We start from the raw sequence: 72,089 nt of genomic DNA on the forward strand, positions 1-72,089 counted from the left end.
AGTATTTTGCATCTACATTTATCAAATTTTTCGGCTTGAAGTTTTCTTTTTTTATTGTTGTGTCTTTGCTAGGTTTTGATATCCAAAGGATGCTGGTGTTATAAAATGAATTAAGAAGCCTTTTCTCAATTTTTTAGAATAGTTTCAGTAAGAATGGTATAATCTCATCTTTATACATCTAGGATAATTCAGCAGTGAATTTTTCTGGTACTGGGCTTTTTCTGGTTGGTAGGCTTTTGTTACTGATTCAATTTGGGGTCTTGTTATTGGTCTGTATAGGGTTTCAGTTTCTTCCTGTTTCAGTCTTGGAAGGTTGTTTGTTTCCAGGAATTTCTCCCTTTCATGTGTTTTCTGTTTTGTATGCATAGAAGTGTTTATAATAGTGCCTGAATATTTTTTGTATTTTTGTTGGGTTGGTGGTGATTCCCCCTTTGTCATTACTGATTTTCTTTATTTGTATCTTCTGTCTTTTTTCATTAGTCTAGCTGTCTTTCATTCTTATTTATTCTTTCAAAAAACAAACCTTTTGTTTTGTTGATCTTTTTATATTTTTTCATGTCTCAATTTCCTTGCTCTTTTTGGTTATTATTTGCCTTCTGCTAGCTCTAGGATTTGTTTGCTCTTGTTTTTCTCACTTTTCAGGTGTGATGTTAGATTGTTAATTTGAAATATCTCTAATTTTTTATGTGGGCATTTAGTGCTATAAATTTCCCTCTTAACACTGCTTTATTTCTGTCCCAGAGATTCTGGTGTTACATGTTTGTTCTCACAGGTTTCAAATAATTTCTTGATTTCTGTCTTAATTTCATTGTTTACCCAGAAGTTATTCAGGAGCATGGGGTTTAATTTCCATGTAATTGTATGGTTTTGAGCAATCTTCTTAGTGTTGATTTCTATTTTTATTGTGTTGTGATCTGATAATGTGTTCTATATGATATTGCTTTTTTTAAAAAAAATTTTGCTAAGGATGATTTTATAGCAAATTTTGTGGTCGATTTTAGAATATGTGCCATGTGCAGATGACAAGAATGTATATTCTGTTGCTTTTGGGTGAAGAGCTCTTTAGATGTCTGTTCAGTCCATTTTGTCAAGTGTTGAGTTAAGGTTGGTTTTTTTGTTTTGTTTTTTTTTTTTGTAGAGAGGGGGTTTTGCCATGTTGCCCAGGCTTGTCTTGAACTCTTGGACTCAAGTAATCTGCCCACCTCAGCCTCCCAAAGTGCTGGGATTGCAGGTGTGAACCACTGCATCCAACCAGGTCTGAGATATCTTTGTTAGTTTTCTGCTTCAGTGACCTAACACTGAAGTGTGTTGTTGATGTCTCCTACTATTTTTGTGTGGTTGTCTAAGTTTCTTTGTAGGTCTCTAAGAGCTTGGTTTGTGAATTTGAGTGCTCTTGTTTTGGGAGCACATATAGTTAGGGGAGTTAAGTCTTGTTGAATTAAATCTTTTACTATTATAATGCCTTTTTTGTCTTTTGTATTGTTATTGATTTAAAGTCTGTCTTGTCTAAAATTAGAATTGCAAACCCTGCTTTTTGTTTTTTTGTTTGTTTGCTTGGTATATTTTTCTCCATCTCTTTACTTTGAGCCTATGATTGTCATTGCAAGTGAGGTGGATCTCTTGCAGACAGCATACCACTGGGTCTTGCTTTTTTATTCAACTTGCCACTCTGTGCTTTTTAATTGGGGGCATTTAGCCCATTTACATTCAAGGTTAATATTGATATGCATGGATTGGATCCTGTCATGATGTCAGCTGGTTATTAAGTAGACTTGACTTTTAGTTGCTTTATGGTGTCAATGGTCTATGTACCTAAGGGTGTTTTTGTGGTGGCTAGTAACAGTATTTCATTTCCGTATTTAGCACTCCCTTAAGGACTACTTATAAGGCAGATCACTTGCCTGTCTGAAAAGGATCTTATGTCTCCCTCACTTATGAAGCTTAGTTTGGCTGGTTATAAAATGCTTGGTTGGGGTTTCTTTTCTTTAAGAATGCATGTCCACTGTTAACCTGATGGGGTTTCCTTCATAGGTGCCCACTCCTTCTGTCTAGCTGCCTTTAATGTTATCTTTTTTCATGTTGACTTTGGAGAATCTGATAGTTATGTGTCTTAAGGATGGTCATCTTGTATAGTGTAGTATTTCACAGGGGTTCTCTGCATTTCCTGAGTTTGAATGTTGGCCTCATTAGTGGGGTTGGAAAAATTTTCATGGATAATATCCTCAAATATGTATTCCATGTTTCTTTCTTTCTCACCCTCTCTTTTAGGGATGCCAATAGTCTTAGATTTGGTCTCTTTACATAATTCCATATTTCTCAGAGGTTATATTCATTTTTTTCTTTATTTTTTTTCCAACTGAGTTAATTCAGAGAACCATTCTTCAAACTCTGAGATTCTTTTCTCAAGTTGGTTTATTCTGCTGTTAATACTTGTGATTGTATTGTGAAATTCTTGAAGTGAATTTTTCAGCTCTATCAGATCAGTTTGGTTGTTTTTTAAAAAACATGGCAAATTTGAATTTCAGCTTCTGTGTCACTTTATCGTATTATTTAGATTCCTTGAATTGGGTTTCAACTTCCTCCTGAATCTTGGTAATCTTCACTCCTATTTGTAGTCCAAATTCTATGTTTGTCCTTTCAGACAAATTACCACAGTAAGTATAACATTATGAGGAGTAAGATGTTAGCTGGGGGTTTTCACACAGTCTGTACTGTCTTGAGGTACATTCCTTCCATACTTAGTTTCTGTAGTGTTTTTATCATGAAAGGATGTTGAATTTTATCAAGTGCCTTTTCTGCAATGATTGAAATGATCATATAATTTTTATCCTTTATTATGTTAATGTGGTGTGTTTACAGAATTGATTTTTGTATGTTGAATCATCTTTGCATCCTAGGGATAAATCTCACTTAATCATGGTGAATGATCCCATTAAGGTGCTGATGAATCTGGTTTGCTAGTATTTTGGTTTGAATAGATTTTTCATCTATGTTAATCAGGAATATTCATCTGTAATTTTCTTTTCTTGTAGTGTCTTTGTTTGGTTTTAGTATCCAGGTAAGGCTGGCCTTCTAAAATGAATTTAAAAGCATCTTTTATTCTTCAATATTTTGAAAGAATTTGAGAAAGATTCATATTAGTTCTTTAAATGTTTGGTAGATTTCAACAGTGAAGCCAACAGTTTCTGAGCTGTCCTTTGATGGGAGAATTTTTATTATTTATTCAATATCTCTACTTGTTATTGATCTGTTCAGATTTTCTACTTCTTCATGATTCAATCTTGGTAGACTGTATGAGTCTAGGAATTTATTCTTTCTTTTAGGTTATCCGATTTGTTGGCATATAATTGTTTACAGTAGTCACTGATGATCCTTTGCATTTCTTGGTATTAGTTCTGGCATCTCTTATCTCTAAATTTTAGTCTTCTTTATTTTTGTCTTAATTAGTCTAGATGAAGGTTTGTCAATTTTCTTAATCTTTTCAAGAAACCAACTATTACTTTTGTTGATCATTTTTAGTCTCTAAATTATTTACCACTGCTCTGATCTTTAAAATTTCCTTGCTTTTACTAATTTTGGGCTTATAGTATTCTTCTTTTTCCTAATTTCTTGAGGTGTAAAATTATATTGTTTACTTAAATTATTTCTTCTTTTTTGGATGAAATGAAATATTTGTTGCTATGAACTTCCCCCTTAGAACTGCATTTGTTATATCCCATTAGCTTTGGTAAATTGTTTTTCCATTTTTATTTGCCTCAAGATATTTTATAATTTATCTTTTAATGTATTCTTTGACTAATTAGTTGTTGAGGAGCATGCTGTTTAATTTCCATGTATTTGTGAACTTTCTGAAGTTCTGCCCATAATTGATTTCTAGTTTCATACCATTGTGGTTGGAAAGATACCTGCTATAATTTCAACCTTCTTACACTTATTAATACTTTTTTGTAACCTAAGATATGATCTACCCCTGGAGAATGTTCTGTATGTGCTTGAGATTAATGTGTATTCTGCTACTGTTGGATGAAATGTTGTTTATATTTGTTAGCTCCATTTCGTTGAAAATGTAGTTCAAGTCCAATGTTTTGCTTTACTGATTTTTTGTCTGAATGATTTGTTTATTGTTGAAAGAGGGGTAATGAAGCCTTCTACTATTATTATATTATAGGCTATCTCTTTCTTCGTATCTATTAATATTTGCTTAATATATTTAGGTACTCCAATGTAGGGTGTTCGTATATGTATATTTACAATTGTTTTATCCTCTTGATGGACCTACCTCTTTGTCATTATATAATGACCTTTTTGTCTCTTTTTATAGTTTTTTAACTTGAAATTTATTTTATCTGATATATATACACACATATACACACATATATATAGCTATTCCTGCTTTCTTTTCATTTCCATTTCCATAGAAAATCTTTTTCCAACTCTTTGCTTTCAATCTATGTGTGTCCTTAAAGGCAAAGTGAATCTCTTGAGTCTCTTGTCAGCAGAGTTTAACTGTATCTCTTAAAAAATCCTTCCAGCTACTCTATGTCTTTTGACTGAAGAATTTAGTCCATTTACATTCAAGGTAATTAATAGGTAAGAACTTTTACTGACACTTTAATAATTTTTTTGGTTGTTTTGTAAATCCTTTCTTTCTTCTCCCTTGCTATTTTCCTTTGGGATTAGATGATTTTCTATAGCAGTATGCTTTAATTTCTGATTTTCTATCTTTTGTCTATATTCCACAGTTATCTTTCTTGTGGTTATTATGAGGCTTACATACAACATCATATAACAGTCTGTTTTAAACTGATAATAGCTTCCACCAGATAGAGCTCTAGATTTTTATTTTTGTCCACCCTCCATATTTGATGTCACAATTCATATATTGTGTATCCATTAACATATTGATATTCTTTAATTATAGTTATTCTTAATACTTTTGTGTTTTAACTTTTATACTAGAATTAAAATTGATTAACATGCTGCCACTACAGTATTACAGTATTCTGTATTTATCTATGGACTTACCTTTATTTTATACTTTCATATGGTTTCATGTTGCATTTAGTATATTTTCTTTTTCTTTTCTTTTCTTTTTTTTTTTTCCTTTGAGATGGAGTCTCCCTCTGTCGCACCCAGGCTGGAGTGCAGTGGCATGATCTCAGCTCCCTGCAACCTCCACCTCCCAGGTTCAAGTGATTCTCCTGCCTCAAACTCCCGAGTAGCTGGGATTACAGGCACCTGCCACCACGCCCAGCTAATTTTTTGTATTTTTAATAGAGACAGGGTTTCACCATGTTGGCCAGGCTGGTCTTGAATTCCCGACCTCAGATGATCCACCCTCTTTGGCCTCCCAAAGTGCTGGGATTACAGGAGTAAGCCACCACGCCCCACCATGTCTTTTCATTTTAGTTTGAAGTACCTCCTTTAGCATTTCTTATTAGACTGGTCTTGTGATGATGAACTCTCTCCCCTTTGGCATTCTGGAAAGGTCTTTAGCTGTTCTTCATTTCTGAAAGACAGTTTTTCTAGGTATCGTATTCTTAATTGGTAGTTTCTATTTCCTTTAGCACTTTGGAGATTTTATCCCCTTCCTCTGACCTGCAAGATTTCTTCTGAAAAATCCATTGGTAGTCTAATGGAGGCTCACTTGTACTTCACTAATTACTTTTGTCTTGCTGCTTTCAAAATTCTCTCTTTGTCCTTGGCTTTTGACAATTTGATTATAATGTGTCTTTGGGTAATCCTGTTTGAGGTCCTTTGGGCTTCATAAATGTGGATATTCATTTTTTCCCCCAGATTTGGGAGTTTGGGGCCATGATATATTTAAATAAATCTTTTGCTCTTTTCTCTATCTGTTGACTCCTTGAAACTCCCATAACATGTATATCATTTCAGTTGATTTTGCATCCTAATTCCCTTAGGCTTCCTTCACTTTTTTTTTTTTTTTTTTTTTTTTTTTTTGCTGTGTTGTACACTTTTTATTGGTATGGATAACTTTTATTAAAGTAACAAATCTGAAAACACATTTTGCTTTTGCTGGAAAGAAAGTATTATGTTAGAGAAGAACTAAGAGAAACCAGAAATCATTTGCAAAATGTAGGCATGTGATATGGTTTATGGTAATGCAACAGCCAGAGGTGCTGTTTTATCCATTTGTGAGTGCGTGTTTGTACAAGCATCAGAAACCAATGACATAGACCCCAAAAGCAAAGTCACAACAGGCTTACTCTGTGAAACATGCTGGATTACAAGCACAGACTACCCAGGACGCAGAGGCGGTGCAGGCGCAGGTTTGTTGTTTCTTCTGTATGGGGTTTCCTTGCCAGATAGGGGGCTAATCATGCAATAGCTTGAGTTTCTCTGAACGTGATAAACACCCAGGATTACTAGAACCAGAAAGCGTGTGTTCACTGTTTTACAAGATAGCTGAGCGGTGCTACAAAAACAACAGAAAGTTCCTTCACTTTAATCTGGTTATATGCCCAAACCTCTAATCAAGAAATAATGCAGCTACAGGAGCAAATTAAATTACTATAAAACATTCCTTCATCTGTAAAACATTTCTTTTCCCCTCAAATTAAAAATTTAAAATAAAATGTCTTCGTTTTTGATAAGCAGCTCCACCACCAGTCTCTGATACCGTATATCATTCAATGCAGCCATAGCGTCTAGTTCTGGAGATCTCATAAGGGTGGGTCCAAAGACGATTCCAAGGTTCTCTGCATTCATAAGATTCTCCTTTTCGTGGAGGGTCACTCTCTTTAGATGTGCCATGAGGTACCGGAGGGTTTCGCAGTGAGCAGGTGGCAGTAGTTTCAGTGCTTCATGAAGGGTTTCCAATTGCTCATCCGGATCCATAATTTTGGCAGATTCTATAAACTTAGGGTAGGCATCATATGTAATGAGTGGAATTGGCAAATCCCTGAAGTACAGTTTAAGTGCACCAGTGATAATGTTGATATCTTCATACATGTTCACAGAAATATCTGCCTTCTCACCATCTCTGTCGAAAGCCATCTTGACATCTTCAATTAGGTCACTAAATCCTGATACTCGGTATAGTCCTTCAGAATTAAGACCTCTAGACTCAATCTCCCTGATGCACATGTCTACCACCATTGGCCGCTTAGTGGTATGTGCTTTCACGAGCGTCGTAAGGTCACAGCTGTACACCTTTTTGACATGCTTCAAGTCTGGCTTACAGTCATTTGGGACCATCTTGGAACACTGCTTATGAACATTCAAACCACAATCTGCACATTTCACTCCCTGAGCAATGAGACCCCACATAAAGTTGGCACAGTATTCACACCAGTGTGGCCCTCTGAATGTATGCACCTTGAAATTGTGAATCTTTTCATATTTTGGAATTTGCTCGTTTTCTTTCAGAGTTGCTCTTCTAACAAGTGATGTCAACCTTTTCTCTGACACCCCATCCTGGCCTGTAGAATCTCTCTCATCATGTGTCTCTTTCAGGACTGGCATATGTTTTTTGTATGCTGGCTCTCTGTTTAAGGTTGTGTATCCTACGTGCTCATAAATTGGGTTTATCGTCATCTTGGCAATGTATTCTGCTGCCTTGGTTTCAATATAGAGAGTAATCAAGCCATCAGTCACCAGATCGTGGATGGACTCAAAGCGTTTCTCCCCAACAAAGTGCTTGCCATCGTAGTAGAGCCTGAAGTTTCTGGTTTGACTTCCAAATCTTAAAGCCAAAGTGTAGGTCCCTGGCTGCCGCTGGCTCTCCCGGATGAGGTAGCTCCCCTCAGCCACAATCAAGAGCTGGTCGGCTGCTTCTCTGGAGATCATGCCATGAAACTCTCTTCCATAATACTTTGGTCTGTTTTCCACCTCGCAAGTACAGGTAATTCTTCGAGGATGAGGGGCTTCCTGTTGTAGCTGATATAAGTAAGATTTCCAAACAGGAGGTCTATATTCATCTGTATCAAACAGGGTCAGGGCCATTGTAAAGGCGCTCGCCGCCGCCCGCGAGTCCAGGCGCTCCTCCCAGGCGGGCTAGGGATCACCTCATCAGCCCGCCGCACCCACACCTCGGAGAGAGTGGGGTGCCCGATGGGGCGTGCTGGGGGCGCCGGCGCCCGGGGAGGCTGCAGGCCGGGACGCGGGGGACCGCTGCGAGGCAGGAGGCTTGGCCGCGGCGCAGTGGCTGGCGGAGAGGCGGCGCCGCAGTGGCGGCGGCGGCGGCGGCGACGGGGAGAGCAGCAGCAGCCTCGCACAGCCCCCGGCGGGGCGCGCTCACTCCGCATCCCGCGGCCTCGCAGACGCCATCTTGCGATCTTCCTTCACTTTTTTATTCCTTGTTTTTTTCTCTGACTGTATAATTTCAAGTGAGTCATCTATAAGTTTACTGATTCTTTCCTCTGCTTGATGAAGTCTTCTCTTTAATCCCTCTAATAAATTTTTCAGTTCAGTTATTTTTTTCTTCAGGTTTAGAATTTCTGTGTTTCCTTTTTATCATTGCTTTTTGTTATATTCTTATTTTGTTCCTGTATCATTTCCCTGATTTTCTTTTATCGTCTATATTCTCTTATAATTCACTTAGCTCCTCTAAGATCATTATTTTTTTTTTTTTGACGAGAAAGTTACAGATCTCCATTACATTAGGGTCAGTATTGTGTAAACAGGGCTAAGCACCCTTGTTGGGGTCCTTCAAGGGTCACTTCTACACAGATCAAAAGCACTGAGAGAAACATAAAAACTTAAAATTTTATTATACTCACAGGTCTTAAAGAAGAGGTACAGTATTACCAGAGGGTCACATAATTCACCAAAAGCTGTGGGTTGAGCTTGGTTGTCAGGAAAACAGACAGAAGAGATGACTCATGGGTGAGCATTTTTATTGGGGGTAGTCATAGGTGGTGCAGCCATAGCATAAAGGAAGTATTTTTGTTGGTTAATTTAAATGTAACTAGGTCAAAACTGGGAAAGGAAGGCATCAAATGGAAAGGTCATCATATGACTTACTGCCTGGCCACATATGTTGAGAGATGAGTGCTTGGTAGTGGACAATGACTAGGTAAAAGTTTAAAACAAGCAGAGAGAATGCAACTACTTTAGAGCCACTGAGGCAACAAAGAATAGCCTTATATTACATTTCATTACTGGACATGTATTTCATTCCTTTGATTGTGTCATGGTTTCCTGATTCTTTGCATTTCTTGTAGCTTTGCCTTGGTGTCTGTGTTTGAATAAAAAGTCCCCTTTCCCAGTCTTTACAAACTGGCTTTGGCAGCATGCTGAAAGACTAGAAGATTGAATATATGCCCCACTTTCTTCTCCCTCCAAGAGAAAATTTTAGACTGAGGCAGTCTCTCAGTTGGTGCCGAGCTGTGACAACTTGAAAAAATTGCTGATATGGTAAAGTGAAATTGCTCTTTTTACATGTTTCAATGTGACTGTTCTTAGTTTTGTATTTGTCTGGGGGTACTGCAACTATTTAACTAGATTCTGCACTTCCCATAAAGTTATTTTGATCCACACATCATTGCTAAATTGGTGTTTCTGTGGAAGACAAAGTTGGGCATTTCTACTCTGCCATCTTGCTGGCATCTCTACAACCTGACTTAAATTCTTTTTTGTATTTTCTATCTCTTTGCTCTCTGAACTGTATTTTGAACTATATTTCTCAATTTAACTTTGTCTAGTTTAATATTTATCCCCTCAATCAAAAATTGTATAAAATTGTTGTGAATGCATATTTTTATGTTATCTTATTGGTTTTCTTTTCATATTTCACATTGCTATTTTTGTTTCATTTGTTTCCAACTCTTAAATGAGATTAGACTCCATCTAAAGTGCACAATCTTAACCATCTTTCCAAAATTCTGTGTCACATTAACTTTTCTATGTATTACTTTCCTCATCTGTACAATTGAAAAAATAATATTTTTCTCCCTTTATAATAGATGAATAAAATAAAATAGATTATATAGAATACTTAGTGTAATGTTTGCTTCAGACTAAGTACTCATTCTCCTCCTAGATAGCTTTGCACATATGCAAAGCTTTAGAACTTGTGATCACTTTATAATAAATATGTTCTACCATGTGCTCAGAATTAAAATATAAAGTTTTCCCAGCTCTAACACAGAAGGCACAGCTTGGATCTCTTTGACCTAATACACTTAACGAGAACTGAATTCTGACTTTATGACAGTTTCTGTGTTAATCACCGTTATTAAAAAGTGAATAACATGATTACTTATTATGGGGGTAGAGCCAATAAGCTCTGTAAATAAGCACCCAAATAGTAATAAGTGATATAATTGATATCTCTATAATGTGTTATGAAATCACCATGAAAATGTTCAGAATGTGCCAGAGCACCCTACATGAATTTTCTTTCTTCTGTGAGTTGCCACACTGCGATAAAACATATAAAATGTTCATCTAATTAAAGTTATTTTTGAAAAATAACTAATTTCTGTATTCCACTAAAATACCAAGAAGCCAATGCGCTGCCCACTCTCTTATATATACTTCTAGGTATAAAGCAGCAAGAAATGACTCTTTTTCATCTAGAAATTCAGATATGCAGGCATGTGGATAAAATTGTACTGCAAAACACAAGATCAATTATAATCCTAGCTCTGTTCATAAAGAGCTGGATATAGATTTACCATGGCCATATCTTCTTAATTCATAAAATGAAATACCTTCTACCCCTTCTCATAAGCTGTGCTCCTACTCTCATGTGGCAATGAAAATGACAGTAGTTTGATAGCATAAAAGATATTAATATTTTTAAATCAGGCAATCTGAGCCATTACTTTTCATGGTATACTTAATCTCTTATTGGTTACTGTTCCACAATTTCTATTATGGTAATATTTTATAATTACTCTCCCTTTATTAATTTTTAGAAACTTTTTGACACATTGTTTTCTTGGTTTCATTTAGTTCTTTGTTCAAGACTTCCTTTAGCTCTATGAACATATTTAAGATATTTGTCTTAAAAATTCCAAAAAGTACAGAACACCAGTTAAAAATAAAACATCTAAATGAGCATAAAGATATGTTATATTCATGGATTGGCAGACTTCAAGATGACTATTTTCCAGACTTTATATGATCTCAACTGAAACTCAAGTGAGCTTTTTTTTGGGTAAATACTGACAAACTCGTTATAACTTTTTGCATAACAGAAAACCTAGCAGAATAGACAAAATAATTATAAAAGAACAAAGCTGAAGCATGTACATGACCTGGTTTCATGTCTTACCTTTATAATAGAAGTCAATACAATATGGTATTGAGCAAAAGGTAGACACATAAATCAATGGAATTGATTACAGGATACAGAAATTGATCCACAGGTAGATAATAAATTGAATTTTGTGAAAGATGGAAAGACAGACCAATGGAGAAAATATGCTATGTTTTGAGCATTTGTTCCTCCAGAACCCAGGTTGAAATTTAATTGCCATTGTGATGTTATTGGAAGGTGGGATCTTTCAGATATATTTAAGTCATGAAGGCTGTACCCTATCAATAGACTAATGTCATTATCACTGGAATGGGTTCATTATTGCAGGGGTGAGCTTTCCCCCTCTTGCTCTCTCTTACCCTCTCTTTGCTTTCCCATCATGAAATGATGCAGAAAGAAGCCCCTTACCAAATGCCAGCCCCTTGGATCTTGGAGTTCCTAGCCTCTAGAACAGTGAACCAATAAATTTCTGTTCATTATAATTAATTATCCAGTCTGTGCTATTTGGTTATAGCAGCCAGCACAAATGAACAAAGACAAAATATATTCTCTCAACAAACTGTGCCACAACAATTGTTTGTCCATATGCCAAAAAGGAACTAAATGTAAAGTGTAAACTGAAACTCTATGTTCCCATAAACCTCTTTCAAAATGTTTGTAAAAATCTTTATTGAGAATAATAATGGCTTAACCTTTAAGCAGATGATGATGAAGTAATTAAATTGTATTACAAATGTGTGACATAATTTCATTGAAGGTAGATGAGAAAAAAGAACGTTGATCTAAGTAACATTGGAAAACAGTGTGTTGACCAAAAACTTTGTCTAAAAGTAAAAGGAATTATATATAAATATGGTTCTGTTGTTGCTAAAGTTGCTTCTTATTATGATGAACAATTATGGAACTGCCTTACTTGTGTATTGGAGTCAAAAAATAAGTCTATAAATAGGGGTTGTGGAGAGCTAAGTTCTAACTGTCAGAAGGGAAGTCATAGATAAGAAAGGGGGAAGATTAAATGAACTGGATTGGAGTCAGAAATATTGATAGGAAGCCATGTTTAGCTTAATAGCAATAGGATATAGATATAAACACACATATACTTTCTAGATATAAAAATAAGTGTAGTTGTGTGCATATATTAATATGTATGTATTCTATGTATACTAGCTCTATCTCTAAGAGGACCTAGAAGAAGTTAAACTCCAAGAGCTGCAGACACACCCCGCAGTGTGTTGTTGATTGAGCCAATAAACAAATGAATGGAAGAGATAAATTTTGCTACAAAAGAACTAGATGTAGCTTAGTTTCACAACACCTAGAGTGTGAGCTGGACTTAGTGACTTTCTAATGAATAGAATATAGAAAAGTTTTAAAAACTAATGTACAACGGAGAAACTTAGTAAATTTTCTCTAGCACGTATGATCATGTTAACATTAGTGATTAAGTCAGGTTGATAGAATATACTCTTGATGTGATGTCGTGATAATAGAATTTTATCTCAGAGGTATTTCTCCTGAAAACCCATTACCCCAGGCAAATCATTAAAAAAACTTCAGAAAATTTCAAATGGTAAGCATTTTGTGAAATTCCTGGCTAGAAATCCTTAAAATTGTCATGATCATCAAAAACAGATAAAGAATGAGAACTTGTCACAGAGAATTAGAGATTAAAGAGACATGACAAGTAAATGTAAGAAGAGGAAAAGCATATTAGTGGAAAACTAATGAAATCTGAATAAAGCCTGAAATTTAAAATATAACATTGTAGTAATCTTGGTTTCTTAGTTTTGACAAATACCGTAATATGAGATTATAACGTAGGGGAAAACAGAGGAGGGTTTATATTCAATTCTCATGACTGCTGTGACAAATTATCACAAATTTAGAAACTTAAAATAACACATATTTATTTCACAGCTCTGAACTTCAAAAGTTCAAAAGCAGTTTCACTAGACCAAATTAATTGTTGGCAGTGATATGTTCCCACAGGAGGGTCTAAGGGACAATCCATTTATTGCCTCTTCCATAAGACAGAAATAAATATTTGTGTCGTACTACACTGCCCCACAAACACCAGCATCTTAGCACATACAAGTGCAGTCTTACAAACACTGAGATGTTCAAGCATCTAATTTTACAGAGACAAAAAAGAAGATACAGGTGCACACTCCTGGGAGTAGTTTTTATATAGTATAGAGCTCCCCGAGGATCAAAAGGAAAAGCATAAAAAATCATGCATTATATTGGCATATTGAATTTATGTTATCTTTTTCACTGATAGAAATGTTCATGTTTATATTCTATCTGTACATTTAAAAACATTTCAGTTAATTGTGTGATTTGCATGTATGAAGTAATTTTGCAAATATAATCACACATTATACTTTTATATAATCAGATTGAATTTATTTTTGTAATTTACTAAATAGCATTTATCTGATGTGTGACTTGCCACTTAATGACATATTATGTCAAACTAAAAATTATGAGATGATTCATTTAGTGATGAGATTCCCAGGAAATCACTGGGTCCAAAAGTGGGGCATGCAAGCACTGAGAATCTAGATTTAAAAATTTCAGCAAAGCAGAAAATAAGCTGTACTTGTTGAAATGCTACATGCCTCTGAAGAAAGTTTATATTATGGCTCAAATATTCAATATATTGATACAATTGGGCTCAGCTTAATTATTTTAATCATTCACTTAACAAATAATTAGAGAGAATCTACAATGAAACAGGTATCTAGGTGCTGAGCAGGATCATGCAAACAAAACAAAAGTCACTGCTCTTAAGAAGTTTAAGTTCTAACTGGGGATGGTAAATGAAAAGTGATCAAATAAACATACAGTAGGGAGTGTTAAGGACTATGAAGAATAATGCAGGGTGACAGGATAGTACACATGGTGAGGGGAGAGGGACTTATATAAAGGGAAGGCTTCCATGATTTGTTAACATTTATTTGAGCAAAGACCTGAGTGGAGGAAGAAAAATTTCCATACAGAGGGAAGAGCAAGTGCAAATGTCCTGAGGCAGGAGCATGTTTGGAGATGTGAAAAAATATCAAGGAGAGTAATGTGAACGGATAGAGACAAAACACTGGAGAAGTGACAAGAGATAATGTATCTCAACTAAATTAAATTTTAATAAGTAACATTTCAAAGCCCTTGCAGAGAGAAAATATGTAGAAAATTATTATCTCAGGCCATAAATAGAGTGAATGTTGGTAGTCATGTATGGATACATTGAAAATGCCTATATTTTCCCTTAATTTTTATTATCCTCTGGCTATTTTATCCTTTTGAAAAGTGTAACGTATCATCTATGATTTCTTTGAGCAGTGCTTTGTAGTTCTCCCTGTAGAGATCTTTCACTTCCTTGGTTAGATATATTACTAGGTATCTTTTGTTTTTGTTATTGTAAATGGGATGTATTCTTGATTTGGCTCTCAGCTTAAACATTATTAGTGTATAGAAATACCACTGATTTTCATAGATTGATTTTTGTATCCAGAAACTTTACTGAAGTCATTAATCAGTTGCAGGACCTTTTGGTAGAATCTTTAGGGTTTTATAGCTATAGAATCATATCAACTTGGAAAAAAGACAGTTTACTGACTTCTTGTTCTATTTGGATGTCTTTTATTTCTTTCTCTTGCCTGATTGCTCTGGCTGGAACTTCCAGTACTATGTTGAGTAAGAGTGGTGACAGTGGGCATCCTTTTCTTGTTCTAGTTATCAAGGGGAATGCTTTGTGTTTTTGCTTGTTCAGTATAATGTTGACTCTGGGTATGTCATAGATGGCTTTTATTATTTTCAGGTATATTCATTCAATGCCTAGTTTGTCCAGGATTTTTATCACGAAGGGATGTTGGATTTTATAAAAATCTTTTTTTCTATCAAATTAATCATATGGTTTCTGTTTTTAATTCTGCTTTTGTGGTGAATCACATTTATTGATTTGCATATATTGAAACAACGTTGCATTCCTGGAATAAAGCCTACTTGATTATGGTGAATTGATTTTTTGATGAACTGGTGGATTCAGTTTGATAGTATTTTGTTGAGGATTTTTGTGTCCATGTTCATCAGGGAAACAAGTGGAAAAAAAAATCCATGCTCCTGGATTAGAAGAATCAATATTGTCAAAATGGCCATATTGCCCAAAGCAATCTGCAGATTCAATGCTATTCCTATCAAACTACCAACATCATTTTTCACAGAACTAGAAAAAACTATTCTTAAATTCATTGGAGCCAAAAAAGAGCTTGAATAGTGAAAGCAATCCAAAACAAAAACAACAAAGCCAGAGGCATCATATTTCCCAACTTTAAACTATACTATAAGGCTACAATAACCAAAACAGCATGGTACAGAAACAGACACATAGACCAATGGAACACAATAGGAAATCCAGAAAGAAAGCTACTCACCTACAGTTATCTTATCTTCAACAAAATCAACAAAAATAAGCAATGAAGAAAGGACTCTGTATTCAATAAATGGTGCTGGGATACCTGGCTAGCCATATGCAGAAGAATGAAACTGGAAGAATGAAATTGGACCCCTAATTTTACTGTATGCAAAATTTAACTAAAAATGGATTAAAGACTTAAATATAAGACCTCAAACTATGAGAATCTGGAAGAAAACATCATTCTGGGCATTGGCCTTGGAAAAGAATTTATGAATAAGGCCTCAAAAACAATTGCAACAAAACCAAAATTTGGCAAGTGAGACCTAATTAAACCAAAGAACCTTTGTACAACAAAAGAGACTATCAAACTAAAGAGATTTTACAGAGCAAAAGAAACTGTCAATAGAGTAAACAGACAATCTACAGAATGGAGGGAAATATTTGCTAATTATGCATCTGAGAGAGGTTGAATATCCAGAATGTATAAGCAACTTAAACAGTTAAACAAGTAAAACATAAATAATCCCATTTAAAAATGAGGAAAAGACACTTTTCAAAAGAAGACATACAAACTACCAACAAACATGAAAAAATGCTTAACATCACTAATCATCAGAGAAATGCAGATCAAAACCACAATGAGATACTTTCTCACATAAGGCAGAATGGCTATTAATAAGAAATCAAAAAAGAACAGACGTTGGTGAGGTTGTGGAGCAAAGGGGACACTTATACATTGTTGGTGAGAATGTAAATTAGTGCAGCCACCATGGAAAGCAGTTTGGAAATTTTTCAAACAACTTAAAACAGAGCTATCATTCAACCCAGCAGTCCCATTACTGGCTATATATCCAAAAGAAAGCAAATTGTTCTACCAATAAGACACATATACTCATATGTTCATTGCAGCACTATTCACAATAACAAAGAGATGGAATCAACCAAGGTGCCCATCAATGGTGACTGGATAAAGAAAATGTGGTACATAAACACCATGTAATACTACACAGCCATAACAAATAGTGAAATCATATCCTTTGCAGCAACATGGATGCAGCTGGTGGCCACTATCTTAAGCACATTAATGCAGGAATATACAACCAAATACCACACATTCTCACTTACAAGTGGGAGCTGAGCCATGGGTACTCATGGACATAAAGATGGCAACAATAGACACTGAAGACTACTAGAGGAAGGGACACAAGGGCTGACAAACTAACTATTGGGTACTATGCTCAGTATCTGAGTGACAGGACCTTCTGTACTCCAAACTTCAACATCACAAATTATACCCATTTAACAAACTTGCACATGTACTCCCTGAATCTTAAATAAAAGTTAAAAAAAAAGAAAAAAGAAAGCTTTTTGTCTTTTATATAAAGAAAATGTAATATAAAAATGTATGTTCTACAAAATGATTTAAAGACAGAAATATTAATCATTTAAAATGCTTTAGCTATGTATCTCTCAATAAAATATGCTAACAATATGAGCCAATACTTTCATTTAAAGCCATAGCACTTTTTTCTCAAACAATAATGCTTAGAATATTCAACTTAAGAAAAAAGTAACAGTAGTCAAAAATTTATATTTGAATTCCCCAATTAACTAAATTATTTTTATTAAAACCCTAGCCACATTCCCTTTACCTCTGGCTAATTTTTCACTCCTATGTGTATGTGCTCATAGCAGTCACATGTATGCATTTCTGTTCATGGGTTTGTTTGTCACCAGTTTTTACATGTATGTTACTTGTGCCATATGATAGAGAAAATGCATATAAAGAGTGAATAAATTAAGTCTTCCTAATGCATTTTTTGAACTACATCACTTTATGATTTCCTTACGCCATTTTTATTCAGGTATTACATTTCTAATCATTATATTTCCCTTTTCTAGACAACAGACTTTTGAAGAGGTAAGGATATAATTTCTAGAAATTAACTGGATTGTGGGCCTTAAAATGTCGTGAAGTGACTGGAGAATTTCAGAAAGGAATGAAACTAGGTATTATGCATGCTGAAATGTTAAACTCACAATCCTAGAGACAATTTTACCTTCTCAACAATTTTCTTGAATGTACTCTTCACCTTGTTCTTCAATCTTTAGACCACATGGTTCACCATGGGGAAGACAATAGTATAAAACACAGCTGCAATTTTGACTGTGTCAATGGAATGACTGGAGCTGGGCTGTATATGCATGAAGATAATAGTCCCATAGAAGATGGCAACCGCAGTGAGGTGAGAGGCACAAATGGCCAAAGCCTTCTGGTATCCTGCAGTTGAGTGCATCTTTAGGATGGTGATAAACATCAATAAGTAGGATATCAAGATAACTAGAAGGGCAAAGAGGATATTGAGCTGGTTACATAAACAAGAACCACTACATTCACATGTCTATCAGAGCAAGACAGAGCCATGACTGCTGGAACCTCACAGAAAAAGTGATGGACTTCATTGGACATACAGAAAGAGACTGAATGTTTCCCCAGTGTGAATGGAGGCATTCAGGAAACCACCGACATATGAACCTATGGCCAGACATGTACACACACTTGTCATCATGGTGGTGGTGTAATGCAGGGGTTTGCACACTGCTGCATAGTGGCCAGAGGCCATTAAGGCCAATAGTAAATTTACCACACTGGCAAAGGAATCAGAAAAGAATGTCTGAGTAGCCCACACAGTATAGGAAATGATTTTGTGTTCTCTAAGGAGCCCGGTCATGACCTTTGGAGTGACAACTGAAGAGTAAAAAAAGTCTACCAGAGACAGATTACTGAAGAAGAAGTACATTGGATTGTGGAGCTGAGAGTACCAGAGAATCAAAATGATCATCCCCAAGTTTCCAACTACATTGATGAGATAGATGAGAACAAACATGATAAAGAAGGGGACCTGCAGTTCTGGGACATTGCTTAGTCCTAGGAAGATGAACTGTGACACCTCTGTACTGTTCTACATCAGTGTTATTTGGAATCAGGAGACACCCTATATGAATGAGAAATAAAGGAACAGAACATTAAAGGCAGTAGAGATTGCAGTGAAAATAAAATGTTTATGTACATTATGTACTATTTCATTATAGCAATAATATGTGTTTCATGATTTTCCATAATGAAAGCATGAACTTAACAACAAGATTTAGTGGATTAATTATCAATAGAGCCCTAGACTGTTGACTGAAAGATCCATAGAGGTCATCTCTCCAGTGTTTAATTTTTATATATTTACAAACTGAGATCTGGAAAAATTTGTGAATTATCCAATATGATAATTCTGGAATTAACAAATCAGCCAGTTCAACTTTTAATAGTCTAATAAATTCATAGACTTCTACGTTGCCAATGTGCCCAGAGCTAGATATTTTTACATCTATATTCCTTGATTCCTCTCAATAAATTTATAAAATTGAGTAGTTGTTACTTTCATTTAGATTGTGAGGCACCAAAGGTTAAGTGTTTTATTCATGTTTACAGAATTATTCATTGGCAGGCAAAGCTTTGACTCCAGACAGAATTGTTACCAAATTTGATTGACTAAATTGCATTTAAATAAAACTGAATTTAACTCAATTTAGAATTATTCATTTTCTCTATTATTTCAAACTCAGTGTTTGTGATTTCACAGTGAATTAACTTAAAGATACATGCATAGTAGATGTGGTGAGATAACTGGGGCAGTAGAAGAATGTGTAAACCGCAGAGGTGATGCTGAGGGACTGGAGGGCATAGCACTATGTATGGAGCTTGGGCTCTGGGAAGAGGTGCATGTCATTTCTACATGTACAACCTAAGAATCACTGGTCCTAACCTAACTACCTAAACAAGAATTTCTTCATCTACATAAAGAAGGTGGTAATGAGGCCTACCCCAAGGTATTATTTGGAGGATGAAATGAGAGAGTGCATTAAAAAAAGTCAATGAGTAAAATGCTGATTGTTTAGCACAGCCTGATGAGTGCTAGTTGTGCTTCTGTTATTGGAATGAAATGATGGCCTTTATGTGGTTTGAGAAGATAAGTGGCAACATGTAGAGCTTCAAGTATGGATAATGCTTGAAGTCTTAAGTATCCCACTTTATTTTGCTTTTTTTTCCCCACACACCAGGTTCATGAGATTTTATGTGCCCCCCCACAGTGATTTACACTTAGTTCATGCTCTGCCCATATGATTGGCTGCTCTGTTCATTCCGTGTGAGCCATTCTTTTGTTTAATATTTTTTTCTTGGAATCCACAATTTTCTTGAGTTGAAAATTTCTTTTTCTCATTACTGTCATCCTTATAATTGAATCACATATATTGATGGCTGAAAGTTCATAGTTTGTGGATTACCTTTAGTCTGCAGTTGTGTTTTGGTGGAAAGTTTATGTTTAAAATGTTTTTATTTGAATCTGTTCTAGTGTATGAACAGTATTTTAAGTCTTTTTAATTTTAATTTAAAGCTTTTGGAAGCATTTCCATCATTTGCTAAATTCTATTCCCTATTATTGTCCTCCTATTCCTTTACAACTTCAATGTACAACCCTAGCCCAGGAGGGTTTTATGTTTGTCCATCTTAACACACATCCCACTTTTAGCATATACTATGTTCCAAAATATAGGATAAGAGCTTTATACATAGCCGTGTGTGTGATTGTGTTTGTGTTTGTGTTTGCAAGCCTGTTCTTAGTTATCAACAAGGCAATTGATAATTCGTGAAGTTATGTGATATTGTACAATTCTACGGCTAGTATAAGGAAGATTTTAAGATTCAAGATTTAAACCCAGTTTTATCATAATCAAAAGCCTGTTCTTTTAGCCACATCACTCTCTACATGTTTAGATATGCTAATAATAATAAGGATGAGATTATGGGATTATAGGAAAAATGTTAAAATTCAGATATTCAAATGTTAAAATGTTCAGATATTGCTAATTCACTTAGGTTCTTTTGTAGTTCAAAGTAGGATCATTTCATTCTGTATTATTTATTTAATCTCCAATGAGAAGCCAATGGATAGTGAACAAATTGAAATTACTATCTATTCAATCAGAACATCACCTATATGATTTTTGTTAATATTTTTAGAAAGCAACCTTAGGATGTTTTATAAGTATCACCAAACTCTCTATTGATGGAATTTTAATATTTATACCCTAGCTTCACCTCAGTGTTTTAGAAAAATGTTCAAAATCTATATTTCTGTGCTCAAATAACTCATAGTATGTTATATTTGCCCCATTATTTTTTCAGGAATTAAATTTTTTACTAAAAGTATACATTGAATATAGAAGCTTATCTTGTTCCTTGAAAACAAGGAACAGCCACTCCTGAATAGTGTGTTTGAAATCAGAAATTCCTCCATGAAATAACGTAAATATTGTTTGAGAAAGTCTCTTGCAGGTAGGTTCTTCAAGAGGTTCTAAGGATTCTTAGACTAAGAACATCCTCTTCAAGAGGTTTTAAGGACTTAAGGCAGGGAAAGATGGAGGAAAGACACTAATACACATTCAGGTCATGATTCTATCCTTCCTTCTTTCTATGTCCTTAAGGAGTTATTTATATCCTCCTTATTTGTAAAATAAAGATTATAAAATTACATCTTCCATATAATACAAATAATTATGTTTGTAAATAGCAAATAAAAGAAGGTCTCCAAAACAACTTGCTAAGTGGTTATTATTTTTGTTGCTTAATATAATTTTAATTTGGGTGTGTGTGTGTGTATTTTTTGTTCTTAACTATAGTAGTAACCTCATAATAAATCTTCACGGCAGAAGAAGACCTGTTTGTACTAACACATATTAAGATTCAGACGAATAAATGATGACCAAGGAGGCCCATCACACAGCCTGGTCTCTCTAAAATAAAGTTACCTGGAGTCATGTTGACTTTCAGAGGCTAATGCTAATGAACCAGCAGGGAATTATGGAGATATGGAACTCTCTGGGGATGTCCCTCATGAGGGCATCTATAGCTCCTCATCCACCCTCCCAGGGAAGAAGCAATTTAACTACCTGTGGGAATTAAGCAGGATATTTTGACTGTTCACACATATGTTTGTATTAGTTTCTTTTTCATTTTTAATTAATGTATATTTTACAAACATTAACATGTGTATATTTAAAGTACAGTTCTAAAAATTTGCTCATAACATGAATGGTTATATATTCATGTAACCATTAACATGATCATGCATAATAAATAACCTCAAGCTTCTTGGTTGTCAAACCATTCTCCCACCCACTGCACATGGCAAACACAATCTTTTTGTGTACATAATTTTATTTTTGCAAGAATATACTTAACTAGAATCCTAGAATATGTAATCTTTGGTTCTGGCACCTTTCATTTAGCATAGCAAACATATTGGAGGTCTATCCATACTGTTACCTGTAACAGTAGTAGTATATTTTTGTTAATTGACAAATTATAGATGCAAATTATAGAAGTAAATAACATCTTCACATGTCAGCAGGAAAGAGAGAGCAAAGGGGTAAGAGCCCCTTATAAAATCATCAGACCTCGTGGGAACTCACTCACTATCATGAGAACATCATGGGGGAAACCACCTCCTGATCCAATCACTTCCCACCAGGTTTCTCCCTTGACACACAGGGATTATGGGGATTACAATTCGAGATGAGATTTGGGTGGGGACACAAAGCCAAACCATATCAAGTATATACATTTTTTCTTCAATTTAAGTTCCTAGAACAGTAATTTGACTAAAGAAATAAATAACATTAGATAAATTTGTTCTAATATTCTAATACCTCAATTAATTATTTTAAATACTTTTTATTAAAAACTAGTCAGATCCCATTCAACTCTGACAAATTTCTCACATACATTTGCTTCTGTTCATGAGCTTGTTTGTGCCCCTGTTAGGCACATATGTTTGCATTGATGGGTGATAGAAAAAATGCAGTGGGACAAGGAAACAAATCAACTGCCATTAGAAAGGTTTTGACAAAAAGGACCCAAATGTTCTTATGCTTTTCCAGCAGTATTTTCATTCATGTAATACATTCTGGACGTATTTTCTTTTTACTAGGCAGGTAAAAAGAAAGGTAAGGCTATTACCTTCTGAAGAAGTAAGGCTATCACAACAGGAATTTAAATGCATTGTGAAAATGCAATATGATTAATTTCATGGGGAAGTTCTGAAAAGAATGAAACTGGGTTATTGTGTACCCTACCACATTAAATCACAGTTCTAGGAAAAATTTTGCCTTCTCAACCGCCTTTTTGAATGCATTCTTGACTTCTTTGCTCCTCAGGCTGTAGAACACAAGGTTCAGCATGGGGATGAACACAGCATAGAACAAGGATGCCATTTCATCTGTGTCCATGGAATGGCTGGAGCTAGGCTGTAAGTGCATGAAGATAGTAGTTCCATAGAAGATGGAGACTGCAATGAGGTGAGAGGCACAGGTGGACAAAGCTTTTAAGTGTCCCTGAGCTGAGTGCATCTTCAAGATGGTGATGAATATGAACAGGTAGGAGGTCAAGATAACTAGAAGAGCCAAAAAGACATTGAAGCTTGACATAAAAACCAGAATCTTCTTGCTGATGTGTTTACCAGAGCAAGACACAGCCATGACTGGTGGAACATCACAGAAAAGGTGATGGACAAGATTGGACTTACAGAAAGAGAGACTGAATATGTCCCCAATGCGGAGGGAGGCATTTAGAAAGCCACAGACATAGGAGCCTATGACCAGATGAGCACATACACTGGCTATCATGGTGGTAGTGTAGTGTAGGGGTTTGCACACTGCTGTATAGTGGTCATAGGCCATTGATGTCAACAGCGATATTTTCCACTGTGGCCAAGGCTACAAAAAAGAACATCTGAGCAGCACAAGCATTGTACGAGGAACTTAGCCTCCTACCCTCTAAGTAACCTAGCCCTGCTAGCCGTGACCCTGGGAGTGACAGTTAAGTATCCAAGCAGAGACAGGTTACTGAGGAAAAAGTACATGGGAGTTGGAGACAAGAGTCCAGCAGGATCAACAGTATGATCTCCAGGTTCCTAGTCAGAATGAGGAGGTGGATGAGGATGAACAAGATAAAGAGGGGGATCTGCAGTTCTGTGGCATTGGTTAGACCTACCAGGATGAAATCAGTAACCTTTGAGTTATTTTACATGTGAATTAAAAAAATCTCTATTGTAATATGAAAAAAAGGAAGAGTTGGTAAATATATAAGACATTGCACTTATAATGTAAAAAGTTTGTGTTCATGAGCATGCACACACACATACACATATATTCTGTTATTTCATCATTTCATTAAGGCCATAATTTTTTCTTCATGATTTTTTATTCTAAAGCATTAATTTGAGCAAAACAAAACATTTGGCTGATAAATTATTTATGTGGTCACAGACTGTTGAAATGAAGTATCCTCACATCACATGCACAAATTTCTACTTTTGTACATGAACAAACAGAGGTGTAGTGGTGCAGAAAAAGGCTATGATTTCTCAAAGATCACATATTTGCAACAAATGCATCTCCCAAATCACATCACCTGAGTGTATAAATAGTTAACATTTATAGCACTCATTCCAAGCATACACACACACACGCACACACACCACATGCTTAGTATGTTCAATCTTGTTAATAAGCTGGTTAAAAGATTCAGTATTTTGTGCAAATTTACATGAGTATCAACTGACAGAGCAAGTTTTGAACCTGGGCAGAGTGATTCTCAAGACCTATGCTCTTAACTGAAATTAAATTGAATTTATTTGAACTCAATTCACATTTACTTATTGTGTCTATTAGCCCATGCTTAGGGTGTCTAGTGAAGTAATATATGTAAATTAGGTGTGGTGGGATAATAGCTCAACAGTAGTAGAGACATATGCAACCAACAAAAGCAATTCTAATGAGAAGGTATGGCATTGAGTGTTAGAGTTTGGGCTCTCAGAAGAGGGGTATATACATTGAAGTAACAGCCCTACTATTTACTACTGGAAGACGTTGACACTAACACAACTTCTTTGAACCTCATTTTATCTATCTGTAAGATGAAGCCGGTGGTGGGATCTAACAAAATAAATTATTATAAGAGTTAAGTGAAATAATGCATAAAAACCAGTGAGCACGATGTGGGTGTTTTGAAGCTTCAAACTTCACTCACACAATCTTTTGAGTGCTTGCTATGATAATATCATTAGGATGTAATGATGATCTTCATTTTGGTTTGGGAAAGCTGTGTGTGATATACAGGACTTTCAGGTGTGGGTGAGTAGGAAGCCTGGGGGTCCCACTGTTGCATTTACTTTTCCTCACGCGGTAGGTTCATTCAGTCTTCTCTGTGTTTCTCACTGTCCGTCAGCCATCCCACCTAGGAGCCCAGGTACCTTCTGCCTATTTTTGCTTAACTTTCCTTCCATTTCCATATTTTGAAGTGTGTGCTTTCCCAAAACACATTTCTACTCTTTCTACTCGCATTCCTTAGATAAACTATAGATTTGAGGGGTTGAAAATTTATAGACTGATGATTTTATTCTAGCTGGCAGATAAGTGCTCATGGTAAACTGCATGTTTTTTGTTTTTTTAAATTTGAATTTGGATTCTTCAACAGGACATCCATTCTCTGTAATTAGTCTTCTCTACCATCTTCATCCTAGCCACTGTGCAACTTCATTTGACATTCCTGGTCCCTGGAAGCATTTGTGTTTGCCAATTTCCAAATAGTATAGTATAACCTATAACTTTTTATAACACATGTTCTATTCTATGAACACTTATAAGAGAAGTATAGATTTAGGCCAGGCGTGGTGGCTCACGCCTGTAATCCAAGCACTTTGGGAGGCCGAGGTGGGTGGATCACGAGGTCAGGAGATCGATACCATCCTGGCTAACACGGTGAAACCTTGTCTCTACTAAAAACACAAAAAATTAGCCGGGAGTGGTGGCAGGCGCCTGTAATCCCAGCTACTTGGGAGGCTGAGGAAGGAGAATGGCATGAACCCAGCAGGCGGAGCTTACAGTGAGCCGAGATTGCGCCACTGCACTCCAGCCTGCGCAACAGAGTGAGACTCCAATTCAAAAAAAAAAAAAAAAGAATTATAGATTTAGATATTGATATATTTCACTTAATCTTCATAACAACATTATATATCAGTACTATTATTTATATTTTACAGATTAGGAAACTATTTGAGGAATTATACGACTTCCTAAAATTACATATGTACTGTGAAGTAGATTCAAGGTTCAAATGTAGGTATGACTGATTTTGCAACCTGCACTTTGAACCGCCACATTGTCAGCTTTTCTAGACATAAAGAAAAGGGCGAGATTATGGTGTAAAGAAAACTAAAATGCATTATAAATTTAAGTAATTTTGTGAGGACTCACTGGGAGTCTAAAGAATGGTTAATTCAAACTTCTGTTTTGATTTTCTTACAGTGACAGATCGACAGCTAATAACTAGGTTGGAATGACCACTACTCAATCACAGCACCATCTATCTAATGTTTTTGCTCATTCTTTCAGGCACATGGTGTGGTGTTTCATGAATATCTGTGTACTTCCTACTGAAAGAAGTATTTTTGTCATTAAGACTCTAGTCCAACTATTTCAGGAAAATATTCATGACATCTTATTTTCAGCTGAAATAGATCATGGTAGTGCATCTTCCCTACTGTTTTACATGTAGTTCACATCTCACTAAAAATGTGTATGGAATATAGAAGCTTACCTTCCTCCTTGAGAAAAGGTGCTGGAAACCTTGGATTTTGATTAATTGACCTGAAACTGCCAGGGGAGAATGTATGAATTCTGTTAGAGACACTTTCTCTTGAATACGTCAAAGAGTGTTCTTGGAATTGTCACTTACCCTGTGTCAGCCTCAGTTTCCTCATTTGTGAAATAGACATATGATGATTATTATGATTATTATTAAGACTTATGCATGTCTCACAGAATTATGCAGAATTGTGCATTGGCTGTGAAAAGCAAACGAGGGAAGGTCTAAAAAACAACTCAGTAAAGTGTTTTCATATTAACTGAATTCAATATAATTTGTATCCTGGGATGTTTTCCCTGTCAATGGTTGCAGACTCAGAAAAATCCTTCCTTTGCAGAAAGACAAACATGTGTACTAACAACTATTCACATTCAGATAAGCAAATAAATGATGAAGAGATCACTGCAAACAGCCTGTTCCTTTCAAAATGAGGTCAAACAATATCATATTGGCATTTTAGGAGCCAATGAATAGGGCCCAGGGGAGGGTTTTAGACACATGAGAATCTCAGGGGAACAGCTTTCCTTATGGAAGCAACAGGTCCTTATTCCACTTATTCATAGAAGAAGCAATTAAACTACCCATGAATACCTATCTTGTTTTTCTGAGCAAACACATAGATGTATTTGCATTATTTGTTCTATTTTTTAAAAAAATTAAGGTATAATTTATACGCAGAAAATATAGTATACTTTTTTTGTGATTTGGGGCAAAAAAACATGATCACATAACCACTACCACAATCCAGATTGAAACAAAAAAACAGCAGTTGTATCATACTCCCAAATTCCTTTCTGATCTTTTATAGTCAAATCCTCTTGCCACTCCCAACTCCTGGCAACCATTGATTTTTGTCCTTGTAACCTGCCTTTTTAAAGAAATGCCACATAAATGGAATCTTATAGTATCTAGCCTTTGAGTTGGACTTTCACTTAGCAAAATACATAGATTAGATACATCCATTTTGTTGCATTATCAGTACTTTTTTTTCCTTTTTCATTCTTGAGCAGCATTCCATTGTATGATGGACCTAACACAGAGAGTAATGTATCTAGTTTTCATTGATTACAATAAAATCTGTTATAAACATCTGCATACAGCTTTTTGTGTGAACATAGTTTTGCATTTCAAGTGAGTATATGACTTATACATGGGGGCAGGTGTGAGGAGAGGGGCTGGTCAGGGCTCTATGCTTTTGGCTGTGTGCGTGGTGTGGGCTTCCTTGACCCCAGAAAGGTGTTGAGACCAAGTCAGGAAAGGACCAAGAAGATGGACCCCATCTCAAAGTGCCTATTGGAGTTGACTTGAAGGACAGTGAATCACATTTCAGTCATGGGGATGGCTTCCAGAACCTGTGCACCCACCTCAGATGGTGTGTTGACCAGTCCAGCCTCTCCTGTGCCCTGTAGCTATTGCTGGAGGGGCTGTGTGTGCTGGTGGTAGAGGTGCACTACCATCCTCACTTGGGGGACAGTTCAGTGCCTTTACCAAATGTCACTTCACCTGTCTTTGGTGAGGGCAGGGATGGAGTGGGGTGGGGGGATCTCAGCCAGACTCGTTTTAGAACATGGTCATCAAACTGAGAACCAGAGAGGCTGTAGATGAATTCAGGAAGGTCCCTCCTTCCTTCATGTCAATAATAGGCTGAGTAGGGATGTCCGGGAATGGCCTTCCCATTTCTTTTTTCCCAGGATGCACAACAGCTACATACCCCAGGTAGGGAGTACAGTCACTCCCTTAATGTTTAAGGTGTTCTTTCTGTGGTTAAGCTGAGAAAGACCACAGGAGACAGTTTGTCCAGTGCCCTCAGTGCACATGAAGATGCCATTCTCATACACAGCACCCCCAGGGTTGATGGTGAGCAGAGGCATGCGGTAGTAGCACATGTTCTCATTGAGATTGAAATTTCCTCCCTGCACCAAGGTGCTGGCTGAGATGGTCTTTGTGCCTTCAGGGTCCCACACCACCACATCAGTATTGGCTCCAGAGATGATGAGGCCCTTGTGGGAATACAGGCTGAGAACAAAACAGTTCTCATCCATCATCCTCTAACTGGGTTTGGAGCCTAATCCTGAAATACATAGTTTTGAATGCCATAATGCCCAATGTGTAAATCCCCAAAGATCAAAATCTCTAAACTGAAAGTGGGAAAACTAAATAGGAAATACTCATGTCAGTATATAGTGAATCATAGAAGAATTTCAGAAAGACCAGGACCAAGTAGAAAATGAATGTGAACATATGCTCTGAGGAGAACTATGTCCCAAAAGAAAAAGAAAAGCAGCTATTCATTGTGATACAAAACTTCAAAATACAGCTAATGAAGATAAAAATTGGCTAGCTCTTACACACTGTCTTCCATGCAATTGTCCATAATCTATCCCTGTGATACAATTTTTCACGTCAAATTTTCTTCTTAGTTTTTTTTCTTTTGTTCTTTTTAGTTATTTTTCACTATTTTAACTTGTCAGCATTATTTTTACAATTTGAAGTGCTATAAGCTTCATCTTCACATCATTTCCAATATTGGAGGTATAAATCATGTATGGACTTTTCGAGAGTTCTTATTCATTTTATGCATTTTTTTTTTGTGCGAATGTGACCCCATGAGAGTGCATTATCACAGTTTTGACTTTGTGTGTAAGCATTGTGTGCGTACATAAAAATGTCAAAACTTTCTCAATGAATAGAGATTTCCTTTTTGTACATCTGCATTTGTGAAAGATAAGATTTCTTGAGATGTTGGCTTTTTGAGTCATTGCAGCCTATGCAGTGGTGACCCATTGTGTTTTTGATTTATCTCATCAAAAGACTTAGGTTGTTCCTCATGATATTTCAGATGACTGCAGTTATAAAGCTGGGTGCACACAATTACCAAAATAATATGTATTTTTACATTTCCATCTTTGGTCTATTTTTATGAATATGAATCTGTTATGTTAGACCCATGCAATTGTCGTTAGTGTACCTGAGTCACAAAAATGTGTGGCTATTGCCTGCTTTTTTGTGTGTAAAGTGGCCTACGAAATGTCACTTTGTAAGGTTTCTTGAATAACCTTCTCTTTAAAAAATGTAAATAAACATCTTTTTAAAAGTTGTAAAATTATTTTTCCAGAATTATTTTTCTGGGATTTTGATCTTTTGGGATTTCAACATTCGGGATTATGGCATTGGGATTGTGTCTTTTGGAATTATGATCAGCTCCCCTGCAATCCCTCTTCTCTCGGTGCTCTACACATTTAGAGAAATTTATCCAGTAACCAACTGTAGAAATGATCCCTGAAGGTATAGTCATATTTTTTTTTCTCAAGTGAGCTATGATATTTTGTTTCTTTAAAAATCTGTTTATTTTACTCGTCACATTTTAAAGCACAGATTTAACCCCATAATTTTCCTCTTCTTTTAATATCTGTAGTAGTGTCCCCCTCTTGATTTCTGATATTGGTCATTTTTTGCTATGGATTTATAATTTTATTACTTTCCACTCTCCGCTACCAGAGAGATTTTTGTTTCATTTGTTTTCTTTTTTTTAAATTATTGATTTCTGCTATATCTTTGTCAGTTTTTTTTTTTTCTGGTTGATCTGTTCAGTGTTTGCTCTTAATTTACTTCTCTTTTTCCAGTTACTTAATGATGGTAGCTTATATCAGTGGTTTGAGACTGTCTTCTTTGCTGCCATAAGCATTTAGTGCGATGAATTTCCCCCTCAGAGTTGCAGAAGGCTTCTAAAGACAAACACGTTTCAGCAAGCTGTGGCCAGCTGATTCCCATTCTTCTCATAATATTACCTCTACCCCCTGCCAAGTAATGTGGGTTAGGAGAGAGTTTGGAGGAGGGTTGTGATGAGATTTTTGAAACTCAGACATCTCTTGCAAAAAGTGGACTGTTTTAAATGGACTCTAGGGTCCCTGTTGCTTCTCTCTCATGTGGGTGGCTGTTGGGTTTTGCTTTCGTTTTTTCAAAAGAATAAAGAAAACTTTTAAATCACAAAAATAAATACATACATACATACATACATAAATTTTTGTCCCCCTCAGCAACTCATAAATTTGATTACACTTTATTTTTCTTCATTAAAAATATTACCTAATGTACCTTGCTATTTCCATTAGCTCTTTTGTTTTCTTCAAAGAATGACATAATTTTAGCTCTTACATTTAGGTTTGTAGTCCATTATGAGTTAATTTTGTGTATGATGTGAGACAGGGGTCCAACTTCATTCTTTTGTGTGTAGGCATTCAATTATCCCAAGACTATTTGTTGAAAAGGCTACATGCCCTCATTGAGTCCTTTGGGCCCTCTTACAGGATATCAACTGACCACAAATGTAAGGGTTTATTTCCGGGTTCACAATTCTATTCCATTAGTCTATATGTCTATTCTTATGCCATTACCATACTATCTTGATTACTACAGCTTTTGTTGTAACTTTTGAAATTGTGGTGTGAGAGTACTCCAACTCTGTTCTCTTTTTAAAATATTATTCTGGGCTTTTAAATTTCCTTATGAATTTTAGGATAAGTTTACCAATTTCTGCAAATAAGCCAGCTGGGATTTGACAGGAAGCCTATTTAATCTGAATATCAATTAGGGAATGTGGCCAGCTGTACAATGTTGGTTCATAATCAAGTAATGTTTTCCTTTATTTAGATTTTATTTAACATCTTTCTACTAGGTTTTATCGTTTTAAGAATATAAGCATTGCAGTTCTTTTTGTAATCGTTTTTAGTGTGCATCTTATTTTTGATGGTTCTGTAAATGGAATTTTCTTCATTTTATTTTTAGATTACCTATTGCTAGTATATAGAAATACCACTTATTCTGGTATGTTGTTATTGTATCCCTGACACTTTACTGAAGTGATTTATTAGTTCTAATAATTTTTAGGGGATTACTTATGATCTTTTGTTTTTTGAGATGGAGTCTTGCTCTGTCGTCCAATGGCACGATCTCAGCTCACTGCAACCTCTGCCTCCTGGGTTCAAGTGATTCTCCTGCCTCAGCCTCCCAAGTAGCTGGGACTACTGGCATCCACCACCATGTCTGGCTAATTTTTTTGTATTTTTCGTTGAGACAGGGTTTCATCATGTTGTCTCGGCTGGTTTTGAACTCCTGACCTCAAGTGATCCACCTGCCTTGGCCTCTCAAAGTGCTGGGATTACAGGCATGAGCCACTGGGCCAGGTCATGATTTTATATTTTAAATAACAAACAGAGATTCTTTTATTTCTTTGTCTCAGTTCAAGATGTCTTTGATAGTCATAGGCTAAGGTTAAAAAAAAAAGAATTATCTCTGCCTGTTAATTCTAATTTATTATTATTCTAATATAGTTATTTACCATTTATAAATTGTCATATGAACAAGCTGTGCCAAATACCTAAAATTATTAATGCCTGAAATATTAGTTTATTAAGAAACAGTAATGACTTATAGTTGGCTAAAATATGACAAAAGACAACACATATTTCATTAAACTCCATGAGAAATTATCATCATATTTTTCTAACTTGTGGATACTTATAACTGTTTCTCAACTAAGGACAGAAATAATATTAGATGAAATTTTACATTCTATATACCATATAGCATTTTAACATTTGAGTTATTGTATAAAGCAGATCTAAGAGAGATAAAATAACATTGTGATGATTTTGCATCATTAAAAGACCGAATCTAGAGAACATTTTGCCTTCTCAACAACCTTCATGAATGCATTCTTCACATCTTTGTTCCTCAGGGTATAGACTATAGGATTGAGCATGGGGATGATCATAGTGTAGAACACAGATGCAATTTTGTCTGTGTCCATGGAATGACTGGAACTTGGTCGTACGTACATGATGATGACAGTTATATAAAATAAGAAAATGGCAATGAGGTGAGAACCACAGGTAGATAAAGGCTTCTGGTATCCCTTACCTGTGTGCATCTTAAGAATGGTGATCAATATGAACAGATAGGAAATCAAGATAACAAGAAGTGCAAAAAAGACATTAAAACTTGATATAAGGACAAGAATCAACTCACTAATGTGTTTCTCAGAGCAGCTCAGAGTAATGACTGCTGGTTTGTCACAGAAAAAGTGATGAATCACATTGGACATGCAGAAAGAGAGGCGAAATGTATCTCCAATTTGGATAGAAGCATTCAGAAAACCAATGACATAACAGCCTATAGCCAGACAAGCACACACACGTGTTGTCATGGTGGTGGTATAATGTAGGGGGTTACACACTGCTGCGTAGCGGTCATAGGCCATTGAGGACAAGAGGTAATTTTCCACAGTGGCAAAGACTGCAAAAAAGAACATCTGAGCAGCACAGGCACTGTAGGAGATAGCTTTGTCTTCTATAAGCAACCCAGTTAAAACCTTTGGAGTGACAGCTGAGGAGTAACCAATGTCCACAAGAGACAGGTTACTGAGAAAAAAGTACATGGGAGTGTGGAGATGAGAGTCCAGCAGGATTAATATGATCATCCCCAGGTTCCCAGTCAGAGTGATGAGGTAGATGAGGGTAAACATGATAAAGAGGGGAACCTGTAGTTCTGGGGCATTGGTTAGACCAAGCAGGATGAATTCACTCACCTCTGTATTATTCTCCATGGATGTTATTTTAAAACCACAAGATACTCTGTAGCAAGGAGAGATAAAAAAGAAAAACCCTGTGATGAACAAAACAGAGTTGCACAAAACTGAAATGTATGTGTTATTTTATTATAGCAATGATTTGTTTTCTATATTTCCTAGATCAAAATTATGGATATGAAAACACAATTTAGTGGATAACTTATCTATACAGTAATAGACTTTTGAAGAAAAAGGGTATTCGTGGATCATCTTTCCAGCTTCTTAATTTTGTGTCTGAGTAAATGGAGTCATAGGAAGGGGATAATGAGTTGTCCAACGTCACATGGCTGAAATGAATCTATCTCCCAAATAATATGTTTTTTGAATCTAACATCTTAAACACACTTATAGTTGTCCCGTGCCAGATGCTTTATATGTACATCCTCATAGAATTCTCTCATTAATCCTATTATTTAATTAGTTATTATTAGCAATTTATACATGAAGTATCTTGGTAGAAAAAAAGAGTTTGAATAATTTATTCAAGATTACACAAGCACTAGTAGATAGAACCAAGCTTTAGACACAATCAGGGTGGTTCCCGACCTAAATTAAAAGAATTAAAATTCTTTTAATGAATTTGAATTATTTTAAATGTTAATCTATTTATATTTACTCATTCTGTCTATTATACCAAGCATAACATATGAAGTTGCATAGTAGAGCAATGCACAAATAAATGCATACTAGATGAAGTGGAATAAATGCAGCATTAATGTCATGTGCAACCAACAAAGCCAATTCTGCAGAGAAGATATAGCATTGGGTATAAAATCTAGGGCTCTAAGAAGAGGTAGATTTGTATTAACTCATAAGCCCTAACATTTACTATTTGAGAGACACTGGTCTTAATCTAACTTCCTTGAATCTCATTTTATCCATTAGTAAAATGAAGATGATATTAGGACTTATGTCAAGAGATTATTTTGAGAGTTAAATGAGATAATGCTCAGCTGTTGGCATAATGTGGGCACTCAGCACAGTCCTGATGAGTGCTAGCTATAATATTATTATTAGGATGGAATGGTGGTGCCTATGTTGGTGTAGGAAACGTAGAGGTGACACACAGGGCTGAAGGTGTGGGTGAGTTTTGAAGTTGGCAGCTTTACTCTGTCTGATCTGTATTTTCTTACACACTATGTCCAGTCTTTTGTTTCCTTCAGCATTTCTCACTCTATCCATTCTTTGCCAGATGAATAACTGTGTCAGCCATCTAGCATGAGAACCCAGGGATCTTCAAGTCCTGTTGTGTTTAATTTCTCCCTTTCAAACTACATTTACCTTGTGTTGAAACAATCCCCTTTTATCTTAGACACATTCTTCCTGTCATTACTCTCAACACTTAGCAGGATATCAGATATTGAGTGTTGGAAGTTCGTAGTCTTGGGGGCTGACTGTAGGCTGCAGATGTGTTTATGCACAATCTTTTTATGTGAATTTGAATCTGTCAGAAGGACACTCATTTCCTGATAACCACTATTGATTGTCTATCATTTTTCTCCCGCCCCCAGTACACATCAGTTGACACTTCTAGAATTCAAATTATTTGTTTGCCAAAAAACTACCCACATAATAATATAAGCTATAATTTTTATTGTTTTTCTTTAAAAATTTACTATGTTCTATGACAACTGAAACGTTCTCACTGTACCTACCTGGATAATCTAGGATAATCCTACCATCTCAACACGTTAATTTAATCACCTTGAAGTTTGTAAAAAAATCATATAAGGCCACATGTTTATGGGTTTCAGGAGTTAAGATATGACCACCTTTGGGGAACATTATTAAGGCTGCCATAATGAATATGAATATTATATATCATAGGTAAATTATCTCTAGAATCAGAAATGGTTGAGACATCTTCACAGATCACATAGCCAACTTCCTAATTGTATACATGAATCACCAGAGGAGCAGAGAAAGTATTAAATTCTCAAGTTCACATATCTGGAATACATTCATTTTATAAATCAGATCCTCTAAAGTTACTAGCAGCTTAGCCTTTGTACTTATGAACCAGTTTGTTTCATGAATGATAGAGAGATGATAGATTGACAGACATAGATATCAGAGCATGGAGAGAGAGAGAGAGAGAGAGAGAGAGTATTTATACAGACAGATATATAACCCCATTTGCTGTTAAATATTGGGAGATTAGAGGAGTTTTGTACCTTCCTCATATTCTACACTTAGTAAGAGAAATTCAAGATTCAAACCCATGTCTAACCTATTCCAATTTCTGTGCCTTTAATCACTGCAATGTCAGATTTTCTAGATTAGCAAGTAATGAAACAGTGAGATTGTGAGGAAATGATAGTAAAAATGGAATAGGGATCTTGGTAGTGTCATAATAATCTTTCTGAAGTCTATTGAAGAGTTGTTGCACCCTGTTTGGGGGAGCTATTCCTTCAGCGACAAACCAACACATAATAAACCAGATACATTTACCACCTACTCAATCAGAGCATCATCCAGCCTAGGATTTTACTACCATCTTAGGGAGAGCAGCACGGCATTTCATAAATATCACTGTATTGTCTGCTGGTTAAGTTTTCTTTTTTTTTTTTAAACAATGAATGCTAGACCCACTTCCATGTTTTAGAAAAAATGTTCAAACAAGTAGATCTGAGCTCAAAAACTCATACAAGATGTAGCTGCCACACTGCTTTTGCATCAATTACATATTTCACCAAAAGTATATATTGAATATAGAAGCTTACCTTGCTCTTTGAAAAGAAGAAAAAGGCAGTTCTCAATTGTGAGTCTGAAATCAGAAATTCATTCTTGGGAGAATGCTTAAATAACATTGGAGAAATTCTCTATCATGTATTTTTCAGAAATGTTCAAGTTTTTTGAGGCATAAAGAGGTGGAGAAAGAATTATTAACATGGGGTGCTAACTCAAACATGTCATTTTTCTATGTTGTATCATTTTGTTGTGTTGTGAAAGTCTGAGTTCAGGTTTTGCATGCACCATGGGTTTTTCTGTGAACTTGAAAAACTTATTTATTTTCTGCTGAGCTCAGTTTCCTCATTTGTGGAATAGAAATGAGAAAATGTTTTCTCCCACAACTTCACACAATTGTATCTATACAGAGAAAATGACAGTGGACCTATACAGACCTTAGTAAGTTGTTATCCCTTCATCATGAACCAATACAATTTTTATCTTGGGAAGTTTTTTTCTGCCTTTGGTTGGAGAATCACTGCAATATTCTCAGTTTCAGGAAAGACCAGATTGTGCACTAAAAGTATTAGCTTTCATTTAGATGAATGAAGATTAAAGTGGCTCTGGTTAGAGTCTTATCCATTTTAAATAATGTCATGTGGAGCCATACTATGATTTCAGATCTTACTGACTGGCAGCCAGGAGAAAAGTGTACATGTATGGAACTCTCTGGGGAACAGCGTCCCTATGAGGGCAATAGCTTTCCTTTATCTCACTTATCTAGGGAAGTAGCAATTACACAGCATCCAGTGATAGAGTTTATGTTGAGTCACATACATGTTTATTTGTGGTAATTGCTGTCATGCCTTTTTTCGCCCCCAATTTTATTAAGTTGTTATTACATACATAAGCAGTGTGTTGATCTATTTATATTTACTGTATTATTGATGTGTAATATATGTCAAATATTTATTTTGTTTTCTTTTTATTCATTTTTCTACTTTCTATTTTATAACTTGTTATATCTGATAGCAACTGAATTTGTAGATTGATAAACATAATCCCTGTTTTACTTTCTTGTGTTTACAATCAACTGATAAATATAACATAGGTGTCAGAGAAATGAAGATTAGAATATTCCTTAATATTTATATTCAATTCAAAAATTTGATTCAGATAAATAGGTGGATGGGCTTCTTTTCTATCTCAAATTACTATTTCCTAGCAAACATTGTTAGTGTTCTATCCATCCCCTCTTCACTTGTGTTGTCCATGTGCAGGCCAATACTTATTGTGAAATAAAGAATGTGAAATTTGCGTTTTGCAGACTTAGGGCTTAGAATTTGCTGTAAAAGTAGGTTCAGCCCATGTGTGGAACATTTTAATTTCTGTGGTGTGGAACATTTTAATTTCTGTGGTATCAGCAATCAGTACATGATAGATAGAAGTAGAGCGATAAGAACCCAATTCCTACTTTTTCAGGTGGTATAACTTTGAGACATATTTGATAGTTTTCCAGTGGTTCCCGGTAGACTAAGGCCCAGTTTTCTTCAGGCATAACCTACTCACTAAAGAAACCCTTTATTCCCCTTCCTGTGTCCAAGTGTTCTCATTGTTCTATTCCCACCTATGAGTGAGAACATGCAGTGTTTGGATTTTTGTCCTTGTGATAGTTTGCTGAGAATGATGGTTTCCAGCTTCATCCATGTCCCTGCAAAGGACATGAACTCATCATTTTTTATGGCTGCATTTTATGGAATACTAAATTATTCCATGGTGTATATGTGCCACATTTTCTTAATCCAGTCTATCATTGATGGACATTTGGGTTGGTTCCAAGTCTTTGCTATTGTGAATAGTGCCGCAATAAACATACGTGTGCATGTGTCTTTATAGCAGCATGATTTATTCTCCTGTGCATATATATCCAGTAATGGGATGGCTGGGTCAAATGGTATTTCTAGTTCTAGATCCCTGAGAAATCACCACCCTGACTTCCACAATAGTTGAACTAGTTTACAGTCCCACCAACTGTGTAAAAGTGTTCCTATTTCTCCACATCCTCTCCAGCACCTGTTGTTTCCTGACTTTTTAAATGATCGCCATTCTAACTTGTGTGAGATGGTATCTCATTGTGGTTTTGATTTGCATTTCTCAGATGGCCAGTGATGATGAGCATTTTTTCATGTGTCTTTTGGCTGCATAGGGGCCTGTTGTGGGGGTGGGGGTAGGGATAGCATTAGGAGATATACCTAATGTAAATGACGAGTTAATATATTCAAGATATATAACATTTCCATCACCACAAGGATCCCTCATGCTGACCTTTTATAGCCATGACCGCATTCCTTCTTAAATACTGGAAAAAAATCTGTCCTCCATTTTATAATTTTGTCATTTCACAAATGTTCTATGTATGTGGAATTATGCCTTGGTTTTTTTGCGACCGTTTGAGACTGGCTGTTTTTACTCAGCATATTCTTCCCAATATTCATCCAGGTTTTTGAATGTATCAACAGTTTATTCATTTTTATTGAGAGTAGTATTCAATGTGATGGATGTACCACAAGTTGTTAACCTTTCACCCAAGCAAGGATATCTGAATGGTTTCCAGCATGGTTTCCAATTTTTGACTATTATAAATAAAGGTGCTATAAACATTTACACACAGTTATTTTTGTGGACATAAATAATCATGTTTCTGGGAAAATGCCCAGGAGTTCATTTGCTGGATCTTATGGCAGTTATGTATAAAAAACAAACAAACAAAAACAAACAAAAAAACACTAAACTATTTTCCATAGTCTATCTTATCTATTTTTGGTTTCTGTTCCAGAATTTCTAATTACTTTCTATAATTTCTGTTTCTTTATTAATAGTTCACTATTTCTTGAAATATCTTTTTCCTAGCTTCCTTTAGTTTCTTGTTCAAGATTTCATTTAGCTCTTTGAGCGTATTTAGGATACATGTCTTAAAAGTGCTGAAAAATATAGAATCCTGATGAATGAAGTTTTAATAATTGAAATTAGTGTATAGAAATATTATATTCATGAATTGAGAGACTTTATGTTGACTGCTCTGAAGATTCCTTGCAATCACAATTTAAATCCAAGCAGCCTTTTTAAAAAAATAAATATGAATACACTGATTATAAATTATATGGAATGGCAAAGCTAATAAAGATAATAAAGTTGAAGCATGCACATTACCTGATTTCATGACCTTCTATAACTTATAATAATCCACATAAGTGTGGTATTGGGAAAAAGAGACACACAAATCAATGGAACAGATTATTGAATCTAGATATTGATGCATCGTATATAATCATATTTGCATATAACCCATGCAAATCCTCACATATACTTTAAATCATCTTTAGATAACTTGTAATACCTAACACAATGTAAATGCTATGTAAAGGGTTATTATACTGAATTTTTAAATTTGTATTACTTTTTATTGTTGTATTGTTATTATTTTTACAAATATTTATCTATCCATGGTTGGTTAAATCTGCAGATGCATAGCAGAGACACAGAGAGACGATTGTACTTTTATTTAAAAGTAAATCACATTTATTCTCAAATTAGGACTCTAAAACATTTATTCAACTAAATAAATAATATTATACATAAACTGAAATTCAAATAACTCAATTAATTACTTAAATTATTTTTGTAAAAGTTAGCCCTATTCGATTTAAATCTGGCAAATTTCCCACTCCTGTGTATATGTGCCCACATGAATAAATATGTTCATGGACCCATTTATGCACCTGTTTTACATGTGTGCTTTTCCTAGTATTTGGTGGTGGACATGTATGAAGAATTAGTGAATGAATCAAATATGTTCTATAAAGTTTTTGACAAGCAAAACCCAAGATATCTTATTATTCACCTTAGCTTTCTCTTTTAGGTATTATATTTTTGGACATAATATTTCTTTTTTCCTAGAGAACAAACTTCTGAAGAAGTAATGGTATTATTTCAGAAACTTCCATGTGGGCCTTAAAATGCAACTCAGAACAGAGGAATGAAACTAGGTATCATGCATCCTGCAATGTTAAACTCACAATAATAGAGACAATTTTGCCTTCTCCATAACTTTCTTGAATGCGCTCTTCACTTCATTGTTCCTCAGGCTATAGACCAGGGGGTTCAGCATGGGGATGACCATAGTATAGAACACAGATGCCAGTTTGTCTGTGTCCATGGAGTGACCAGAGCTGGACTGTAAGTACATAAAGATAATAGTCCCATAGAAGATGATGACTGCAGTGAGGTGGGAGGCACAGGTGGACAAAGCCTTCTGGTATCCTGAAGCTGAGTGCATCTTTAGGATGGTGATAAATATGAATAGGTAGGAGATCAAGATAACTAGGATGGCAGAAAAGATATTGAAACTGGCTACATAAATGAGAACTAGCTCATTCACATGTCTATCACAGCAAGACAGAGCCATGACTGGTGGAACATCACAGAAAAAGCGATGGACTTCATTGGACATACAGAAAGAGAGACAATGTTTCCCCAATGTGTATGGAGGCATTCAAGAAACCACAGACATAACAGATTATAGCCAGACATGCACACACACTTGTTGTCATGGTGGTGGTGTAATGTAGGGGTTTGCACACTGCATCATAGCGGTCATAGGCCATTGAGGCCAAGAGGAAATTTTCCACAGTGGCAAAGGCTGCAAAAAAGAACATTTGAGCAGCACATGCATTGTAAGAGACGACCTTGTCTCCTATAACGAGCCCAGCTATGACTGTGGGAGTGACAGCTGAAGAGTAACAAAAGTCCACTAGAGACAGGTGACTGAGGAAAAAATACATGGGAGTGTGGAGATGAATGTCCCAAACAATTAAAACAATCATCCCCAGGTTTCCAACCACATTGACAAGGTATATGAGAGTGAACATGATAAGGAGGGGGACTTGTAGCTCTGGAGCATTGGTTAGTCCCAGGAGGATGAACTCTGTCACTTCTGTACAGTTCTTCATCAATGTTATTAGAAAGTCAGAGGATGCCTGCAGCAATGAGAAATAAAGGAAAAGAATGCTAATACATGTTGTGGAATAGATATTGCAATGAAATGGAAACATCTATATATTAGTGCATTATTTCATTATTATAGTAATACACATTTTAAGATTCTATATATCTAAACATAAACTTAATTACAAAGTATAATGCCTTAAATAGCTGTAGAGTTATAAACTGCTGAATTGAAAAGATCTGCATGGATTATCTCTTACCAGTTTTCACCTTTCTATCATTGTAAACCAATATTTGGAAAATTATATAAAATTTCCAACATGTCTGAATAATATATATGGCAGGTGTGTGTATATATGTATACACACACACACACACACACACACATATACCAATTCAGTTTTTTTATTCTAGTAAAAACTTCTGCTTGTATATTGCCCATCTGACAGAATTGCTCTAGATACTTTGTAAGTATATTCATTGATTCTTCTCAACAACAAGTTTGATTAGTTGTTACTTTCTTTTAGAGTGAGAGGCACAAGAGGTTGAGTAATTTATTCACATTTACATAAAAATTAATGGCAAGCCAAGCTTTGGACGCAAGCAGAGTGGTTTGAAAGCACAACATTCATAATTGTCTCTACATCAAATTGTTTAACTCAATCAAACAGTTACTTATCGCCTCCATTGGTACAAACTCAGTGTTTGAGATTTCACAGTGAACGAGAGAGATTTGCACAGCAGTTGTATGGTGATGACTGGGACAGTAGGGGCATGTATAATCAGTAAAGGTAATTCTGACAGGAAGACACAGAAATGGATATAGAGCTTGGCCTCTGGTAAGAGCTGCATATCAGCTCAACCCTACCATTTGCTACCTAGGAGTCATTGATCCTTACCTATCTCCTCTGAACTTCATTTTCTCTATCTGCAAAATGAAGATAGTAATTATATCTACCTGAAGGTACTAATGTGAGATTTAAATGTGAAATGCATAAAACAATGCATAAATGTGGTATGGTTAGCCAACTTTATGAGTGCCAGCTACATTATTATTAGAATGAAAAAGTGAGTGATAACATTCAGATCTTTAGGTGTGGATGAGTTTTGAAGTCTTGTAACCTCCTTCATCATTTTGCTTATTCTCACACAGTAGAGCCACTGAGATTTTCTGTACCTTTCAATAACTCTTCGTTGTTGCATCCATACAGTTGGCTGTGCTAGCCATCCCATGTAGCTGTTTTTTTGCTTAATATCTTTTTTGAAATCCATAGTTTAGCCTGCACTCAGTCTCCTTTTCTTATACTCATTCTTTCTCTCAGTAGTGGCATCCCATATTTGAAGCACAGAAATCAAGGATTGAAAGCTCATAGTTTTTGTCTTGCTTTAGCCTGCAGATCTGTCTTTGTGACAAACTCCATGTAGTAAAATATTTTGTTTTAATTTGTTCTTATGTAGGAACCATTTTAATTATTTTAATTTTAATATTAAGTCTTTGGAAGGATATCCATTCAATGCTAACTACTAGTCCCTTCCATCTTCCTCCTTCACCTTTAGCAACTTCACTCCTCAAGCCAACCCCTTGAAGGCTTTCTGTTTATCTACTTTAACACACATGACCACTTTTCTCATATACCATGTTCTACAACCAATGATAAGTGGGTATATTTGTGTTATGCATGTGTGTGCAGTATAAAGTAGGTAGTTGTATTATTTTTATTTTACCATTAATGCAAATGAGAATTTATGAAGTTTTGGGATGCTGTACAATTACACAGCTAGTATGAGGAAGATTCAAAATTTAAACCCAGTTAGGACCTAATCAGCAGCCAGTGCTTTCAGCAATACCACTGTCAATGTGTATAGATGTAGTAGAAGTAATAAGAATAAAATTATGGGGAAAATGTTAAAAAGTAGTTTGAAACTTATTGCCCTTTGGTACTTCAGTATTTTTTGTTTTTTGAGACAGAGTCTTGCTCTGTCACCCAGGCTGGAGAGCAGTGGCACAATGTCTGCTCACTGCAACCTCCACCACCTGGGTTCAAGAGATTCTTGTGCCTCAGTCTCCCAAGTAGCTGGGAGTGCAGGCGTGCACCACCACACCCGGCTAATTTTTGTATTTTAGTAGAGACAGAGTTTCACCATGTTGTCCAGGCTGGTGTCTTAACTCCTGACCTCAAGTAATCTTCCCGGCTTGGCCTCCCAAAGTGCAGGGATTACAGGCATGAGCCACCATGCCTGGTCAGTACCTTTAGTATTTTAACAAGGGTCATTGTACTCTTCTGTTTTTTTTTTTTTTTTTCCTTACTTCCAAGAAGATGCTAACATACGGTGTATAAAATTAGTGTACAAGATGAAATTACCACCAAATCAGTCAGAATATCACCTGTACTATTTTTTCTATATTTTTTAGGAGAGCAGCATAATGATATTTCGTAAGTATCAGCTAACTTCCAACTAATTAAAGATTTGAGGTTTATAAACCAGCTTCACCTCAGTTTTTTATAAAAATGTTGAGAACATTTATTTCTGTGCTTGAAACATCATAGTAGGTACAGCTATCCTACTGCCATTGTATAAATTCAGTTTTCACTAAAGGTGTATATTGAATAGAAGCTTACCTTGCTCCTTAAAAACAGTGAAAGTCAATCTTGAATAGTGAGTTCAATATCAGAAATCTTTCCATGCACAAATTCTGTTAGAGAAGCCCTTCCTCAGGTAGTGGTCAATGGTTTCAAGGTCTCTAAGGCAGAGAAAGATGGGGGGAAAACACTAATTCATGTTCAGATCGTGAATCCATCATGTATTTTTTTCTGTCCTTCAATAACACACTTACCTCCTCCTTAATTGTAAAATAAACATAACAAAATTACCTCTCTCCTACAATTCACAGAATTGTGCTTGTCAATAGCAAATAAGAGAATACCTGTATAATAACTCACTAAAGGATTCTCATTTCAAGTCATTTGATATAATTTTTATCTCGGAGTGTTCCCTTGGCTATGGTTTCAGGCTCATAGGAAACCTTAAAATAAGGAGAAGGCCTATGTGTATGAACAACTATTAACATTCAGATGAATAAATGATGATCAAAGGGACTAGGATCAAAGTATGTCCCCCTAAAATAAAGTCACCTGGAGTCATGATAGATTTCAGAAGCTAATGCATAGGAACGAGAAGTGAGTTATAAAGACATGGTCCTCTCAAGGGATGTACCCCATGAGACTATCTACAGCTCCTCTTCTCACTTTCCTAAAGAAGAAACAACAAAATTCCCTGTGGGGACAAAATTGGATACTTTGAGTGTGCACATGTGTTTTTGTATTACTTCCTATTTTGTATTTCTTGTTTCTTTTCGATTAATATGTAAGTGGGAAACCATAATATGCCCACATTGTAGTGTATATTTCTAAGACTTTTGTTAAATATATAGTCATGCAACCACTATCATAATCACCTAATTTCCCAAGCTTATTTTTGATCAATGCCTTCTCCCATCAGTGCTTCTGACAACCACTAAACTGCTTTTGTCCATAAAATTTTGCCTTTGCAAGAATATCTTTTACTAGAATCCTAGAATATGTAGTCTTTTTATGTCATCTGCCACTTAGCATAGTTCAGTTGAGATCCATCCCTTTGTTACCTGAGTCGGTTGTGAATTTTTTTAATTGCCAAATAGTATTTCATAATGTGAACTTTACATGTTTTTTTTTTAATTTTGAGTTGAAGACAATTTGTGTCATTTCTAGTGCCTGCTGACCATGAATCTAGCTGATCTAAATATTGGCTAACATTTCTGTGTGGACATCGGTTTTTATTTCATTTTGATAAATACCTGGAAGTTAAGGTGTTTGTTCACATGGTAAATATCCTTAATTGAATAGAAAACTCTCATACTGTTTATGGAGGTGACTTTATCATTTTTTATTCCCAAGGGCATTTTATTTTTTTCATATCTTTGCCATCACTTGGTATTTTAAGGATTTTTCACATTCAATTTTAATTTAATTTACTTGTCATTTTTATTCTTTCTCAAAGATGTTTCAAGAGTCTTCTAAGCAAAATATTTTTTTGAAAAATACACCTATTTTCCTTATTGCCACATTTATGGCCTGGGAACATCTTTTTATCCCCTAAAGAAAATAGATCCGGATGCAAGGCTGGTTCGATATACGCAAATCAATAAATGTAATCCAGCATATAAACAGAACCAAAGACAAAAACCACATGATTATCTCAATAGATGCAGAAAAGGCCTTTGACAAAATTCAACAATGCTTCATGCTAAAAACTCTCAATAAATTAGGTATTGATGGGACGTATTTCAAAATAATAGGAGCTATCTATGACAAACCCACAGCCAATATCATACTGAATGGGCAAAAACTGGAAGCATTCCCTTTGAAAACTGGCACAAGACAGGGATGCCCTCTCTCACCACTTCTATTCAACATAGTGTTGGAAGTTCTGGCCAGGGCAATCAGGCAGGAGAAGGAAATAAAGGGTATTCAATTAGGAAAAGAGGAAGTCAAATTGTCCCTGTTTGCAGACGACATGATTGTATATCTAGAAAACCCCATCGTCTCAGCCCAAAATCTCCTTAAGCTGATGAGCAACTTCAGCAAAGTCTCAGGATACAAAATCAATGTACAAAAATCACAAGCATTCTTATACATCAACAACACACAAACAGAGAGCCAAATCATGAGTGACCTCCCATTCACAATTGCTTCAAAGAGAATAAATTACCTAGGAATCCAACTTACAAGGGATGTGAAGGACCTCTTCAAGGAGAACTACAAACCACTGCTCAAGGAAATAAAAGAGGATACAAACAAATGGAAGAACATTCCATGCTCATGGGTAGGAAGAATCAATATCGTGAAAATGGCCATACTGCCCAAGGTAATTTACAGATTCAATGCCATCCCCATCAAGCTACCAATGACTTTCTTCACAGAATTGGAAAAAACTACTTTAAAGTTCATATGGAACCGAAAAAGAGCCCGCATTGCCAAGTCAATCCTAAGCCAAAAGAACAAAGCTGGTGGCATCACACTACCTGACTTCAAACTATACTACAAGGCTACAGTAACCAAAACAGCATGGTACTGCTACCAAAACAGAGATATAGATCAATGGAACAGAACAGAGCCCTCAGAAATAACGCCGCATATCTACAACTATCTGATCTTTGACAAACCTGACAAAAACAAGCAATGGGGAAAGGATTCCCTATTTAATAAATGGTGCTGGGAAAACTGGCTAGCCATATGTAGAAAGCCGAAACTGGATCCCTTCCTTACACCTTATACAAAAATCAATTCAAGATGGATTAAAGACTTAAATGTTAGACCTAAAACCATAAAAACCCTAGAAGAAACCCTAGGCTTTACCATTCAGGACATAGACATGAGCAAGGACTTCATGTCTAAAACAACAAAAGCAATGGTAACAAAAGCCAAAATTGACAAATGGGATCTAATTAAACTAAAGAGCTTCTGCACAGCAAAAGAAACTACCATCAGAGTGAACAGGCAACCTACAAAATGGGAGAAAATTTTTGCAAACTACTCATCTGACAAAAGGCTAATATTCAGAATCTACGATGAACTCAAACAAATTTACAAGAAAAAAACAAACAATCCCATCAAAAAGTGGGCAAAGGACATGAACAGACACTTCTCAAAAGAAGACATTTATGCAGCCAAAAAACACATGAAAAAATGCTCACCGTCACTGGCCATCAGAGAAATGCAAATCAAAACCACAATGAGATACCATCTCACACCAGTTAGAATGGCAATCATTAAAAAGTCAGGGAACAACAGGTGCTAGAGAAGATGTGGAGAAATAGGAACACTTTTACACTGTTGGTGGGACTGTAAGCTAGTTCAACCATTGTGGAAGTCAGTGTGGTGATTCCTCAGGGATCTAGAACTTGAAATACCATTTGACCCAGTCATCCCATTACTGGGTATATAACCAAAGGACTATAAATCATGCTGCTATAAAGACACGTGCACACGTATGTTTATTGCGGCACTATTCACAATAGCAAAGACTTGGAACCAACCCAAATGTCCAACAATGATAGACTGGATTAAGAAAATGTGGCACATATACACCATGGAATACTATGCAGCCATAAAAAATGATGAGTTCATGTCCTTTGTAGGGACATGGATGAAATTGGAAATCATCATTCTCAGTAAACTATCACAAGAACAAAAAACCAAACACCGCATATTCTCACTCATAGGTGGGAATTGAACAATGAGAACACATGGACACAGGAAGGGGAACATCACACTCTGGGGCCTGCTGTGGGGTGGGGGGAGGGGGGAGGGATAGTATTGAGAGATATACCTAATGCTAGATGACGAGTTAGTGGGTGCAGTGCACCAGCATGGCACATGTATACATATGTAACTAACCTGCACATTGTGCACATGTACCCTAAAACTTAAAGTATAATAATAATAAAAAAAGATTATTATTGATCTCATTGTGAGCACCTGAAGACCAGTAAGATTTTAAAAATAAAAAAGACTCTGGAAAAAAAAAAAGAAAATAGATCCATTCTTCCCTCTACTCAGACTATACTGAGTCCTCATTCCATAGCAGACTTATAATACTTTTCTTATCACAGACAAGTATAGTGATTACAAGTGTGTTCTGTGTACTAAGGTGGTTTTGCTTCAAATTGAGTAAGCAATTTAATGTCACTAAACTTTAATTTCTCTTCTGTAAGAAAGGAGATAATGTCATCTCTTCCTTTTGAAATTGCCAAGATTATCATATCACATATTGCAAAGCAAAGAACAATTTCTAGCACATATCAAATGTTTGGTAGATTATTAATATTAATATTTTATTGTTTATAAATATTGATACAGTATGGATCACAAAAATAGTGGTCTTCAAACATTCTATCTACTCTCTTACATATGCCTGCCCTATTACAGCTAGACCAAGATATGTATTAGTTGCAGGCAATTGACTGTAAAAGACTAAATATGTGTCATTTCTGGGTGGACTGAAGCACATATGTGACTGTCCAGTTGTTTCTCTCCTGCCACGGTAATTGAAGCGGCTTCGTGTTCCAGCAGGTGCACTAAAGATGGTAAGGCTGTCATCAGACTATGTTTTGAGTGACCTCAAAGACATAGCCTTCTATTTGACCAGGCAACTTGTGTGATAGACAGAAATTATTAGTAGCATAAGTAATAAACAAATCTGTAGGGGATGGATAATGGTCCCCAAACATGTCAGGTCCAAATCCTTGGAACTTATAAATAGGACCATATATGACAATGGCTTTGCAGTTGTGATTACATTAAAGGCATTGAGATGGGGGATTTATCTTGATTATTTGGTGGGCCCTAAATGTCATAACCAACGTATTTACAAGAAGAGAGGCAGAAAAAATTGCAAATTAGGATATTCCAACAGTCTACCCCTCCTTAAAAACACTGTGGCAATTCTTCAAGGATTGATAACCAGAAATACCATTTGGCCCAGCAATATACCCAAAGGATTATAAATCATTCTATTATAAAGACACATGCACATGTATGTTTATTGCGGCACTGTTCACAATAGCAAAGTCTTGGAACCAACCCAAATGCCTATCAGTGATAGTCTGGATAAAGAAAATGTGGCACATATACACCACGGAATACTATGCAGCCATAAAAAAGGATGAGCTCATGTCGTTTGCAGAGACATAGATGAAGCTGGAAACCATCATTCTCAGCAAACTAACACAAGAACAGAAAACCAAACACTGCATGTTCTCACTAATAGGTGGGAGTTGAACAATGAGAACACATGGACACAGGGAGGGGAACATCACACACTGGGGCCTGATGGAGGCAGGGGACTAGGGGAGGGATAGCATTAGGAGAAATACCTAATGTAGATGATGGGTTGATGGGTGCAGCAAACCACGATGGAACATGTATACCTATGTAACAAACCTGTATGTACTGCACATGTACCCCAGAACTTAACATATAATAATAAAAGGAAACACTGAAAAAAAAGAAAAAAAAGAAAAAGAAAGGATGAAAGGAAAGAAGGAAAGACCAAAAAGACAGAAAGTTAACTATATGAGATGATAGATATGTTAATTTGTTTGACAGTAGCAATCATTTTACAAAAATTATGTTGTGATTTAAATATATGATATATTTACATATACCATATACATTTAAATATTTATGATAAACAAATAAAGTGGTACCCCTACCTCATACCAAATACAAAACCAATTCAAAACAATCAGTGACCTAGATATGAGAGCTGAAAACATAAAACCACTAGAAAATAAGGTAAATACTTAGACTTTGGATTTAGCAATGGTTTCTTATGTATGACATCAAAAACACAAGAAATAAAACAAAAAATAAATTGGTATGTCAGCATGATGACTGACTAAGGGTGTCTTCTGGCTTTTGCTCCCCTACAAAGAAGGAACAATACAATAAATAAACAACTAAAATTTGATTACAGCATCTGAGGGTAGTATGAAGTACAGCAAGGGACTGGCAGCATTCCTGGTGAGAGGAGAAGCCCAGGATAGCAACATAGAGAAGTGAGTGAAGGACTTTGTCTCTGCTACCCCATCAGGATCAGCTCAAAGGCAAAAAGGACTTCCCATTGCAGGGGAGAGATAAGCAGAAAGACCCTATCAGTTTCCATTGCCAGTGCAGATAGCTGTAGTTTATACTACAGAAGAATCCCACAGTCCTCACGAGCTCTAAGCTCAGTTTGGGTAGCTGCTTGGAATGTACATGGCTCCATTACTTCACAATATGAGCAAACATTATCCACTCTTCACTCCCCATCCTCACTTGTGACCCACTCTGCTGTGGCATGGCACAATTTTTCAACCAGAGTCACTGCTGTAGTAAGCCTTGCTCAGGGGTTCAGTAGCACTGTACCTCTCCAGCCTTGGGGCTCCACTGTCCACTTGATCTTAGCCAAAAAGCTGAGAAGCAATAGGGGCTCCACTCTCATTTCACCAAGACTATACTAGGGGCTGCAAAGCTATGATCCTAGATACTCAGAACCTGAATCCAAGAATAGGTGTGACACCCATCCTGTTCAGTAAAGAAGCCAACCCCAGGCTGACCACACCAAACAGCCTAGTGAATCTGTCCCCACCAAGATCCCCCCGGTGTCCCTGGCTGGAGAAAGAATTTAGTGAACTTTCCATGGTTGATTAGTCCCTGAGTCAGTTGAAAAACTGTACACTTATATCTTTGGCCAAAGAAACAGCCAGTGGCCATATGTCCCCGGAAAGTCAGTCCCTGACCTGGCTGGCCCTCCATGTGCATGCACATGTCCCTGAACACAAAACCAGCTCAGCAAACCCACACTTGGCAAAGCCATGCCACCACTGCCTCAAACTTCTGCAGCTTAGGCCACTGAGACAGTAACAAATATTGTTAATGCAAATTACAGCTGAATGAACTGCATGGAGACTATACTACTGTGTCCGCCCAGAACCAAACCAATGCACTTTACCCAATTGACATCCTAGGACTGATCTGCAGGACTATTTCCCTATGAAAGGTACTCCATAAAAGTGAAAGAGGTGACTATTATGCTAGATGTACAAATATCCAAGTAGAAACAAAAGAAACATTTTAAAACAAAGGAATATGACACCTGCAAAGAAGCACAATAATTATTTGGTAATAGATCCCAAATAAAAGAAAATTTACAAAATGCCAAAAAAAATAAGTACAATGATCTTAAGGAAACTTGGTGAGATATTAGAGATTACAGCTAGAAAACTCAACAAAATCAGAAAATTAATCCATAATCTAAATTAGAAATTGAACAAAGAGCTAGATATAATAAGAAACAAGTAGACAAAATCTAGGAGCTGAAAAAATCAGTGAATACAATAAAAATACAATTAAGAGCTTCAAGAACAGACTATATAAAGCAGAAGAAGTAATTTCTGAACATGGACAGGACTTTTCAAATAACCCAGCTAGAAAAAAATTTAAAAAGAATGAAGAGCACCTACAAGAATAATGGGACATCATATAGTGAATAAATATTTGCTTAATGGTAACTGCAGAAAGATAAGAGATAGGAAGAGCTGCAGAACATTTATTTTAAAAAATAATAGCTGAAGATTTCCCAAATCTTGGGAAAGATATGGACATCTGGATCCAGGAAGCTCCACAACCCCATATAGACACAACCAAAAAAGGTCTTGTCCAAGAGATATTATAGCCAAATCATCAAAAGTCAAAGAAAGAGTATTCTAAAAACAGAAAGGGAAAATTGCCAAGTCACATGTAAGTCTCCACTAGACTAAGGACAGATTTCTTGGCAGAAACCTTATAGTCTAGGAGAGAATGGAATGATATTTTCAAAGTGCTGAAGCAACAACAAAAAAAAACTGTCAACCAAAAATATTGTACCTAGCAAAGTTATCCTTCAGAAATGAAGGAGAAATAAAGTCTCAGGCAAACAAAATTTGAGAGAATTCATTGCCACTACACTGGTCTTAGAAATTAAGAAAGTCCTACACTTGGAAGCCAAAGGATGATAACTACTATCACGAAAATACATACACCACTATAAAACTCACTGGTAGAGCCGATACATAAAGGAGAAAGAGAAAGAAATAAAAACTTATCACTATAGAATGCCACCAAATCATGAACATAAACCATAAGAGAAGAAGAAAGGAATAAAGGATATATAAAACAACCAGAAAACAACAAAATGACAGACATAAATTCTCACCTGTCAATACTAACTTTGAACATAAATAAATTGAATATCCCAATTAAATACATAGACTGGATTAATGAATTTTAAAAATACCAACTATATACTGTCTAAAAAAACCCCACTTCTTCACTAAAGACACAAAAAGACTGAGAGTGAAGGAACGGGAAAAGTTTTTTTATGCAAATGAAAGCCAAAAGTAAGTAGGAGTAGCTATAATTATATTTAATGAAACGGATGTTAAGTCAAAAAATATAAAAAGAGATAAATAAAATCATTATATAAGCATAAAAAGATAAATTCAACAAAATGATTTAAACTATAAATGTATATGCACTCAACACCAGAGCACCAGATGTATAAAGCAAATATTATTAGATTTAAAGGGAGAGATAGACTCCAATACAATAATATTTGGCGATTTCAACACCCACTCTAGGCATAGGACAGATCATATAGGAAGAAAATCAACAAATAAATATAAGACTTAAACTGCACTATAGACCAAGTAGACTTATCAGACAAACACTTCATCCAGTGGCTGAAGAATAAACATTTATCAGCTCATGGAACATTCTCCAGGATTGGTCATATGTTAGGCCACACAACAAGCTTAAACAAATATTTTAAAATTAAAATTATAGCAAATATCTTTTCTCTCCACAATAGAATAAAACTAGAAATCAATAATACTAGGAACTTTCAGAAAATGTACAAATGCATGTAAATTAAACAATGTGCTCCTGAATGACCATGGGTCAATAAATAAATTAAGAAGAAAAATTTAATATTTCTTTAAAAACATAGCAAAATTATGGGATACAGAAAAATCAATATTAACAGGAAAATTTATAACAATAACAATAAACACCTACATTTAAAAAGTAGAATTTTTTCATATAAACAATCTAACAATATACCTTAAGGAAATAGAAGAGTAAGAACAAATTAAATGCCGGATTAGCAGAAGAAAAGAGATCACAAATATCTGAGCAGAAATACAATTGAGACCAAAAAATAATAAAAAAGATCAACAAAACAAAAAGTTGGCTTTAAAAATTTGAGCAAAATTGACAAACCTTTAGCTAGACTAACCAGGAAAAAAAAGAGAGAGAAGACCCAAATAAATAAAATTAGAAACTAAAAGGAGACATTACAACGTATACCCCAGAAATACAGAGAACTACTAGAGGTATTATGAACAACTATAGGCCAAGAAATTGGAAAATGTAGAATAAGTGGATCAATTCCTGGACACACACAATCTACCAAGATTGAACCACCAAGAAATAGGAAAACTGGACAGACCAATAGTGAGTAAAAAGATTAAATCTGTAATTAAAAGTTTTCTAGAGAAAAGAAAGACTCCAAAGGAAAGCCCAGGACTAGATGGCTTCACTGCAAATATGCTCATTGCTATGCTATTTACAATAGCAAAGACATGGAATCAACCCAGATGACAATCAATAATAGACTGAATAAAGAAAATGTGGTAAATATACACTGTGGAATGCTACACAGCCATAAAAAAGAATAAAATCATGTCCTTTGCAATGACATGGATGGAACTGGAGGACATAATCTGAAGCAAATTAATGCAGGAACAGAAAACCAAATACCACATGTTCTCACTTGTAACGGGGAGCTAAGCATTGATCACATATGGACATAAATATAAAAACAATAGACATTGTGGACTACTAGAGGATGGGGGATAGGTTAAAAAACTACTTATTGGGTACTATGTTCACTACCTGGGTGACAGGGATCCACACTCCAGACCTCGGCATCATGCAATATTCCCATGTAAGAAATTTGCCTGTGTACCCCCTGTATCTAAAATTAAAGTTGAAATTAAAAAATGAGAAGAACTAATACTAATTCTTCTCAAACTATTTCAAAAAATTAAAGTAGAGGAAAATCTTCCAAACTCATTCAATGAGGCTGTATTACCCTCTTATCAAAACCAGTCAAGGACACAACAAAAAAGAAAACTACAGATCAATATCCCTGATGAACACAGATGCAAAAATTCTCCACAAAATACTAGAAAACAAAATCCAACAGCAAATCAAAAAGATTATACACCATGATCAAGTGGAATTTATTCCAGGGGTGTAAGGATAGTTCAATATGTGCAAATCAATAAACATGCTATATCACATCAACAGAATAAAGAGCAAAAACCATGCAATAATTGGAACAGATGTAGAAAAAGCATTTGATAAAATTTAACATCCCTTCATGATAAAACTATCTTCAAATTAGGCATGAAGAAATGTATCCCAACACAATAAAAGCCATATATAATAAACCCACAGCTGACATCATACTGGTTGGAGAAAGGCTAAAAGCTTTTCCTCTAAGAACTGAAAGAAGTGAAGGATACCCATTTAACCACTCCTATTAAACATATTACTGGAACTTCTAGCCAGAGCTGTTAGGCAAGAGAAAGAAATAAAGGGCATCTAAATTGGAAAGAAGGATGTCCCTCCCTGTTTGCAGCCACATAATCCTATACCTAAAGACTCTACCATAAAAATCCTAGAAATGATAAATGAATTTGATGAAGTTGCTAGATAAAAAAATCAACATATAACGATCAGTGTTTTCTACACACTCGCAACAAACTAGCTGAAAAAGAAGTAAACAAAGTAATTTTATTTATAATAACTACCAAAAAACCTACAAATAAATTTAACCATGGAGGTGAAAAATTTCTGCAAGAAAAACCATAAAACATTGATGAAAAAAATTGAAAAGGACACAAATAAATGGAAAGATATCCCATGTTCAGTGATTGTAAGAATTAGTCTTGTTAAAATGGCCATACTATCCAAGGCACTATACAGATTTAATGCAATGCCTATTAAAATTTTAATGTTGTTTTTTCATAGAAATAGAAAAAACAATCCAAAAAACCATATGAAACCACAAAAGACCCTAAACAGTGAAAGAAGTTCTAAACAAAAAGCACAAAGCTAGAGGCATCACAGAATGTGGCATCAAAATATACTACAAAGCTATAGTAAACAAAATGGCATGGTACTGGCATAAAAGTAGACACATATACTAATGTAACAGAATAAACAACACGTAAATATGTTCAGGATTTTATAGCCAACTAATGGTCAATAAAGACACCAAGAACACTCACTGGGGGAAAGGATAGTCTCTTTAATAAATGGTGCTGGGAAAATTAGATATCCATATGTAAAAAAAATTGGACATCTATCTTTCATCACATATAAAAATCATCTCAAAATTGATTAATTACTTAAATGTGAGACTCAAAACTCTGAAACTACTAGGAGAAAACTTGGAAGAAATGCTTCAGGATATTGATCTTGGCAAAGATCGTATAGAGAAAACCTCAAAAGCACAGGCAACAAAAGTAAAAATAGACAAATGGGATTATAGCAAACTAAATATTTCTATACAGCAGAGGAAACAATGAACAGAGTAGAAAGACACTGTGAAGAATGGGTAAAATATTTGCAAATTATTCATTCAATGAGAGGGTAATATCTAGAATATACAACAAACTCAACAGCCAAAAAACAAATAACCCAATATAAAAAATGGGCAAAAAATCTGAATAGATATTTATTAAAAAGAGACATACAAATGGTCAACACATATATTTTAAAATGTTCAGTATCACGAATCATCAGAAAAATGCAAATCAAAACCACAATGAGATACCATCTTGCCCCAGTTATAATAGCTATTATCAGAAAGATAAAACACAATAATTATGAGGATATGAAGAAAGGGAAACTCTTATGCACTGATGATGGGAATGTAAATTAGTATAGCCATTATGAAAACAGCATGGAGGTTCTTAAAAAAAAAACTAAAAATACCACTGCCATATGATCCAGCAGTTTCACCATTGGGTATATACCCAAAGGAAAGGAGATCGGTATGTCTAAAAATATCTGTACCCCCATGTTTATTACAATGTTATTATTAATGGTCAAGATTTAATATCAACTGAAATGTCTATCAACAGAAGAGTGAATTTAAAAATGTGATGCATATACACGATGGAATACTATGCAGCCATAAAAGAACAAAATTCTGTCATTTGCCTCAACAAATGGAGGAGTCTGAAGGATGTTAAGTGAAATATGCCAGGTACAGAAAGGTAAGTACTGCATGTTCTCATTCATATGTGGAATCTAAAATTGTTTATCTCATAGAATTAGATAATTAATTAGTGACTCTTAGAGGCTGGGAAGGCTAGGGAGGAAGGAGGATAAGAAAAGGTTGGTTAACACACAAAATTACAGCTAGGTAGGAGAAAAAAGTTCTAGTGTTCTATAGCACTGTGGGGTGGCTATAGTTAATAAGGATTTATTGTACATTTTCAAAGAGCTAGAAGAAATGATATTTGAATGTTCCCAACACAAAGAAATGATAAACGTTTCAGATGTTGGATTTGCTAATTACTTTGATATGATCACTGCACATTGCATAAATGCATCAGAATACACTGTATCAATAAAAATGTATGATTGTTATGTTTCAACTAAAATACTAATAAAAAGAAAGGGACACATTAAGGCTCAAAAATAATAAAAATTAAAGATTAAAATCATACTATTAAAAATATATCAAGGGAATAAAGTAGTATGTTCTTTCCAGGGGCAATAGAGTAAATATTTACAAGTGGGGCTCTGTCACATATGCTGTGCAACCTTAGGCAAGTGTCTTAGATTTTTTTGTGTCTCAAATACCTCATCCATAAAATGGGGATTTAAAAACTGTATCTTGTATGATTGTCAAGAAAATCAAATGATTCACTGTGTGTGAAGTGTTTTAAATAGGGTCTTCATTAAGGTAAGATATTGCTGTTATGTTTTCAAAAATAGATAAATTGTATTTGAAAATTACAAACTTTTGGGCATCAAAGTACATTATCAAAAAGTGAAAATGAAATCTACAGAATTAGAAAAACATTTGCAAATTATATAAATACATAAAAAATCCTCAATATCATTATTTATCAGGAGAAATTTAAATAAAAACTACCAGGAGATACTATTTTATAATCCATTAGGATGGCTATTGTAAAAGAAATGGAAACTAACAAATATTGGCATGGATGTAGAGAAATTGGAGCCCTTATAAATTGCTGGTGGAAATGTAAAATTGTAGAGCTGATATGAAAAACAATTTGTTAGTCTTCAAAAGTTAAACTCAAATTACCATATGCATGAGCCATTCTACTTCCTGTTATCTACTTAAAGAACAAAAACAGTTCTTCAAATAATGCTTTCCCACAAATATCCATAGCATCATTAGTAAAATATTAACAATTGCTCAAAGGTGAAAACACCCCAATGTTCATCAACTGAGAATGGAAGAACAAAATGTAGTACATATGTATGATTAAATATTACTTAGCCATAAAAATAAAATATTAATACATGTTACAATATGAATGAGCCTTGACAACATTCTGTAGAGTAAAATAAATCATACATAAAAGGTCACATATTATGAGATTACATTTATGTGATCTATACAGAATTGGTAAATCCATAGAGATTGAAATAAGATTATTGGTCCCCAGGGTCAGGGGGCTGAGGGAATGAGGGACTACTGCTTAATGAGTATGGAATCTTCTTTGTGAGTAAAAAAAAACTTTTGAAATTAGATATATGTGATGGTTTCACAACTTTATGAATGTACTAAATATCAATGAATTATATACTTTTAAATAATCAATTTTATTTTATGGACATTTCATATAAATTAAAAAGGTGGAGTCAGGGAAAAATTGCATAGGCATAAAATGGAGAAAAGAACCTGACTGTGAAGGGAGAGATCAGACTGATGCAGACAAAAGTCAAGGAATGCTGGCAGCCACCTGAAGATGAAATATGCATGGAACTGATTATTTCCTAGAGATTCTGGAGACTGATACCTTGGTTTCATTCTAGTGAAACTGATTTTGGACATCTGACCTCCAAAACTGTAAGAAAATAAAATGTGTTGTTTTACTTCCCTAAGCATGTGGTAATTTGTCACAACCAAAGGGAACTAATACAAAATCTTTGTTGTGTTAAACCATTGGGTTTTCACTTAATGTGTTACTGCAGTAAAATCTAGCATCTTTTATTACCTGTCTTCTTGTTTTCTACAAACAGATGATGAGTTTTTCCTATTAGTTCTTATTATTCATTTACTCATTCACTAAAATCTTTTACTGAGCCCCAACTCTGTTCCAGGCATGAATCTTTGTTAGTGACCAAGTCAGAAATTGTTCCTGTATGCATCAAGCTTTTATTCTTGTTGAAAAACAAATTTAAGTAAACACACACAAAGATAAATAGATAACTTTGTATTGTGATCAATATTATGAAGGAACAGATAATAGAGATAAAATTGGATAGGCCTTTTTAACATTTAATATGTAAATTTGTTCCTTCACTGAGTTGCCATTTTATTAGACACTCTTGAGTCCTTCCATGTAATCAACATCAGATCAGACTAATATCTGAGAATAATGACTGAGTAGTGCAGCTACATTTATAAAAATGAATCTATATAATTAATAAGTGTTTCAATAGTTCTATGGAGAAGGGTGACAAATTAGGTGATGAAATGACATAAGAATAAGAAAAGGAATAGAGAGAAGTAATTACTAACATATTTTGAACAGCTATTCTGTTTCAGGCACTGTGCTGTGTTCTCACTCATTCAGTACCTATTCAAAATAATTCTATGAGTAGGTGGTATTTTCACAAGTAGAATCTCAGAACATTTAATTAACTTGACACTTGTCACAAAGCTTTGTTGAAATGGAATTCATATGCAGCTTTATTCTGTGTTTCAAATCTGTGTACTTTTATTTGTGCTTGTCATTTTAGTCATGACTTGGAGAATGGATAAGGATTTAAAAATAAACAATTGTGGAATTAAATTGTGATGGAGAAATTTGACACTTTTTCCGTTATATGCTGTCCAGCCCCATTACCTACAAACAGTATCCAGATTGTATTATGAAAGTCTCTCTGTATTAGTTAGGATAAATAACGCTAGCTGCCATACAAGTAAACTCGGAAATTACAGTGGCATGATCATAGAAGATTTTCTTGCCCACAGGTTATTCAATTAATTGTTCTATAGGAATTCACACAGAGATTCAATGACCCAGGTCTTTTCACTAAGTGATTCCATTATCCCCCGTAGTCTGAATTTTGTCTCTCCAGATGGTGACAAAGAGAGCATACAGAGGACTACATGAAGAGTATCATGGGCCAGAGTTGAAATGGCATATATGACTTCACAATTTGGATTGTCAAAAATACAATCACATAGCCACAAAGTACTGCATAAAGGCTGAGAAACAGCCTAGGTATGAGTACAGTAAAAATAAAATAGTTTGGAAAACAACTACCAGTCTTTTCCATTGTAATACTTATGATCATCCAATATCCACTTTATACTTCTTCCCACAGAAAGAACATATTATCTACCTCCCCCAAAGAGACCACCTAAATCCCAACTAGTCACCATACAAGCTCAACCTCAGGTTAAATGGTCTTCTCCATATAATCATGATGTGGCTCCTTGTGGTTCAGCAATTTATGAACCAAAAAGAAAACTTAGCTCCTTCTACATTCACATCCAATACATAAAGTCATACCAGAGTAAAGATAATTAGCAAACACACACACAGACACACACACACACACACACACACACACACACAGAAAAAAGTCATCCCCATGTATACAAGACAGTAATGGGAGACACACTGGTTGGTTTTAAAATCTTATAGAATTGGCATTATGAAAGTCCCTCACCCCAGTAATGATATATATTTTTTTATGAGACCCTGATTTTTTTCTCTGGGGAAAACTCCATTTTCCATTGTTTTCCTTGGCTGCTGGTGTAATCTCTTCAGCATTTCTCTTCTTATCCATTATTCTTCACTACCATTTCTGAAGTGTGTTGAACACAAAATCCTGTCTAGCACAAAATAAAGGCAGTTTATTAATAAACTTGCAGCAAGGAAACCATCTTCTATTATTTTCACTTCAGCAGGATTTCAAGTGTGTTAGAAGGGACAGTAAGCTCATTGAGTAAAATGGAATAAATACTGAACCAGTGAATCATTGGCAACCATCTTATTAAGATAAGACTTTTGGAAGGGGTAGAAACAATAATTGGTCTTCAGGTACATTTGTCAGTCCTTAGTTGGCTACAAGGTGAAAAGCAAATGGTTTGGAGAATTTCTTTTTTTAAATTTTTTATTAATTTTAATTTTTTATTTTATTTTATTATTATTATACTTTAAGTTTTAGGGTACATGTGCACAATGTGCAGGTTTGTTACATATGTATATATGTGCCATGTTGGTGTGCTGCACCCATTAACTCGTCATTTAGCATTAGGTATATCTCCTAATGCTATCCCTCCCCCATCCCCCAACCCCACAACAGGCCCCAGAGTGTGATGTTCCCCTTCCTGTGTCCATGTGTTCTTATTGTTCAATTCCCACCTATGAGTGAGAGCATGTAGTGTTTGGTTTTTTGTCCTTGCGATAGTTTACTGAGAATGATGATTTCCAATTTCATCCATGTCCCTACAAAGGACATGATCTCATCATTTTTTATGGCTGCATAGTATTCCATGGTGTATATGTGCCACATTTTCTTAATCCAGTCTATCATTGTTGGACATTTGGGTTGGTTCCAAGTCTTTGCTATTGTGAATAGTGCCGCAATAAACATACGTGTACATGTGTCTTTATAGCAGCATGATTTATAGTCCTTTGGGTATATACCCAGTAATGGGATGGCTGGGTCAAATGGTATTTCAAATTCTAGATCCCTGAGGAATCGCCACACTGACTTCCACAATGGTTGAGCAAGTTTACAGTCCCACCAACAGTGTAAAAGTGTTCCTACTTCTCCACATCCTCTCCAGCACCTGTTGTTTCCTGACTTTTTAATGATTGCCATTCTAACTGGTGTGAGATGGTATCTCATTGTGGTTTTGATTTGCATTTCTCTGATGGCCAGTGATAGTGAGCATTTTTTCATGTGTTTTTTGGCTGCATAAATGTCTTCTTTTGAGAAGTGTCTGTTCATATCCTTCACCCACTTTTTGATGGGGTTGTTTGTTTTTTTCTTGTAAATGTGTTTAAAAAAAATTTTTTTTAATTGTACTTTAAGTTTTGGGATACATGTGCAGAACACACTGGTTTGTTACAGAGGTATATGTGTGCCATACAAGAATTTTAAATTCAAGCCTCATAGCTTTGTTACAGTAAAATAACTAGATTAGTTGACCACTCATAGGGAATTTCCATTCAAGTCGAAGATACAGATAAACAGGTGAACAAATAATACCGGAGTTTAATGTTGATAATGATTTTGAAGAATGAAGTAGGCTGAGGAAAGAAGGTCCATGGGAGGGGAGAGGCTATATTATGAAGTAGTTCAGGAAAGGCATGATCTGCCTGGGTGGGTTAACATTTAAGCAACAATCTTAAATGAGTATGGAAATTTTCTGAGCAGAGGAAACAGCAAATAAAGAGCTCCTAAGACAAGAGCATGCCTACAGATGTGGGCCCAACCAAAGCAACGATGGTGGCACAACAATTTCAAAACATTTACTGCCAAAAAAGAGAATAGCATTATTATTAATATCAATGCTTTTTTAAAAAACAAAATGTGAAGTTGGTAGTCATATGGGTAAGGTAAAAGATGACAATATTTTCTCTGCTTTTATTCTAATTTGACTATCTTTTCAAGGTTGTCATGTGAATATGCTTTCTCTCACCAAATCACTACATAATGACTGAAACATTAATATTAAGATACTGTAATTATTTATATTTAGATAAAATGTGCCAATAAAAAACTATACTCTATTAAAACCAGTATCATATTTCTCTCTATTTCACATGCTTAGAGCTATTTCTCAACTAAAGAAATTAATAATATAATAATATAATATAATACAGAAAGCTATTGCATAAGGTGGATCTAAGAGGGATAGAATGACTTTTTATGGATTTTACATTATTAAAAGACTAAACCCAGAAAATATTTTGTCTCCTCAACAAACAGTCTTGAATGCACTCTTGACCTCATTGTTTCTCAGGCTATAAACCACAGGGATTAGCATGGGGATAACCATAATATGAAACACAGATACAATTTTTTCTATGTTCATGAAATGATAGAACTTGGCTGCACATATGTGATGAGGACAGTCTCATAAAATAAAGGAACTGCAGTGAGGTGAGAACCATAGGTAGATAAAACCTTCTTGTATACTTAAAGAGAGCATCTTTAAAATGCTGACAAATACAAATACAAACAAGCAGGAAATCAGGATAACTAGGAGAGTAAAAAATATATTATAGCTTGAAGTAGGAACAAGGATCAACTCATTAATATGTTTATTAGAGCAAGTCAGAGTCATGACTGCCAGAATATCACAGAAAAAGTGATGGATCTCATTGGACATACAATGTCTCCAATGTCAACAGCAGCAGTCAGTAAACCTAAGACATGCATGTATGGCCAGAGAAGCACACACATTTGTTGTCATGGTGGTGATGTAATGTAGGGGTTTACACATTACTCTGTAGCAATCATAGGCCACTGAAGTCAAGAAGTAACTTTCCACAGTAGCAAAGACTGCAAAAAAGAACATCTGAGCAGCACATACATTGTAGGAGATGACCTTGTGAGCTTTCAGCAACCCAGCCATCATCTTTGGAGTGACAGTTTCTGAGTAGCAAAAGTCCACCAGAGACAGGTTACTGAGGAAAAAGTACATGGAAGTGTGGAGACGAGAGTCCAGCAGGATCAACAGCATCATCCCCAGGTTCCCACTCAGAGTGAAGAGGTAGATGAAGTTAAATAAGACAAAGAGGGGGACCTGTAGTTCTGGGGCTTTGGTTAGTCCTAGTCATATGAATTCATTTACCTCTGTATTATCATCTATAGATGTGGTTTGAGACTCATGGGATGCTCTGTAGGAAAGAGAGATGATGGAATAGAGTGATGAGCAACAAAGACTTGCACATAAATGGAAACATGTAGCCTATGTTATGATAGCAATTATTTGTTCTCCAATATTCCTCATATCTGAGACTTAGAAATGGCAGTGCAATTAGTGGCTAACTTATCTAAACAGCAATAGACTTTGGAAGAGGAAATGGTCTTCATGAATCATCTTCCCAACTTCTTAAAAGTGAGTTACAGAAGAGTTAAGGAGTTGTCCAAGGTCACATGCCTAAAATAAATCCATCTCCCAAATCAGGTCTTTTGAACCTTTAACAGCTTTACACTTCTGTAGTCTAGGTGATTTATATGTATATAGTCATTTAATCCTCCCATCAACTCCATTAGATTGAGGAGCTATTACTCTATCTGGTAATTTGGCAACAAAGATACTGAGTAATTTATTCAAGGTTACACATTTATTGATTTAAAAATTCAAACTTTATACCCAGAGTGGTTTCCAACCCAAACGCTGTTAATAGAATAGGATTGATTTTAATTTTATTTAGTTTACATTTACTTGTCTCCACTATACCAAGCTTAGTGCATGGGGTTGCATAGTAAAGCAATTCACAACTAAATGCACGGTAAATGCAATGGGATAAATACAATATTAGAGCCATGTATAACACTGACAGTCAATTCTAAGGAAAATTACACCATTGGGCATAAAAGTTTGGACTATGAAAAGAAGTGTACTTGCACTCACATTTAAGTCCTACTGTTCACCACCTGGGAGACATTGCTCCTAAATGGAGTTCTCTGAGCTTCATTTTATCCATCAATCAAATGAATGTGGTATTGGGACCTGCTCTAGGGATTATTGTAAGAACTAAATGAGATAATGCATGAAAAAGCACAAAGTGGGTATTAAGCATAATACTAATGGGTGTGAGCACTTATACAATTATTAGGATAAAATGTCACTGTTTATATTAGTTTAGGAAAGGTAGGTGGCAACATGCAGGTGGGTGGTTTTGATGTCTGGTAGCCTTACTCTATGATTTGCCTTTCCCTACACACTATGTCTAAGGTCTCTTTTCTTTCCTCCAGTATTTCTCACTCTGTTCTTCATCTCCCACATGAGTGGCTGTGCCAGCCATTTTTAGTGAGATCCCAGGGATTTTCAAGACCTCTTTTGCCTAATATCTTCCCTGTGGTCCACAATTTAGTTTGTGATGAAAGGCTCCCCTTCAATCTTGGATTCAGTCTTACTGTCATTATTATCAATACTTAGCTCAACCATATATATTGAAGGTTGAAAATCCATGGTTGTGTGTCCAGAATTGGTGGGTTCTTGGTCTCACTGACTTCAAGAATGAAGCCGCGGACACTCGCGGTGAGTGTTACAGTTCTTAAAGGCAGCGTGTCCGGAGTTTGTTCCTTCTGATGTTCGGATATGTTCGGAGTTTCTTCCTTCTGGTGGGGTTCGTGGTCTAGCTGGCTTCAGGAGTGAAGCTGCAGACCTTCGCGGTGAGTGTTACAGCTCATAAAGGCAGTGCGGACCCAAAGAGTGAGCAGCAGCAAGATTTATTGCAAAGAGTGAAAGAATAAAGCTTCCACAGTGTGGAAGGGGACCCCAGCAGGTTGCCACTGCTGGCTCGGGCAGCCTCTTATCTGGCCCCACCCACATCCTGCTGATTGGTCCGTTTTACAGAGAGCGGAGTGGTCTGTTTTGACAGGGTGCTGATTGGTGCATTTACAATCCCTGAGCTAGACACAAAGGTTCTCCACCTCCCCACTAGATTAGCTAGATACAGAGTGTCCACACAAAGGTTCTCCAAGTCCCCACCAGAGTAGCTAGATACAGAGTGTGGATTGGTGCATTCACAAACCCTGAGCTAGACACAGGGTGCTGATTGGTGTGTTTACAAATCTTGAGCTAGATACAGAGTGCCGATTGGTGTATTTACAATCCCTTAGCTAGACATAAAGGTTCCCCACCAGATTCAGGTGCCCAGTTGGCTTCACCCAGTGGATCCCATATCTGGGCCGCAGGTGGAGCTCCCTGCCAGTCCCTGCCATGGGCCCGCACTCCTCAGCCCTTGGGTGGTGGATGGGACTGGGCACCCTGGAGCAGGCAGTGGCGCTCATGGGGGAGGTTGGGGCCACACAGGAGCCCATGGAGGGGCGGGGGAGACTCAGGCATGGTGGGCTGCATGTCCCGAGCCCTGCCCCGTGGGGAAGCAGCTAAGGCCCGGTGAGAAATCAAGTGCAGCGCCCGTTGGCTGGCACTGCTGGTGGACCCAGCACACCCGCCACAGCTGCTGGCCCGGGTGCTAAGCCCCTCATTGCCCGGGGCTGGCAGGGCAGGCTGGACGCTCTGAGTGCGGGGCCTGCCAAGCCCACACCCACGTAGAACTCGTGCTGGCCCCCAAGGACCATGTGCAGCCCCGGTTCCCACCTGTGCCTCTCCCTCCACACCTCCCTGCAAGCTGAGGGAGCTGGCTCTGGCCTTGACCAGCCGAGGAAGGGGCTCCCACAGTGCAGTGGCCGGCTGAAGGGCTCCTCAAGCACGGCCAGAGTGGGCACCAAGGCCAAGGAGGTGCCGAGAGCAAGCAAGGGCTGTGAGGGCTGCCAGCACACTGTCACCTCTCAGTTGGGGCATGACACTAATCTTCAGATCAGTTCATGAGCACATTCAAGGTGTTTTAAGTATTTTTACTGTATTTGTATTTAAATCCTTGGGAAGGATCTATTCTTTGGTAACTACTATTCTCTATCATTTTCCTGCCCCCTAAATACAGTAACACATTATTTTACATGTTCAGATCTTAAATTATTTGTGTTTGTCAATACCTCACCCACATAATTTTATATGTACATATATTCTCATTGGGCCTACCTGGATAATCCAGGATAATCTCAACATTTGAAAATCCTTAATTTAATCACATGTGTGCAGTCTCTTTTACCATATAAGGCAACATATTCATAGGTTCCAGGGATTATGATGCAGATTCTTTGTTGGCCATTATTTAGGCTGCCACAGTAGATATAAAAACAATATATAGTAAGTGAATTATCCATAGAGTTAGAGATTGTTGACTGAGCCATCTGCACAGATCACATGACCAATTTTCTAATTGTATATCTGTCACAGAGGTGCAGGAAGAGGTATTAACATCGAAGTTCACATACCTGGAATGTATCCATCTCCCAAAGCAGATCAACCAAGATTAGTAGCAGGTTAAATATACTGCTTATGTGTAGTTTTTCTCATAGATAGAGAGATAATTATATACTAAGAAGATAGATATAGGTAACTGAGGGGGAGGGCGGTAGTGTATGCACACATACAGACATATATAACCTCATTTGCACTTAAGGAAATGGAGGATTCAAAGGTTAGATGTCCTCCTAAAATTCCACACCTAGTACAAAATATTCATGCTACAAACCCACATTTAACTGATTCCACTGACTGTGTCTTTAATCGCTGCATGCTAGATGCTCTAGATGAACAAATAAGGAAAGTATGAGATTGTGGACATATAAGTGAAAATGAGTAAGAATCTTGGTAGTTTCATGATGATTCTTCTGAAATGTAAATATTTGTCATTTCACTCTGTTTGGGTGAGCTATCCTTTCCATGACAGCCTAACACATATAAACAGGATGAATTTACCACCTATTCAAAGAAACCATCATCTATCTTAAGTTTTTGCTTATCTTGTTAAGAAAAGTAGCATGTCATTTCATAAATATCACTGTACTATCTCCTGAATAAAATGTTTTTTTGCATTTGAATCCTAGACCCCATGTCAAAGTTTAAGAAAAATTTTTTAGCCAGATCTGAGCTCAAAAACTCACAGAAGATGTAGCTGCACACTGCTTCTACATGAATTCTATTTATTGAGGTAGCTCCTTCTTTTCTGCAGGGGATATTTTCCAATACCCCCAGTGGATGACTGAAACTGTGGTTAGTACGAAATCCAATTATCATCAGTATAAACATGTTTCTGTTCATGTCTTACACCCCAAAATTTAATGCCTTTTTTAAAATCTTAACTAGCACTTACAACACACTATGGCTGTAACTTTTGTAGTGTGAGGTGTGGCAGCAAAACTAGCATGAATTCATTTTTCCTTCTTCACAGTTTCACAGATAGAAGATTCATTTTTACTGTAGATCTGAGAAACTTCAGCATACAATTTGTTATTTTTCCTTGTTAAGTCAAGAACTTTCACCTTTTTAAGTAAAGGAAGCACTTTATGACTTTGCTTTGGCAAATCTAAATTGCCAGCATCACTATTTTTGCACTTTGTGGCCATTTTTTTAAGTAAAATAAAAATTACTCCAACACAAGCCCTGTGATACTCTGACAGTCGATCTGATAACCAAGAGAGTGACTAAACTACATGCAGGTAGCATATCTGGATAGGTTGGACACAGGGATGATTCAATTTCCAGAAGGAAATTTAATATGTTTGCATTGCAGCTGACCTCAGGTAACCAAACTTCAGAAAGTGAAACACTGGGTGAGGGGGAACTACTGCCTATTGATTATAAAAACTTATCTTGCTTCTTGAAAAGAAGGAAAAGGCATTCCTGGATTGTGAGTCTGCAATCAGAAATTTATCCCTGGAAGAACACATAAATAATATTGGAGAAACTTCTCTCATTTACTGCTTAAAAGATTCCAAGATTCCTGAGGCACAAAGAAAACAGAGACAAGATCCTTAACATGTAACTAGAAAGCCTGGCTTTAAGTCTTATATGTACTGTGGATTTATCTGTGTACACAAAAGAATTATTTATCTTCTATTCAGCTCGGTTTCCTTATTTGTGGAATAAAAATAATAAAATTTAAAATTCCACATACTTCACAGAATTGTGTCTGCCAAATAGCAAATAAAGGTGAGTTTGGAAAGTACTTTAGTAAGGTGTTTTCCTTTCAACATTAAGCAACATAATATTTTTCTTGGGGTGTTTTTCCTGCCTGTGGTTGCAGACCCACTGTAAATGCTCAGTTTGGAGAGAGGCTGCTGTGTAATAAAAGAATTAGCTTAGCGTCATTTCAATAAATGTTGACTGGAGGCTCTGCTCAGGGTTTTGTCTCTTTAAAATAATGTCACGTGGGTTCACAATGGAATTTCAGAGCCTAATGAAGGGGAATCAAGAGAAAATTATATGCGCATGGAGCTCTCTGGGGAATAGGGTTCCTATGAGGGCAATCGCTTCTCCTCATCCTCCTTATCAAGGAACAAGCAATTAAACTGCATGCAGGGACATAGTGAAGTATGTTGTTTAGCACATATGTATATTTGGAGTGTCTACTGTCATTTCTTTTTTCCCCTCATTTTTATTAAGGTCTCATTTATAAAAAATCAAGAGTGGCTTGTTTAATTATTTGTTATGATTATTGATATTTGAAATCTATTTCTAAAATTTTATTTTATATTCTGCCTACCATGTTTTTGTTTTTCACCTTTCCAATTTTTAGGTGTTATAGCTAAATATCGGGCTACTAGAAATTTTAGGAGATTGATAAATAATATCTTTTCCTTCCTTTTTATGATGAATAGAAAAATATAACATAGTTGTATAAGGCAGAAGATTAAAATCTGCCTTAATCCTGGTAAGCCATTTCAAAATTTTTTCAGATCTTTAAGCAGAGGGCTTCTTTTATTCTTGGAATTACTTTCCTGCAGCAAACACTGTTAGTACTTTACCCACTCTCCCCTGGTATTCATTGCCCCTGTGATGGCCAAAGCATATTATTAAAAATTATTAATAGTCTGTAATTCTTGAGCTGAGGGCTTATTTTGCAGTACAAATATGATCAGCTCACATGTGAGTCATTTCATTCCTCTGGCAGCTGTCATCAGTAAATGTCAGAGGAAGTAGAGCCAAAAATTCTCCAGATTCCTTACTTTCCAGATGTTATCTGAGGATTCTTTGTACATAGTTCTTAGTACAATGGAACGTCAGATGTCCACAGATGTTACCTATGCACAAGGGAAACCCTGTATTGACTTTTCCTTCTTCTCTCTTTCCTGCTACCTTACCAGTGCTTTCTGCTATTAACCCCCAAATAAACTACTTGGATTTAAACCACTGACTCTGGGTCAGCTTTTAGGGAATCTTATTTAATATGTATCCCGATTGTACATCTCCCCTTTGTGCCTTTGTACCGGCAGGCCCTATCTCATTATCCCTATCAAAACGCAGGACAGAAGAACAGACAGCAATCTTGCTGCAGATAAGCAGGACCAAAAACAGAAAAGCAGAGTTCTAAAACATGTTCTATTTTTTCTTCTAAATTCCCCAATGTAATATATAGCATCTCTTTCCTCTTATTGAAACATTTTCACTGTAATTCTGCACCTGTGAATTGTAAACTTTATTTTTTTGTAAATTTGATAATGTCTTGATTTTCCTTCTTATTCAAATGGTAGTTCATCTGGGTATAGAAATCCGAATTGATATTTATTTTCCTTGAGACTTGAAGAAATCAGTCTACTGTCTGCTGACTTCTACTCTTTTTTCATATAAGAAGACTAATTTCAGGCTAATTATTATTTGTATGTTTGTCTCTCTGACATCTAAAGTTTCTGCTTCTTGTATTTGCACTTTCACAAAAATGTGAATAAATTAATGTATTCATTTATTCTACATGCATTTTTTTCTACCACATGTCAATGCAAATATGCATAAAACCAGAGCAAAAACAGGCTCCCAGGAGGAGTGCTCAGGTGCCCCCCAGTGATGGAGGATAGAGCAGAGTGATCCACAGGGCCTCAGACCAACAGCTCCAGAGCTCAGAGGGGTGAAGCTGGGCTGTATGGCCCTTTTCTCGGGGCCTTGGTCGTGCATGTGGTGCTGGCTGTGGTACACAGGGACAGGGTGATCCTCAGGCCCCCAGTGGAATGCTTGGGTGTGTGTGGCAATGGTTGCTCAGCGGTCTTGCTGGGTTCTTTTCAGTTCAGTTGGGCAGCATGTGCTTTAGCCCCAGGTGGCGACCGTGGGTCACTATGCACAGAGGCCCTGCTATTGAGGTGACCAGGGTGCAGGATCACTGCCAATGGCTTGCGATTTGGCCCTGGTGGCAGCAGCCAGCAGTGGGACAGTGGTTTTTAATAATGAAAGAAGGAAAACCCAAAGGCTACATATCGTCATTCCATTCATACAATGTAGAAATGTAAAAACATCAGTGATTTCCAAGGGTTGGGGGAGTTGGAAGTGGTTGTCTATAAAAAGCATGCAAAGGGAAATTTTAGGATGAATCATATTTTCTATGGTGCTCTGCTGGTGAACATATGCCTGCATTTGTCCAAACTCATAGAACTACACGTAGCAAAGACTGAATGTATCACATACAAATTAAAAATGATCAACCAAGAGTACAGGGGAATTCCAGAATTAAACAGACTGTGAAAAAAATCTAATTTTATTATAAATGTATGACTTTACTTCACTGAAAGGAGATGGGGGTGGGGGGGAAAGCCAAGCTAAGTAATGTGGAAAAACAATGTGCTAACCAGAAGCCCTAAAGCTAAAAATAAATCATACAAAAATACCGTACTTTAATTGCTAAAGTTGTTTCTCATGGAGGTATGGATTAACAATTATAGAACTGGTTTACTCCTATGCTGGAGGTGGAATAAACTGAATTAAAGTCAGAGACATAGGGGAGGAAAAGTTTCCTCAACCCTCCTAGGGTTCCTGGCTAGGTCTGACATAAAACTGACAAAGACAGACTAACAGGGGAAAAGCATAACAGATTAATTTAATCAAAATTCTATGTGACATGGAGCCTTCAGGAATGAAGACTCAAAGAACCAGAGAAAATTGTTTGTTTTTCCAGAAAATTGTTTGTTTTTTTGTTTTCTCATGGAAGCGTGACAGCATGTAGAAATGTGACTGGACAAGGTATATGACCTAATGGTAATAGTGAGAAAACCCAGCAAGGCCTGTCTCTTCAGATTCTTCTTGGCCTCTCTGTTGTAGCATTTCTTCCTTCCATGTATCAGGCAGGACCTCTCTGGAATGAGAGTCAATTATTTTTGTAACTTTTATTGTAGGCTTGGGGGTACATGGGCAAGTTTGTTATATAGGTAAACTTGTGTCACGGGGGTTTGTTGTACGGATTATTTCATCACCTATATGCTAAGGCTAGTTCCCAATAGTTACTTTTTTCTGATCCTCTCCCTCCTTCCATCCTCCACCCTTAAGTAGGCCCCAGTGTCTTTTGTTCCCTTCTTTGTGTCCATGAGTTCCTATCATTTAGCTCCCACCTATTAAGTGAGAACATGCCGTTTTCGGATTCCTTATTCAATAAATGGTGCTGGGTAACAGGTTAGCAATACACAGAAGATTGAAACTGGACCTCTTCCTTGCACCATATACAAAAATCTACTGAAGTTGGATTAAATACTTAAATGTAAAATCCTAAACTATAAAAACCCTAGAAGACAACCTAGGCAACAGCATTCCGAACATAGGAACTGGCAAAGATTTCATGACAAAGACACCAAAAGCAATGGCAACAAAAGCAAAAATTGACAAATGGGATCAATTAAACCAAGAGTTTCTGCACAGCAGAAGAAACTATCAACAGAATAAACTATCTACAGAATGGGAGAAAATATTTGCAAACTATGCCTCTAAGAAAGGTCTACTATCCCGCTTCTATAAGGAACTTGAACAAATTTACAAGAAACAAACAACCCCATTAAAGAGTGCCCAAAGGACATGAACAAACACCTTTCAAAAGAAAACATACATGTGGCCAACAAGCATATGAGTCCATTTTTTTTTTTAGTGACAAGCTCCTAAATAGAAAGGTGGGAGAAAGAGTAATATTTCTAGGTTTTAAGGCTTGCTCTGGGGAAAAGAAGTTCTAGTTTCTATGGTCCACCATGGAGAAGAGTAATTCTGGTTTCTGACCTATTTTGGGGAAGAAAGAGGGGAAAGAGACAGGAGGACAGGGGAAGATCAGAAAGACTGGTTCTGAGGCTGCTTCTGAGGCCTTCCAATGTCCTTTAGTTCAAAGTGCTCGTCATGACAAAGTGTCATACTTTGGGGTGTCATTTTCTAAGCCCCAACAGAGACATCAGTATGAACTCATATTTAGTTTAATATAATGAATAAATTTAGAAATAAATATAGTTTGCTGTGACTACAGGGTACAGAAATATATACTTAGTTCTTTTGATAAAAGAGCCTGGAAGAAGTGAAACAGCAGAAACATCAAGCACACCCTGTGTCCAGATGTTGGCTTGTAAACACCATTCTCTATCAAAATAAAGAAGCCTCTTTGTAGAAGCAGTTGACTCTGTGACAGTGGTAGGAAAAATACAAGATGAGCTTAGAGCATCATGTAATGCCCTAAAGTAAGGACATATTCTAAATAAAATAAAAACAAAACACAAACGATAAACAATGTCAAAGGAACATAAGGCCTTCTGAAAGAGCTTCAAAGGTTGAAAGTGGAAACATTGAGACCGAAAAAATTAAAACAAAAACCTAGTATTACCTTATAATCCAAAGTATAAAGTAAACAAACAAGAACACGCTAATATAAATGATGATTATAAATAAATAAATGAGAAAGGAGACAAATCTTGCTTACAGAAAAACT

General features: G+C 36.0%; 2 protein-coding genes and 3 pseudogenes across 2 annotated transcripts; all 5 read right to left on the reverse strand.

Annotated features, from left to right (window-relative positions):
• Nucleotides 1-5,967: 5,967 nt before the first annotated feature.
• LOC100983145 (N-chimaerin) lies at nt 5,968-8,300 on the reverse strand. The gene has a single exon (XM_003826382.6). The coding sequence runs from the start codon at nt 7,963-7,965 to the stop codon at nt 6,586-6,588; it is 1,380 nt and encodes a 459-aa protein (XP_003826430.1). The 5' UTR covers nt 7,966-8,300; the 3' UTR covers nt 5,968-6,585.
• A 9,449-nt stretch (nt 8,301-17,749) lies between these two features.
• On the reverse strand, nt 17,750-18,484 carry LOC100967502 (olfactory receptor 5B3-like; annotated as a pseudogene).
• Nucleotides 18,485-22,733: 4,249 nt separating this feature from the next.
• On the reverse strand, nt 22,734-23,781 carry LOC100996166 (olfactory receptor 5B2-like; annotated as a pseudogene).
• Nucleotides 23,782-32,058: 8,277 nt separating this feature from the next.
• On the reverse strand, nt 32,059-33,007 carry LOC100982815 (olfactory receptor 5B17). The gene has a single exon (XM_003826381.5). It carries the CDS (start codon nt 33,002-33,004, stop codon nt 32,060-32,062), a length of 945 nt encoding a protein of 314 aa, XP_003826429.1. The 5' UTR covers nt 33,005-33,007; the 3' UTR covers nt 32,059.
• A 6,763-nt stretch (nt 33,008-39,770) lies between these two features.
• Nucleotides 39,771-40,707, reverse strand: LOC100995815 (olfactory receptor 5B3-like; annotated as a pseudogene).
• Between the last annotated feature and the right edge of the window lie 31,382 nt (nt 40,708-72,089).

The sequence above is a fragment of the Pan paniscus genome, chromosome 9 (genome assembly GCF_029289425.2).
Source record: "Pan paniscus chromosome 9, NHGRI_mPanPan1-v2.0_pri, whole genome shotgun sequence".
In the NCBI taxonomy this organism is placed as follows: domain Eukaryota; kingdom Metazoa; phylum Chordata; class Mammalia; order Primates; family Hominidae; genus Pan; species Pan paniscus.

Excerpts from the sequence above, each read along its gene's own strand:
- LOC100982815 (XM_003826381.5), bottom strand. The coding sequence starts at position 33,004 with ATGGAGAATAATACAGAGGTGAGTGAATTCATCCTGCTTGGTCTAACC.
- LOC100983145 (XM_003826382.6), bottom strand. The coding sequence starts at position 7,965 with ATGGCCCTGACCCTGTTTGATACAGATGAATATAGACCTCCTGTTTGG.